General features: G+C 37.6%; 3 protein-coding genes across 3 annotated transcripts in view; all 3 read right to left on the reverse strand.

The window, feature by feature from the left end:
- LOC140622757 (olfactory receptor 4Q2) overlaps positions 1 to 380 on the reverse strand; it is a 1,282-nt gene extending 902 nt beyond the window's left edge. The window contains exon 1 of the mRNA XM_072808476.1: positions 1 to 380. This exon is cut by the window's left edge and continues 902 nt beyond it. Coding sequence (XP_072664577.1) covers positions 1 to 380 — 380 coding nt within the window.
- A 26,181-nt stretch (positions 381 to 26,561) lies between these two features.
- Positions 26,562 to 45,788, reverse strand: LOC140622535 (olfactory receptor 4F3/4F16/4F29-like). Its single transcript, XM_072808178.1, has 4 exons — positions 45,756 to 45,788; positions 39,015 to 39,117; positions 32,071 to 32,230; positions 26,562 to 28,816 (listed from the first exon to the last, which is right to left on the reverse strand). Exons 3-4 carry the CDS (start codon positions 32,173 to 32,175, stop codon positions 27,812 to 27,814), a joined length of 1,110 nt encoding a protein of 369 aa, XP_072664279.1. The 5' UTR covers positions 32,176 to 32,230; positions 39,015 to 39,117; positions 45,756 to 45,788; the 3' UTR covers positions 26,562 to 27,811.
- A 3,186-nt stretch (positions 45,789 to 48,974) lies between these two features.
- On the reverse strand, positions 48,975 to 50,473 carry LOC140622536 (olfactory receptor 4F3/4F16/4F29-like). The gene has a single exon (XM_072808179.1). The coding sequence runs from the start codon at positions 49,914 to 49,916 to the stop codon at positions 48,975 to 48,977; it is 942 nt and encodes a 313-aa protein (XP_072664280.1). The 5' UTR covers positions 49,917 to 50,473.
- Positions 50,474 to 72,089: the final 21,616 nt, after the last annotated feature.

The raw sequence follows: 72,089 nt of genomic DNA on the forward strand, positions 1-72,089 counted from the left end.
ATTGCAACATAACGATCATAGGCCATTACTGTGAGCAGGAACATCTCAGCTGCCCCTACAAAATGCAGAAAGAAGAGCTGCACGATGCATTGGTCATAGCGAATGAGCTTCTCATTATTCAGAAGATCAGCCAGAAGCTTAGGGGTAGTTACTGTTGAATAACATAAGTCCAGGAAAGAGAGGTTGCCAAGAAGGAAATACATGGGTGATGAATTCAGATAGTTATCAGAGGCCACTGTGACCATGATGAGCACATTGCCTACCCAAGTGGACATGTAGAAGAAAAGAAATAGTACAAATAACCCTGCCTCAATAGATGGGGTCTGTGAGAAGCCTGCCAGGACAAAGTTTCTCACCATCTCTGTTTGGTTTTCATCCATTTGACCTGGCTCCTTGATTAAAGAAATTAAACAAGGGGCATTAGTAACATTGAAAGTGAATGAGATATTTCACACAAAATGCAAGAATATTCCCATTTCAAAGTAAATATTTCTGTCTAGGATATATCCTCATTGATTATGTAAAATAAATTATTTTATCCTTAGCTGATATTGAATATATATTCTCCAATAAGTTCCAACTTTAAGACAATAATGAAGTAGCCAAGATATTTTGGAACATGAAGTCTTCTATTTTCAATTTGATGCATTTCTGTCTTTCATCAATCAGTATTCTCCGTCTCTCTTCATTTTTACATTCAGTCTCTAAGACATAAGTTACATTTCCCTGAGATACTAGTTTTTTAATAAAAATACTTAGGAAAAAGCCTTGAAGGTAGAATTTAAGATTCCATGGAACAGGCATTAGAATCTGTAAAGGTTTTACCTGGGATGGGAAATTACCCTGTGTGGATGGTTAGGCTGCTATAGTAACCCTGTGAGCCTTTCTATCACCGTAACTCTTGTGGAGCTCCATCTCTGTACATGGCTGGAGGAAGGATCACATTCCACTTTGAGCTTATTGCTAGTTCATTGATCCCTACTTGAGTTTCCTGAATGTCTGCCCATTTATAATACATTTATGTCCAGCTTATTATTGTGTATAATACATTTCTCATTTTAAGTACTAGCTGTGTACATATCAGCACAGATTATGCTCTTAATGTTATAAATAGAATGATAAAAGGGTGATTTAAAAACTCAGGTGTTCTCCCTCTTTTATCCTATCAAATTGAGTAAAAAGAAATAAAAGAATTAGCATTCCAGGGAGTGTGTGTTTGTATTTTTTATGCATTCATTGAATGATGGCTGGAAGGTGCTACTGTATGAGATGAAATAGGTGATAGTCCTATGAGGAATGTGGAGACTCATGTTAGCTGCTGTTGACTCAAATTCTACAGTTCTACAACACAGAAATATTTTTAGCAATCAAGAGATATAATAATTTAAAGTTTAGATACTGGTGAATTTTCTTTATCTCATTCTAATTTAAGCCTCCTCTATAAACTGAGTATTTTTATTTAGGCAACTCAATAAGAATAAAAGTTTTGAAAAAGAAAATTAATTTTAAATTATATAAAGCTCATTTTAAATAAAACTAAAATTTACATATGTCAGGAGAAATATGCTAACAATTTTAAATATAAAAAAATAATATGAAGAAAAATCCCAAAATGCAAATACTATTTTGTTAAAATGATGCTTGCAAAAAGATTCATCAATCTGAGAAAACAATTGCATAATGAAGGGAGAGACACCAAATTACATTTAAAATATGACAGAATCCTGGGATCCCTGGGTGGCTCAGTGGTTTAGTGCCTGCCTTCGGCCCAGGGCGTGGTCCTGGAGTCCCAGGATCAAGCCTCACATTGGGCTCCCTGCGTGGAGCCTGCTTCTCCCTCTGTCTGTGTCTCTGCCTCTTTTTTTGTGTGTCTCTCATGAATAAATAAATAAATAAATAAATAAATAAATAAATAAATAAATAAAAATCTTTAAAAACATAATAAATAAAATATGACAGAATCTATATACATAGGGTGCCTGGGTGGCTCAGAGGGTTAAGTGTCTGCCTTCAACTCAGGTCATGGTCCCACAGTCCTGGGATCCAGCCCCTTGTTAGGCTCCTGCTCAGTGGGGAGTCTGCTCCTCTCTCTCCCTTCGCTTGTGTGTGTGCATGTACTCTCTCTCTCAAATAAATAAAAACAATCTTTTAAAAAATCTATACACACAGGAAAATAAAACTATAAGCCACAAGATTAAAGGTCAAGGCAACAGCCTTCATAAATGTTGGCTTTGACAATTGGGACTTTCTTTTTATTTATTGATAGCTTCAAATTTGCTACAGGGAACTCTTATATTTATGATAAATACTTGAATTTTCTATGAGTTTGTGTGGTTATGCATATCCACAGGTCCTAGGACTATTTTACTTTTATATGAAAAATTTGATATTTGGAATTTGTTCTTTTTCTGCAACTTAGTTATTATTAATTTACAGTTACTAAATTTCAGCTAATTTATTAGCTAACCTTTCATTATAATCCATGTAACTTTTTTTGAGAGTAATAGTTGTATTTGTGTACATCAAACCCAGATTTATGAAAAACAAGTTTTCAATGATGGATTATGTTTGCAAGAAGTATTTTGCTATTTAATTTTTAAAGTTTTAAATTTTTTTCTGATTAAAAAATAATCAGTGCTTTTTGCTGAAATTTAGAAACATGAAAAACATAAAGGAATTAATTATCCAACACCAAAATGGAGACACTATTAACTTTAGCTAGTCATATATTCTCAAAACCTTTGCTAAATGCATTACTAATTTATATAATTGATATACTATTATAAATGCAATGTGATATATTACTGAAAATACATAATTACTATGAAATACTGATTTTACAAGTGGGTACAGATAACAGGAACATGAGGGAAAAAAAGGCTTTCAGTAGATTGGATCTTAAGTCAGATTACACACCTCTGTCTGTAAAGTGTAGATTCTTAGGTCTTGGAGTCAGACATGTCTGGCCTGATAGCAAAATACAGATATCTAGACACTATCGAACCAAGAAGATAAATAAATTAAATGGAACCCCCTGGTCGCACTAGCCATCGTTAGGAAATTTCGATGTTTAGGGATTTAGGGATTCAGATACTTGCAGTCAAATCACAAAGGGAATTATTAAAAAATTTAATAACAATCTTTTGTCAGAAATTATGGAACATGGAAGTATGTGTGTTTGGGGGCTATAGTGAGATGTGAGGGTAAAAGCCAATGGTAAGAAAAAGAATAAAAAAGAAAAAAATATGACAGTTGGAATAATGTCATCTGGGTTATATTGAGAAGTGAGTGTTTCCAACACTGAAGTATTCAAGATTGATGGTGAGGATTACGAAGCAATAAGCAAAATTTGGCTGCAGGTGCCTTCCCAAAAGCAGAACAGCTTTGCTTTCATGGCTTTCTCCACATAGAGCACCTTCTCTAATCAGAAATTTTTTTAAAGACTTTATTTGACACAGAGTATAGGCAGGGGGAATGGCAGGCAGAGAGAGGAGAAGCAGGCTTCCCCGTGAGCAGAGGGCCCAACATAGGAGCTTAATCCCTGGATCCCAGGGTCATGACCTGAGCTCAACGCAGACATTTAACCAACTGAACCCCCAGCTCACCTCTAATCAGAATTTTTTACTTTAGATTTAATTTTTCCAAATAACAGGATTATATAAAGTAACAAAAATCTCTCCTTTCTTTCACTGCCTCTATTCCACTGTGTGAGGTGGGGAAAAGAGAGAGGAAGAGAGGAGAGATTCATGGATATGCTTCCATGTGATATATGTAGTTCTAACTCCTTTTTAACTGATACATGATATTTTTAAAAGATGGGTATGCTATAATGAACTACTCTTGATAGCATGTAGATTATCTATTATTATTCTTATAAATAGTGCTGCAATAAAAACAATGTTGAATTTTTAATTTTGTTCATAGTTCCTTAGACATTTATTATTATTATTATTATTAATTTTGATTTTGAAGATTTTATTTTTTTGAAGATTTTATTTTTACGAATCTCTATACTCAACATGGGTCAAACTCACAACCCCAAGGTCAAGAGTCACAAGCTCCACCAGCTGAGCTAGCCAGGTGCCCCTGTGTGAGTCCTTTATTTTATTTATTTATTTACAAAAATAAATATTTTTTATTGGAGTTCTATTTGCCAACATATAGCATAACACCCAGTGCTCATCCCATCAAGTGTTCCCCTCAGTGCCTGTCACCCAGTCACCCCATCTCTTCCACCTCCCCTTCCACTACCCCCTTCCTTGTTCATTTCCCAGAGTTAGGAGTTTCTCATGTTCTGTCACCCTCACTGATATTTCCCACTCATTTTCTCTCCTTTCCCCTTTATTCCCTTTCACTATATTTTATATTCCCCAAATGAATGAGACCGTATAATGTTTGTCCTTCTCCAATTGACTTACTTCACTCAGCATAATACCCTGCAGTTCTATCCACATTTATTATTTATAAGGAGGCCTGAATGTGAAATTTATGAGGCAGATGTTGACAGAATTTTTTTCTCCCAAAGTAGCAATACTACCTTATGCTCCCATGAATAATATACATGGCACTAATTTCACACTCCTCAACACTGGATAATATCAGCCATTACTGTTATTTAATTTTAATTTTACAGATGTAATGGATAAAAATGATACCCTGTTATCTTAATTTGCATTTGCCTTTTCAGCTGTGTGAATGAACATTTTAAGCTTTTTATGTTACATATTCTGAAGATTTCATGTTCATGTTGTCATTTTGCATACTGTTTTATGTTTTCATTATTAATGTACAGAAGTTCACTAGATTTCAAAGGTATTGCATGATGCAAATGTTTGAAATATTTACCTTTAGTGTAAATTTGCAATTAATTGAATTTTTACTTATGTAAACTTCCAACCAAATGGAGGAATAGAACAATATTACATCAGAGGCATCCTCATACCACCCTCTCAATCAGTAACCCTAAGGTTAACTTTTTTTATGACTTCTATCACCTTTGATTGATTTTTTACTTCATCTAAATGAGATTACATGATACATGCTCTCTCTATATTTGATTACTTGACACTATGTCTGTGAAATTCATCCAAACTATTATTATTATCAGTATTTGTCATTTTTATTGCCAATGAATTGTATGATTGTTTCCATTGTATGAACATACAATAATTTACATAAGGCACTGTTGGACTTCTGGGTGGTTTCTCATTTTTGGAAGATATAACTATAAATGTTATGAGCATTCCTATATATGTTTATTGAAGGACACAACACTTCTTACCATTGGATGTTATATTAAGTGGGACTTTTTAAACCTACAGTAGATACTGATTTAATATTAGAAACCATCAGACATGCTTCAGCTGGGATTGTCCTAGTTTACAGTCACCCAGCATTGTAAGCGTTTCTGTGGCTCCACATCCTCCTCAACACTTGTCAGTTTCCATCCTTAAAAATAGATGTGTTTTAGGGGCTCCTGAGTGGTTCAGTCAGCTAAGTGACCAACTCTTAGTTTTGGCTCAGGTCATGATCTCAAGATCCTGAGATCGAGCCCCATGTGGTTCTGCTTAAGACTCTTTCCCTCCCCCTCTTCCCCTCACGCACTCTCTCTAAAATAAATAAATCTTTAAAAAATATATATATATATATAATATATATGCATTTTAGCCATTCTACTGGGTGTGTAGTTCTATCTAATTGTGTTTTAATTTGCATATCCCTGATAAGTAAAGATGGTGAACACATTTTTCATGTGGAAATTTCTTTTTATTTTTTTATTTGAATATAATTGGCATTCAATGTTACATTAGTTACAGGTGTTTAGTGTAGTGGTTCAGCCAGGCTATATGTTGTGCTGTGCTCACCACAGGTGTAGCTACCATCACCATACATCACTATCACAATACCATTGACTGTACTCCCCATGCTGTACCTTCCATCCCAATGACTTACTCATTGCATAAGTGGAAGCCTGTGCTTCCTATTCCCCATTCACCCATCTTGCCCATTCCCCTCATTCTCCTCCCCTATGACAGCTATGTTTACTATCTGTATTTATGGCTCTGTTGCTGCCTTTTATTTGGAAATCTTTCTCATGAAGTATCCATTCAAATTGTTTCCTCAGTTGTTAGATGGATATGTGCATTACACACTATACATATACAGATGGATATGTGCATTTGACACTACACAAAAAATATATATAATAAAATCCTTAGTTCAATATTTATTTGCAATGATCTAATCCTTCTGATGATTTACCTTTTTACTTTCTTACTGGTGTATTTTAGTAAATAGAAGTTCTTTAATGATGTCAAGTTTTTTTATATATATGGTTAAAGATATTTCTATTTTAAGAAATTGTCTCTCTGAAAGTCATGAGATTATTCTCCTGTAAACTAGATACTTAAATATTTTAGCTTTCTCGTTTGGAAATTTGATCTATTTTAAATTAAATTTTGTGTGTGGTGTGAGATAGTTTTATTTTCTTTATGGATGTTCAGTTGACCTAAAAACATGTATAAAAAAAGACTATTAATTTCCCATTGGGTTGCAATGTAGGCTATCTGATAGATACCATATCTGTGTAAGTTTGGGTCTCCATTTCAATCTGCTGTGTTAGATTTCTGTTCTTTTGTTAATAAGCACTGTCCTAATCACGTTAGGCTTTATACTAAATCTTGATATTTGATACTGTAAATTTACTCCATTGTTCTATAATATTGCTTTGTGTATTCTAGGTCCTATGTATTTTCACCTATAGTTTAGAATCAATATCTCAATTTATTTAAACATACTTACAAGGATATTGATTGGGATATTACTATATCAATAGATAAGTTTGGGGACAATTGCTATATAATAACATTGAGTCTTGTGATACCTAAATATTTTAATCTTTTTATTTAATTTCTCTTGGTTATGTGTTTTAGTGTTGAGAGGAAAGGTCTTGTATCATTTTTTGTTGTTTTTTCATCTTTATGACATTTTTGAACTATTGTAAATTTGTGTCCCTTAATTTTTTTCTAGATTGGTTGTAGCAACTTTGCTAAATTCACATAGCACAGATATTGCATTGAATCTGTGGTTCACTGTTAGTAGTGTAGATATCTCAATAGTACTTCCAATCCATGAATGCAGGGTGTATTTACATTTATTCATGTCTATAATTTCTTTAATCAATGTGTATAGTTTTCAGTGTGTAAGTCTTTCACCTCCTTGGTTATATTTACTCCTAAGTATTTTTGATGCTATTGCAAATGAAATTGATTTCTTAATTTCCTTTTTGGGCTGTTTATTGTTAGTATATAGAAATACAAGTGATTTTTCTTTTCATTTTTATTTAAATTCCAGTTAACATACAGTGTAATATTAGTTTCAGGTGTAAAATTTAGTGATTCAACACTTACATACATCACCCAATGCTTATCACAGCAACTGCAACTGATTTGTGTCTGTTGGTTTTATGTCCTACAAATTTGCTGAATTTGTTTCTTAGTTTCAAAAGTAGTTTTGATGAAATCTTTGTGATTTTCTACATATAAGATCATGTAGTCTACAAACATATTTTATTTCTTCCTTTCCAATGTGGATGCTTTTTCTCTCCTTCTTGCGTAATTGCTTTGGATTATAATTCCAATATTATGTTGAGTAGAAGTGATGGGAATGGACATTTTCCCCTTATTCCTGATCCAGAGGGAAAGCTTTTAGTGTTTCATCACTGTAATGTTAGCTGTAGCTTTCCATAAATGTATTGTTGAAGTACCTTGCTTCTTCTATTCTTATTCCTTGTTTTTGCTTCTCATTTTTATTTTTATTGATGTATAAGTGACACACAATTTTATATTGTTTTGGATTACATCTTAATTCGCAATTCTATATAGTACTCTATACCAAATAAATTCAATTACCATCTGTCATCATACGTTATTACAATATTATTGACTATATTCTTTAAGCTATATTTTTCATACCTATCACATTTATTTTATAACTGGAAGTTGCTACCTTTTAATCTCCTTCATCTGTTTCACCTATCCCCCATACTCCTCCCCCCTGGCAATCATTAGTTTCTTCTCTGTATTTAAGAGTCTCTTTTTTGGTCCATTTCTGTGGTTTTTATGATTTCACAAGTAAGTGAAATCATATGGTATTTATCTTTGACTTATTTCACTTAGCATAATACCTTCTGGATCCATCCATGTTGTCACAAATGGTGATATTTCATTCCTTTTTATGCCTGAGTTATATGGTTATGTATATATATCCATTCATCTATTGATAGACACTTGGGTTACCTCCATATCTTGGCGACTGTAAAGAATCCTGAAGTGAATGTAGGGTACCTATATCTTTTCAAATTAGTGTTTTTGTTTTCTTTGGGTAAACACCCAGAATTGGAATTACTGGACCATAAGGTAGCTCTATTTTTAATTTTGTGAAGAGACTCCATGCTGTTTTCCATAATGGCTGCGCCAATTTACATTTCCACCAACAGTGCAAGAGAGCTCCCTTTTCTCCATATCATCTCCAACACTTGTTATTCTTGTCTTTTTTTTATACTGGCTGTTCCAGCAAGTGTGCAATGATATCTCATTGTGGTTTCGATTTGCATTTCAGGAATGATTAATGATGTTGACTATCTTTTCCTGTGTATTTCTGACCATCTGTATGTCTTCTCTGGAGAAATGTTAATTCAAATCATTTTGGACATCAACCCCTTATTAAATATATTGTTTTATAAATTTCTTCTATTCTGGAGCATGCCTGTCATTTTGTTAGTGGTTTCCTTTATTTTACAGAAGATTTTAAGGTGATGTAATCCCATTTGTTTATTTTTGCTTTTGTTACCCTTTACTATTGTGGTCAGAAAAGATGCTTGATAGTTTTCCTAAATTTCAGTTTTCTTAAATTTATTGAGACTTGTTTTTTGGTCTAATAGGATCAGTTCTTTATAACATTTCATGTGAATTTGAAAAGAATGTGTATTTTGCTGTTTTTCGATGGAATGATCCGTATGTATCTATTAAGTCTATCTATTCTAATGTGTCATTTAAGGCTAGTGTTTCCTTACTGATTTTATATCTGAATAATCTATCCACTGACATAAAGACCTCTATAGTTATTGTTTTGCTATTTCTCCCATTATGTCTGTTAATATTTGCTTTATATATTTATGTTCTCTTGTGTTGGGCTTAAACTGTTACATCCTCTTGTTAGAATGATTCTTTTATCATTATATAATATCCTTCTTTGTCTCTTTTTATACTCTTTGTTTTAAAGTCTATTTTATCTGTTAGGAGTATTGCCATCAGCTTACTTTGTATTCCCATTTGCATGATTCTTTTTCCATCTCCTCGGTTTCAGTCTATGAAAGCTTAAAGACAAAGTGAGCCTCCTGTAGGCAGCAGATAGATTGTTATTTCTTTTTGCTGATTCAGTCCCTCATGTCTTTTGAATGGCTAATTAAATGCATTTCCATGTAAAGTAATTATTGATAGCTATGTACTCATTTCTGTTTTATTTTTTTAATCTATTTTCTTTTTTTTTTTTTTTATGATAGTCATCACCGAGAGAGAGAGAGAGAGAGAGAGAGAGAGAGAGAGAGAGAGAGAGGCAGAGACACAGGCAGAGGAAGAAGCAGGCTCCATGCACTGGGAGCCCGACGTGGGATTTGATCCCGGGTCTCCAGGATCGCGCCCCCGGCCAAAGGCAGGCGCCAAACCGCTGCGCCACCCAGGGATCCCCTCATTCCTGTTTTATTAATTGTGTTCTTGGGCAGCCGGGGTGGCTCAGTGGTTTAGCGCCGCCTTTGGCCCAGGTTGCGATCCTGGAGACCCGGGATCAAGTCCCACGTCGGGCTCCCTGCATGGAGCTTGATTCTCCCTCTGCCTGTGTCTCTGCCTCTCTTTCTTTCTCTGTCTCTCTCTCTGTCTCTCATGAATAAATAAAATCTTTTAAAAAACTGTGTTCTTGCTGGTTTTGTATTGTAATTCTTCTGTTCCTTTTTTCTTCTCTTTCTCTCTTCCCTTGTAGTTTGTTGTTTTAGTATTTATTTTTTCTTTTGTATATTCACTATAAGTTTTTTCCTTTGTAGTTACAGTAAGGTTCATATAAAATATTTTGTGTACACAAGTCTCTTGTAAGTTAATTTTGAGGGGGATCCCTGGGTGGCTCAGCGGTTTAGCACTTGCCTTCCACCCAGGGTGTGATCCCGGAGTCCCGGGATCGGGTCCCACATTGGGCTCCCTGAATGGAGCCTGCTTCTCCCTCTGCCTATGAATCTGCCTCTCTCTCTCTCTGTGTCTGTGTAATTAAAAAGTTAATTTTGAACACATTTCAAAGCTTTATATTTTTGCTCTCCACCCACATTTTATTTTCTTGATGATGCATTTATCATTCCTTGTTATATATATAGTAACTAATTGTAATTTTAATAAATTATACTACTTTTTTACCCTTCTTACTAGCTTTATAAGTGGTTGATCCCCACATTTATTGCTTATTTACCACTTCAGTCAGATTTTTAATTTCGTATGCTTTTCATTTTATTAATTAGTGCATTTGATTTTTAGCTTATATAAGTCCCTTTAACATTCTTGGAAAACTGATTTAGTGGTGATAAACTCCTTTAGCTTTTGTTTATCTGGAAAACTCTTAATCTCTCTTTCAATTCTGAATGATAAACTTGATGGATGGAGAATTCTTGCTTGGCATTTTTTTCCTCTCAGCACTTAGAATGTCTCATACCATTCCCTTCTGGCCTGTAAAGCTTCTGCTGAAAACTCTGCTCATAGCCTTGAGGGGTTTTCCTTGTATGTAGGGTATTGCTTTTGCCTTGTTGCTTTCAAGAGTCTCTCTTTACCCTTAACTTTTATCATTTTTTAATAATGTGGCTCAGTGTTTTTAGATACATCTTCTTTTGAACTCTCTGAGTTTCCTGGAATTGGATGTTTGTTTTCTTCAGATTAGGGAAGTTTTCATCCATTATTTCTGTTCTCCCTCTGGAACCACAATAGAGGCATTGTTACCCTCCTTGATATTGTTCCAGTGGTCCTGTAAGTTATCCTGAATTCTTTTCTTTTTTTTTTATTTAAATGCAGTTAGCCAACATATAGTACATCAATAGCTTCAGATGTAGTTTTCAATAATTCGACAGTTGCATGTAATACTCCGCTCTTCCCATTATGTGCTCTGTTTAATGTATTTAATTTAATCATTCAGTACCTCGTCCCCCACCACCTCTCCTTCAGCAATTCTTAATTTCTCAGAATTAGGAGTCTCTTATGGTTTGTCTCCCTCTCTGACTTTTTCCCATTCAGTTTCCCTCCTTCCCCCTATGTTCCTTTGCATTAATTCTTATATTCCACATATGAGTGAAACCATATGATATAATTATATAATTATAAGTCTTTCTCCAATAGACTTATTTCTCTCAGCATAATGTCCTCCAATTCCATCCACATCGATGTAAATGGTAGGATTCATCCTTTCTCATGGCTGAGTAATATTCCATTGTGTGTGTGTGTGTGTGTGTGTGTGTGTGCATGTGTGTACCACATCTTCTTTATCCACTTATCTATTGAAGGACATCTCAGTTCTTTCCACAGATTGGCTATTGTGGACATTGCTATAAACATTGGAAGCAGGTGCCACTTTGGATCACTACATCTGTATCTTGGGATAGATACCCAGTAGTGCTTTTGCTGTGTCACCAGGTAACTCTATTTTTAACTTCTTGAGGAACCTCCACACTGCTTTCTAGAGTAGCTGTCACAGCTTGCATTCCCACAACCCTATAGGAGGGTTCTCCTTTCTCCATATCCTTACCAAAATTTGTTGTTTCCTGTCTTTCTAACTGTAGGCATTCTCTCTGGTATAAAGTGGTATCCCATTGTGGTTTTGATTTGTATTTCCCTAATGACAAGTGTTGTGGAGCATTTTTTTCTTGTGGGTGGCCATTTGTATATTTTCTTTTGAGAAACATCTGTTCATGTTTCTTGCCTATTTCTTAACTGGATTATTTGTTTTTGGGTGTTGAGTTTGATAAGTTCTTTATAGATCTTGGGTACTAGCCCTTTATCTAATGTGTCATTTGCAAATATCTTCTCCCATTCTGTACATTGTCTTTTAGTTTCGTTGACTGTTTCCTTGGCTGTGCAGAAGCTTTTAATCTTGGTGAAGTCCCAGTAGTTCATGATTGTTTTTGTATCCCTTGCCTTTAGAGACATGTCTTGTAAGAAGTTGCGGCCTGTGTTCTCCTCTAGGATTTGGATGGATTATCTTTATTCCATTGTGTATTCTTTCCTGTTTTGTCAAAGATTAGTTGACCATGTAGTTGAGGGTCAATTTCTTAGTTCTATGTTCTCTTCCATTGATCTAGGTGTCTGTTTTGGCACCAGTACCACACTGTCTTGATGATCACAGCTTTGTAAACAGCTTGAAATCCAGCAATGTGATGCCCCTAGCTTTGGTTTTCTTTGTCAACATTACTCTTGGCTACTGGGAGTCTTTTCTGGTCCCATACAAATTTTAGGATTACTTGCTCCAGATCTGTGAAGAAAGTCCTTGATATTTTGACAGGGATTGCATTGAACATGCAAATTGCCCTGGGTAGTATAGACATTTTCCCAATATTTATTCTTCCAAACCATGAGCATGGATATTTTTCCATCTCTTTGTGTCTTCCTCAGTTTCTTTCCTAAGTGTTCTGTAGTTATTAGAGTATAGATCCTTTGCCCCTTTGGTTAGGTGTATTCCTAGGTATCTTATGGTTTGGAGTGCTATTGTAAGTGGCATTGATTCCTTAATTTCTTTTTCTTCAGTCTCATTGTTAGTGTATAGAAATGTAACTGATTTCTGTGCATTGACTTTGTATCCTGCACATTGGTAAATTGCTGTATGAGTTCTAGCAAATTTGGGGTGGAGTCTCTTGGGTTTTCCACATAAAGCATCATGTCATCTGTGAAGAATGAGATTTTGACTTCTCTGCCAATTTGAATACCTTTTATTTCTTTTTGTTGTCTGACCACTGAGCCTATGAATTCTAGTACTATGTTGAACAAAAGTTGTGATAGTGGACATTCCTGACTTAGGGGAAAAGCCTTCAATTTTTCCCCATTGAGAATGTTATTCACTGTCGGCTTTTTATAGATGCTTTTATGATATTGAGGTACGTTCCTTCTGTTCCTACACTGTGGAGAGGTTTAATCAAGAAAGGATGCTGTAGTTCATCAAATGCTTTTTCTGCATCAGTTGAGATCATTGAGATCAGTTGAGATCAGTTGAGTTCTTTTCTTTTATTAATGTGATCTATCATGTTGATTCATTTGCAAATTTAAGCCACCTTTGCATCACAGGAAAAAAATCCCACTTGGTTGAGATGAATAACCCTTTTAATGTACTGTTAGATCCTATTGGCTAGTATCTTGGTGCGTATTTTGACATCAATATTCATGGATTGATATTGGTCTATAATTCTTTTGGTTAGGTCCTTTTCTGGTTTGAGGATCAAGGTATCCTGGCCTCACAGAATGAATTTGGAAGTCTTCCTTCCATTTCTATCCTTTGAAACAGCTTTAGTAGAATAGGTATTATTTCTTCTTTAAATGTTGGGTACAATTTCCCTGGGAAGCCATCTGGCCCTGGACCTTTGTGTCTTGGGAGATATTTGATGACTGCTTCAATTTCCTCACTGGTTATTGGTCTGTTCAGGTTTTCTATTTCTTCCTGTTTCAGTTTTGATAGTTTATAGGTTTTCAGGAATGCACCCATTTCTTCCATATTGCCTAATTTGTTGACGTATAGTTGCTCATAATATGTTCTTAAAATCGTTTGTATTTTCTTAGTGTTGGTCATGATCTCTCCTCTTTAGTTTATTATTTTAATTTGGGTCCTTTCTCATTTCTTTTTGATAAGTCTGGCTAGGGGTTTATTGATTTCAATTCAACCAGCTCATATTTTCATTGATCTATTCTACTGTTATTCTGGTTTGTTTCATTGTTTTCTGCTCCAATCATTATTATTTCTCTTCTCATGCTTGGTTTAGGCTTTATTTGCTGTTTTGTCTCCTGCTCCTTTCCATGTAAAGTTAGCTTGTATATCTGAGATTTTTTTTATTTTTTTGATAGAGGCTTGAAGTGAAACATCTTTCCCTTTGAGAACCACCTTTGCCATATCCTAAAGATTTTGAACAGTTGTGTTTTCATTTTCATTTATTTCCATGAATTTTTAAAATTCTTCTTTAATTTCCTGGTTAACCTATTGATTCTTTAGTAAGATTCTCTTTAACCTACAAGTGTTTGAATTCCTTCCAAGTTTCCTCTTGTGATTGAGTAACAGTTTCAAAGCATTGTGGTCTGAAAAAAAAAAAAAAAAAAAAAAAAGCATTGTGGTCTGAAAGTATGCAAGGAATAATACAAGTCTTTTGGTACTAGTTGAGAACTGATTTGTGACCCAGTTTGTGGTCTACTCTGGAGAAAGTTCCATGTGCAGTTGAGAAGAATGTATATTCTGTTGCATTAGAATGGAATGTTCTGTATATATCTGTGAAGTCTGTCTGGTCCAGTGTGTCATTCAAAGCCCTTGTTTTTTTGTTGATCTTCTGCTTAGGGGATATCTTCATTGCTGTGAGTGGGGTGTTGATGTTCCCTACTATTAATCTATTATTATATTTACTTTGGTTATTAATTGGTTGTTATGTTTGGGTGCTTCTACATTAGAAGCATAAATATTTATAATTGTTATTTATTCTTGTTGGATAGACCCTTAAAGTATGATATAGTGTCCCTCTTCATCTCTTACTACAATCTTTGGTATAAAATCTAATTTGTCTAGTATGAGAATTGCTACTCCATCTTTCTTTTGATGTCCATATCATGGTAAATGGTTCTCCATCCTCTCATTTTCTCTTCAGAGGTTCCTTTAGGTCTAAAATGATTATCTTATAGACAGCATATGGATGGCTTTTGCTTTTTTACTCAATCTAATACCCTAGGTCTCTTGATTGGAGCATTCAGCCCACTTATATTCAGAGTAACTATTGAAAGATATGAATGAGTGCCATTATATTACCTGTATAGTCCCTGTTGCTATAGATTGTCTCTGTTTCTTTCTGGTCTATGTTACTCTTGGGCTCTTTCTTTGCTTACAGGATCCCCCATAATATTTCTTGCAGGACTGGCTTGGTGGTTCTTTCAGTCTGTCTGTCTTGGAAGCTTTTTATATCTCCTTCTATTTTGAATGACAGTTTTGCTGGGTAAAGTATGCTTGGCTGTATGTTTTTCTCATTGGGTTATCTTAAATAAAGCATGCCAGTCCTTTCTGGCCTGCTAGGTGTCTGTGGATAGGTCTGTCAATCTAATATCTCTGCCTCTGTATGTTATGAATCTCTTGTCTTGAGCTGTTTTGGGGATTTTCTCTTTATCTCTGAAATTTGCAAGCTTCACTCTTATATGTCAGGGTATTGATCTATTTTTATCGATTTTGGGAGGAGTCCTCTCTACCTCTTGGATATGAATGCCTGTTTCTTTCCTCATGTTATGGAAGTTCTCAGCTATGATTTGTTCATATGTCTTTTCTCCTCTCTCTCTCTCTCTCTCTCCCTCTCTCTCTCTCTTTCTCTCTGTCTCTCTCTCTCTCTCTCCCCACCTCCAGGCACTCCAATAATTTTGATGTTGGTTCTTTCATGGCATCGTTAATTTCTTCAAGCCACTCCTCATGGGTTATTAGTTGTTTTTCTCTCTTTTCCTCAGCTTCCTTCCTTTCCATTAACTTGTCTTCTATCTCACTTATTTTTTCTTCTGCCTCATTTACCCTATCTGTAAAGCATCCAATTTATTTTTTTAAAGCATCCAATTTAGACTGCACCCCAATTAGAGTATTTTTAATTTCTGACTGATTAGATCTCATTTCTTTGCTAAGAGATTCTCTACTGACTTTTATGCATTTTTCAAGCCTAGCTAGTAATGTAATTGTTATCCTGAATTTCATTTCTGACATCTTAATTAAATCTACATCCATTAGATCTGTGGCAGAGAGTACTACCTTTGATTCTCTCTTTTGTTGTGAACTCCTCCTAGTAATTTTATACAGAGAAGAATGGATGGTCAAGTGAACAGAATAAAAAATATCAACCAGAGGGATGCCTGGATGGTTCAGGTGTTGAAATCTGCCTTCAGCTCAGAGCATTATCCTGGAGTCCAGGGATCGAGTACCACATCAGGCTTCCAGCATGGAGCCTGCTTCACCCTCTGCCTGTGTCTCTGCCTCTGTGTGTGTGTGTGTGTCTCTCATGAATAAATAAAAATCTCAAAAAAAAAAAAAAAAAAACAACTACAACCCAAGCAAACACACACTAGACTAATCTGATTAGGTCATAAAGAGAACAAAAAAGCAATAAATAAATAAATAAATGAATAAATAAATAACAAAAGAAAAAACAAGGGGTGAGAGAGAATATAATCTCATGGGGAGGACAAAATAGGGTAATCCACTTGTTCCTGAGTTTTGGTCTGTGTGTTAAAAGACACTAAATCCCAAAATTGTAAAGAAAGCAGAATATGTATATATATAGAGAGAGAGAACAGTGAAAGGAAGCCAAAAGTGTAGTATACTTCTAAAAAATGTAAATTGCACCCAAAAAGCATAAGATACCTAAGAATAAACCTAACCAAAGAGGGAAAGGATCTATACCCTAAAAACTACAGAACACTTCTGAAAGAAATTGAGGAAGACACAAAGAGATGGAAAAGTATTCCATGCTCATGGATTGGAAGAATTAATGTGAAAATGTCAACGTCACCCAGGGCAACTTATACATTTAATGCAATCCCTATCAAAATACCATGGACTTTCTTCAGAGAGTTGAAACAAATCATCTTAAGTTTTGTGTGGAATCAGAAAAGACCCCAAATAGCCAGGGGAATATTCAAAAAGAAAACAATAGCTGGGGGCATCATAATGCCAGATTTCAGGTTATACTACAAAGCTGTGGTCATCAAGACACTTTGGTACTGGCACAAAAACAGACACATAGATCAATGGAACAGAATAGAGAATCCAGAAGGGGACCCTCAACATTATGGTCAACTAATATTCGACAAAGCAGGAAAGACTAACCACTGGAAAAAGACACTCTCTTCAATAAATGGTGCTGGGAAAATTGGATATCCACATGCAGAAGATTGAAACTAGACCATTTTCTTACACCATACTCAAAGATAAACTCAAAATGGATGAAAGATCTAAATGTGAGACAAGATTCCATCAAAATCCTAGAGGAGAACACAGGCAAACCCTTTGTGAACTTGGCCACAGTAAATTCTTGCAAGATACATCCATGAAGGCAAGAGAAACAAAACCAAAAATGAGTGGGAAATATCAGAAAGGGAGACAGAACATGAAAGACTCCTAACTCTGGGAAACAAACTAGGGGTGGTGGAAGGGGAGGTCGGTGGGGGGTGGGGGTGACTGAGTGACGGGCACTGAGGTGGACACTTGATGGGATGAGCACTGGGTGTTATGCTATATGTTGGCAAATTGAACACCAATAAAAAATAAATTTATAAAAATAAAAAAATGAACTATTGAGTCTTCATCAAGATAAGAAGCTTTTGGGATCTCTGGGTGGCGCAGCGGTTTGGCGCCTGCCTTTGGCCCGGGGCGCGATCCCGGACACCCGGGATAGAATCCCACATCGGGCTCCCGGTGCATGGAGCCTGCATCTCCCTCTGCCTGTGTCTCTGCCTCTCTCTCTCTCTGTAACTATCATAAATAAATTAAAAAAAAATTTAAAAAAAAAGAAGCTTTTGCACAGCAAAAGAAACAGTCAACAAAACTAAAAGACAACCTACAGAATGGGAGAAGATATTTGCAAATGACATATCAGATAAAGGACTAGTATCCAAGATCTAAAAAGAACTTATTAAACTCAACACCCAAGAAACAAACAATCCAGGGATCCCTGGGTGGCGCAGTGGTTTGGCGCCTGCCTTTGGCCCAGGGCGCAATCCTGGAGACCCGGGATCAAATCCCACATCAGGCTCCCGGTGCATGGAGCCTGCTTCTCCCTCTGCCTGTTGTGTCTCTTCCTCTCTCTCTCTCTCTGTATGACTATCATAAATAAATTTAAAAAATGTAAAAAAAAAAAAAGAAACAAACAAACAATCCAATCAAGAAATGGGCAAAAGACATGAACAGAAATCTCTCAGGGAAAGACATAGACATGGCCAACAAGCACATGAGAAAATGTTCCGCATCACTGGCCATCAGGGAAATACAAATAAAAACCACAATGAGTTACCCCCTGCACCAGTGAGAATGAGAAAAATTAACAAGGCAGAAAAGAACAAATGTTGGAGAGGATGTGGAGAAAGGGGAACACTCTTGCACTGTTGGTGGGAACGTGAACTGGTACAGCCACTCTGAAAAACTGTGTGGAGGTTCCTCAAAGAGTTAAAAATAGATTTGCCCTACCACCCAGCAATTGAACTACTGAGGATTTACCCCAAAGATACAGATGCAGTGAATGCTAGGACATCTGCAACTCGATGTTTATAGCAGCAATGTCCACAATAGCCAAACTGGAAGGAGCTTCAGTGTCCATCGAAAGATGAATGGATAAAGAAGATGTGGTTTATGTATACAATGGAATATTACTCAGCCATTAGAAACGAGAAAACCCACCATTCACTTCGACATGGATGGTACTGGAGGGTATTATGCTGAGTGAAATAAGTCAATCGGAGAAGGACAAACATTATATGGTCTCATTCATTTGGGGAATATAAAAAATAGTGAAAGGGAATAAAGGGGAAAGGAGAAAAATGAGTGAGAAATATCAGAAAGGGAGACAGAACATAAGAGACTCCTAACTCTGGGAAATGAACAAGGGGTGGTAGAAAGGGAGGTGGGCAGGGGATGGCGGTGGACTGGGTGACAGGCATTTAGGGGGCACTTGATGGGATGAACACTGGGTGTTATTCTATATGTTGACAAATTGAACACCAATAAAAAATAAATAAAAAACAAGCAAACAAACAAAAAATATAAAATAAATTAAAAATATAAGATATAAATGTAAAAAATGAAAATTACAATCTAAAAACAAAGAGTTGATAAAATAAGATACTAGTTGAAAAGAGAAAGAAGAAAAAAGAAATGGAAAATTTTAAATTGAAAGATACATGTATCATGAGAAAGAACCTCCACTTCTGTATGCTATTTTCCCTTATCCTGGATTTTTATGGTCTTGTAGGGTCTGTAATTTGTTGTGCACCTGGTCTTCCAGTTTATCTTCTAGGAGAGGGGTCTTCTGTGCTGCTTCTCAAGTATCTTTGCCTTGGTAGAGTCACACTGCCCCTTGCCAGGGGACCAGGCTCACTGTAAGCTGGTCTTGAGTGTGGCTTTTATTTCCTGTAGGCTTTCTGCACTGAATCCAAACAAAAATGACAGAGCTCACATCCCCATCCCCAGAGCTAAAAGATCGCAGTCCCCTGTCTTCAGCAAACTCTCAGGGATACATGGTTCTTACTTTTGCATGTGCCACAGTCCACAGACTCCTGCAGTGCATGCCCACACCAGTCCTCTCTGTGGGAAGTCGGAATGTCCCACCCCATTGCTCTCTGCACGACGCTGACACTGAGAGTGGCCACTGGAATGCCCCCATACCTGCTCCATCCCTCCTAAGGGAAGGTGGAGGGCCTCCTGGTATTGTCTTTTACATGGTCCCTTGCCATGAGAGCTATTGGTCAGTTGCTCCTGGACCTGCTCTGCCCCTCCCATGGGATGGCCAAGGGTCTTTGCATTCCAGTCCTATGCAGATTCCCCAGGTGGAGGGTGGTTACTGAATCCAGTAGGTCTCCAGCTCAGTGTCAATGGTACCAAGTTGAGAGCTCCCTCTTGGGCTCACCAATCCCAACCAGTTTCTCCTTTCCAGTGCCTGGGAATTCCACCAGCTCAGGCACTCCCTTTAATTCTGAGACCCCACTGAGACGCCACTGTCCCACCTAGAATTCTCCCATTTCACCACCTGAGCACCTTTTAGGCAGGGATGTCTCTCGTTGGAGAGATTTCTAAGGGTTCTTCTTTTTGTCCTACAGGGGAATACCACTTTCCAGTAGTCAGTTTACAGAGGCTCCCTGCCCCTGCCATTTATCTTCTGATATCTCCCCTCAGATTCACTTCTCCACACTTCCTACCTTGCAAAAAGTGGTCACTTTTTTATTTGTAGAGTTTGTAGAGCCGAAGGCACCGGGGGACAGAGCCCAAGATCCAGCACTCCCCCCGGGACAGGCTGAGGCCAGGAGAACACAGGGTAGCAAGACACTCCTGCCAGCGGGTGCCCCCGAGCTGTGCAGATCAGCGTCCCCCACCCGCAGAGCATCCAGGTCCCTGCAGACTGGGAGCTGCGGTAGTTACTGCTGGAGCTAACTCCAGGGCTGGAGAGCTGGCCACCTCCACTGTTGTTGTTCCTCCTGGTGTCACCTTGTACCAGGGTTTGAGCCGGCCGCCAGGGAGCAGGCGCCTCACAGGATAAATGGCTCCCACTGAAAGGTGCTCTTGGCATGGGACAGAGCAGCTCCACCAGGTGCAAACACATGAGAATCAAAAGCAGGCCCCTCACCCAGAAGACCAGCTGGAAGGGCAGGGGAAGAGCAAGTTCTTGACCAAGCAGTGCTGGAAAGTTCCCAGGGAAGTCTAGGGACTTACAGTATATAGAATCAGAGGATACCCCTCCGTGTTTATTTGTTTTTTATTTGTTTCACCCCCTTTTTTCTTTTTCTATTTTCTCATTTTTCCAGTACAACTTATTTTCATCCACTCTGCACTGAACAAAATGACTAGAAGGAAGAACTCACCACAAAAGAAATAATCAGAAACAGTCCTCTCACCCATAGAGTGACAGAATTTGGATTACAATTTAGCGTCAGAAAGCTAGTTCAGAAGTACAATTATAAAGCTACTGGTGGCTCTGGAAAAAAAGCATAAAGGATTCAAGAGATTTCATGATTGCAGAATTTAGATCTAATCAGGCCGAAATTAAAAATCAATTAAATGAGATGCAATCCAAACTGGAGGTCCTAACAACATGGGTTAACGAGGTAAAAGAACAAGTGAGTGACATAGAAGACAAGCTGATGGCAAGGAAGGAAGCTGAGGAAAAAAGAGAAAAGCAAAAGATCATGAGGAAAGGTTAAGGGAAATAAATTACAGCCTCAGAATGAAAATTCTACATTTAATTGGGGTTCCCGAGGGCGCCGAAAGGGACAAACGACCAGAAAGTGTATTTGAACAAATCATAGCTGAGAACTTCCCTAACTTGGGAAGAGAAACAGGCATTCAGATCCAGGAGATACAGAAATCCCCCCCTAAAATCAATAAAAACCGCTCAACACCTCAACATTTAATAGTGAAACTTGCAAACACCAAAGATGAAGAGAAGATCCTTAAGCAGCAAGAGACAAGAGATCCTTAAGTTTTATGGGGAGAAGTATTAGGTTAACAGCAGACCTCTCCACAGAGACCTGGCAGGCCAAAAAGGGCTGGCAGGATATATTCATGTTCCTAAATGAGAAGAACATGCAACCAAGAATACTTTATCCAGCAAGGCTCTCATTCAGAACAGAAGGAGCGATAAAGAGCTTCCAAGATAGGCAGGAACTGAAAGGATATGTGACCACCAAACCAGCTCTTCAAGAAATGTTAAGGGGGACTCTGTAAAAGAAAGAGGAAGTCCAAGGAAACAATCCACAAAAACAGGGACTGAAAGGTATTATGATGACACTAAATTCGTATCTTTCAATAATAACTCTGAACGTGAATGAGTTTAATGATCCTATCAAAATGTGCAGGGTTTCATACTGGATAAAAAAGCAAGGCCCATCTATTTGCTGTCTATAAGAGACTCATTTAGACAGAAGGACACTTACAGCCTGAAAATAAAATGGAAAAAAATTACCATTCAAATGGTCCTCAAAAGAAAGCAGGGGTAGCCATTCTTATATCAGATAAATTAAAGTTTATCCCAAAGACTGTAGTAAGAGATGAAGAGAGACACTACATCATACTTAAAGGATCTACCCAACAAAAGGACCTAACAATTATGAATATTTATGCCCTGAATGCTGGAGCTGCCAAGTATATCAATCAATTAATAACCAAAGCTAAGATATACTTAGATAATAATAAGCTTACACTTGGAGACTTGAACACGGTGCTTTCTACAATCGATAGATCTTCTAAGCACAACATCTCCAAAGAAACAAGAGCTTTAAATGGTAAACTGGACCAAACATTATATGTTCTCATTCATTTGGGGATATAAATAATAGTGAAAGGGAATATAAGGGAAGAGAGAGGAAATGTGTGGGAAATATCAGAAAGGGAGAGAGAACATAAAGACTCCTAACTCTGGGAAATGAACTAGGGGTGGTGGAAGGGGAGGAGGGCGGGGGTGGGGATGAATGGGTGACAGGCACTGAGGGGGGCACTTGACGGGATGAGCACTGGTTGTTATTCTGTATGTTGGCAAATTGAACACCAATAAAAAATAAATTTATTATAAAAAAAAGAAAAAGAAAAGAAAAAAATAAACTGGACCAGATGGATTTCACAGATATTTACAGAACTTTAGATCCAAGCCCAACTGAAAATACATTCTTCTCAAATGCCCATGGAACTTTCTCCAGAATAGACCACATATTGGGTTACAAATCAGGTCTTAACTGATACCAAAAGATTGGGATTATCCCCTGCATATTTTCAGTCCATAATGCTTTGAAACTAGAACTAAAACACAAGAAGTTACGAAGGATTTCAAACATGTGGAGGTTAAAGACCATCCTGCTGAAAGATGAAAGGGTCAACCAGGAAATTAGAGAAGAATTAAAAAGTTTCATGGAAAATAATGAGAATGAAGATACAATGTTAAAAATCTTTGGGATACAGCAAAAGCAGCCCTGAGGGGGAAATACATCGCATACAAGCATCAATCCAAAAACTAGAAAGAACTCAAATACAAAAGCTAAATTTACAGTTAAAGGAGCTGGGGAAGGAATAGCAAATAAAACCTTCACCCAGCAGAAGAAGAGAATTAATAAATATTTGAGCAGAACTCAATGAAATAGAGACCAGAACTGTGGAACAGATCAACAAAACAAGGAGTTGGTTCTTTGAAAGAATTAATAAGATAGATAAATCATTAGCTAGCCTTATTATAAAGAAGAGAAAAAAGACTCATATTAATAAAATCATGAATGTGAAAGGAGAGATCACCACCAACACCAAGGAAATACAAACGATTTTAAAAACTTATTATGAGCAGCAATATGCCAATAAATTAGGCAATCTAGAAGAAATGGACACATTTCTGGAAAACCACAAACTACCAAAACTGCAACAAGAAGAAATAGAAAACCTGAACAGGCCAATAACCAGGGAGGAAATTGAAGCAGTCATCAAAAACCTCCCAAGAAACAAAAGTCCAGGGCCAAATGGCTTCCCAGGAGAATTTTATCAAACGTTTAAGGAAGAAACAATACCTATTCTACTAAAGCTGTTTGGAAATATAGAAAGAGATGGATACTTCCAAGCTTGTTCTATGAGGCCAGCATCACCTTAATTCCAAAACTAGACAAAGACCCCACGAAAAAGAAGAATTATAGACCAATATCTCTGTTGAACAGAGATGCAAAAATTCTCAACAAGATACTAGCCAATAGGATCGATCACTACATTAAGAAGATTATTCACCATGACCAAGTAGGATTTATTCCCGGGACACAAGGCTGGTTCAACACTCATAAAGCAATCAACATGGTAGATCATATCAGCAAGAGAAAAAATAAGAACAATATGATCTTCTCAAGAGATGCAGAGAAAGCATTTGATGAAATACAGCATCCATTCCTGATCAAAACTCTTCAGAGTGTTGGAATAGAGGGAACACTCCTCAGCATCTTAAAAGCCATGTATGAAAAGCCCACAGCAAATATCATTCTCAATGAGGAAACACTGGGAGCCTTTCCCCTAAGATCAGGAACATGACAGGGATGTCCACTCTCACCACTGCTATTCAACATAGTACAAGATGTCCTCGCCTTGGCACTCAGGCAACAAAAAGAAATAAAAGGCATTCAAGTTGGCAAAGAAGAACCAAACTCTCCCTCATCGCAGATGACATGATACTGTATGTAGAAAATGCAAGACTCCACCCCAAGATGGCTAGAACTCATACAGCAATTTGGCAGTGCTGTAGGATGCAAAATCAATGCCCAGAAGTCAGTGGCATTTCTATACACTAACAATGAGACTGAAGAAAGAGAAATTAAGGAATCAATCCCACTTACAATTGCACCCAAAAGCATAAGGTACCTAGGAATAAACCTCACCAAAGAGGCAAAGGACCTATACCCTAAAAACTACAGAACACTTCTGAAAGAAATTGAGGAAGACACAAAGAGATGAGTCTCTTGTAGACAGCAAATAGATGGGTCTTGCTTAATTATCCAGTCTGAAACCCTGCATCTTTTGATGGGATCATTAAGCCCATTCATGTTCAGAGTTACTATTGAAAGATATGAATTTAGTATCAGTGTAATACCTATTCAATCCCTGTTTTAGTGGATTATTTCTTTGGGCTTCCTCTTTCTTTTACAGGGTCCCCCTTAATATTTCTTTCAGAGCTGGTTTGGTGGTCACATATTCTTTCAGTTAATGCCTATCTTGGGAGCTCTTTATCTTTCCCTCTATTCTGAATAAGAGCCTTGTTGGATTAAGTATTCTTGGCTGCATATTCTTCTCATTTATTATCCTGAATATATCCTGCCAGCACTTTCTGGCCTGCCAGGTCTCTATGGAGAGGTCTGCTGTTAATCTAATATTTCTCCCCATTATAAGTTAGGGATGTCTTGTCTCTTGCTACTTAATGGTTTTCTCTTTATCTTTGGAATTTGCAAGTTTCACTATTAAATGTCAAGGTGTTGTATAGTTTTTATTCATTTTAGGGGGTATCTATCTCCTGTATCTGAATGCCTGTTTCCCTCCCCAAATTAGGGAAGTTCTCAGCTATAATTCTTTAAATATGCTTTCTGGTCTTCTGTCCCTTTCGGCACCCTCTACAACCCCAATTAAATGTAGATTTTTCCTTCTGAGGTTGTCATTTATTTCCCTTAACCATTCCTCATGGTGTTTTTTCTCTTTTTTCCTCAGCTTCCTTCCTTGCCATCAACTTGTCTTCTATGTCACTCACTCTTTCTTCTACCTCAGTAGCCCTCCTCATTAGGACCTCCAGTTTGGATTGCATCTCATTTAATTGATTTTTAATTTCGGCCTGATAAGATCTAAATTCTGCAGTCATGAAGTCTCTTGAATTCTTTGTGCTTTTTTCCAGAGCCACCAGTAGATTTATAATTGTTCTTCTGAATTGGCTTTCTGACATCGAATCGTAATCCTCCAGCCCTTTACTGAGATCAGCCCGGGGGGTGTGTGGCACGCTCTCTCCCATGGCGCACTTCCTGTGTTAGTGACCCCGGGAGACTGAAGCTTTCCCTGCTGAGCGCCTTTCAGTCCGGGAGGAATCCAGTGTGGATTTTTAACGTGCCTGCTTCTCCGAGGCTGGGCTCTCCTGTTCAGGAGGCTTTCGCCATCCAGCTTTAGCCAAGTTCCTCGCAGGGCCCCTCCCCCACTGGATTCTTTTTATCCCCCCCACCCCCGTCATCCTACCTTGTTAGCAGTGCAAACTTCTCTGTGTAGCGTTCCAGCTGTTCTCTTTAAATCTCAGGTCGAATTCACAGGTTTTCAGAATGATTTGAAAGTTATCTAGGTAAGTTGGTGGGGACAGGTGACTTGGGGACTCTACTCTTCTACCGTCTTGCCCCCCCGCCCGTAGTGATGGACCTGCATTAGACTTGTGGTGATCATTTCACAATATATACAAATATTGAATCTTCATGTTGTATACTGAAACTAATAAAAGTATTATATTCCAATTATAACTCAATTTTTAAAGAATGAAAATTTTGAATACATGAAAGTAGGAACTACAAAAGAAGAGTGCCAATATATCTTTCCTAAGTTTGGGGGGACCTGATCTGTCAGCTGAGGTTCACTGACAAATCTGTGCAGAGGAGAGAGTAAAGATTTGTCAGAAACATTTTTAGCCTTGAATATTATTCTTCCCATACTTCACTAATAATCTATTGCTGCTGATGATCTTTTGTGTGTTCATGAATAGTGGGCCAGTTTCATAATAAGTTGCCTAGCCCACACATGAATAATAATGCCTTCACTCAACACCCACTCCTATTTATTTGGTAACTCAGAAAAAAATAGTGATATAGTTTTTGAATAGTTATTTATACCACTTCTGAAAAGTATATTTGGTTTTAAAATAATTATATATAACATACTTTATCACATGAAAAGTTTAATACATTTCTTTTTTTTTAAGATTTTATTTATTTATTCATGAGAGACACAGAGAGATAGGCAGAGGGAGAAGCAGGCTCCATGTAGGATGCCTGATGTAAGACTCAATCCTGGAATCCAGGATCACACCCTGAGCCAAAGGCATGCTCAACCACTGAGCCACCCAGACGTCCCTAATGCATTTCTTCATTATAGATGGTTTATTAATATATCTCTTCATTTGTAGACATTTTTGCAACAAATTTTCTTTTGTAATGTCTACACTTTATATTTGCTTTTAGTTATAAATCTGATTCATATTATATAGAAATCTTTTGCATTTTATTTATTTATAAACCAGTGCTACCTAGCCTTAGATCCGAAATATTCAATCCACTGATAAGCTTTTAATATTCAAATAGCTTTCTTTTCCATATAAAAATTGTTTAGGAAATAATTGAGGTAAAATATAATTATGATATACACTGAATGGTGTAGCAATTTATATCTTCTGGTCTCAAACCACTTGATTAAATAATAATATTAAACTTTCCTGAGTTGTTGTTCTATGATTTATCCCAAATTTCACCTTCCAATCTAAAGATTTAGTACTGGAGCACCTGGGTGGCTCAGCCAGTTAAGAGTCCAACTTCTGATTTCAGCTCAGGTTTTAATCTCAGGGTTGTGAGTTCAGGCCCCACATTGGGCTCCACATTTGACATGGAGCCTACTTAGAAAAAAAAATTAAAAATGAGAACCTTAGTATTAACTAAATCTGAGCATGTATAGTAAAATCCGGATGTCAAAAGTCTCAAATTCTGAAAGCTAGGCAATTGTCTTCATTTTGTGTATTCCTCCAAGTATATAGACATGAGAAACTCAGAGGGCATGAACATTAATATACATATAGAGTGGAAGAGATAGGTCTTTAAGAATCACTACCAAAGAGAAGAGTATCCAACATTTTGTTTTAATGGAAAATGTGCCCGGTATGTGAGATTTCATATTCTTTTATAATAAATAACAAAGACACTACATCCCAAGGCTGAATTCACTTTTCCTCAATACTTCCAGGATCCACAGGGTAAGGGCCCCTATGAAAAATTGACCCGATCAGAACAGAGTCCTTAAGGAGAGTTTTCACAGTAGATATTAAAATTACTAACTAAAATGAAAAGTTTAATTGAAGAGATTAATTTCTCTTTTTTTATTTTTATTTATTTATTTATTCATGACAGACACAGAGAGAGAAAGGCAGAGACACAGGCAGAGGAAGAAGCAGGCTCCATGCAGGGAGCCCACGTGGACCTGATCCTGGGTCTCCAGGACCACACTCCAGGCTGAAGCCCAACGCTAAACCGCTGGGCCACCAGGGCTGCCCAAAGAGATTAATTTCTAAGAATAATCAAGATGAATCTGAATGTCTTTGACTGGTCATGAAAGAACTCTTCCTGAAATTTAAAACCTTACCCAACAGTCTCCTCATTGCCACTTTCATATCCTTATTTCTGAAAGTATAGATAACAGGATTCATGAAAGGAGTGATAAGGGCATCAAAGATGGCTAAAAATTTATCTATGGGTAAGGTAGGGAATGGCCACACATAGACAATAATGCAAGGACCAAAGAAAAAGACCACCACGGTGATGTGAGCAGAGAGAGTGGAAAGGGCCTTGGATGGACCACCTGAAGAATGTTTGCGAACTGTGACCAGGATGAAGATATAAGACACAATCAAGATGAAGAAGGTACCCATAGAGATGAACCCACTGTTGGCAGTGACCAGAAACTCCAGTCTGTATGTGTCTGTACATGCAAGTTTGATGAACCGAGGAAAATCACAATAAAAACTATCCATTGTGTTGGGACCACAAAAGGGCAAGTTTACAACAAAAGCCAGTTGGGCCACAGAATGGATGAGTCCAATGGTCCAAGCAACAGCCAGAAGAGAAATGCACATTCTTAGGCTCATAATGCTCAGGTAGTGGAGGGGCTTACAGATAGCAATGTATCGGTCATAGGCCATGACAATGAGCAGCACCATCTCTGTACCCCCAACAGTGTGAATGAAAAACATCTGAGTAATGCACCCTGTCAAGGAGATGACTTTATGTTTTCTGAAAAGGTCATAAATCATCTTTGGGCTTGCAATGCTAGAAACACCTGTGTCGATGATGGAAAGATTTGCCAGCAAAAAATACATAGGTGAATGTAAGTGATGGTCTGAGATGATAGTGACCACAATGAGAAGGTTTCCTAGCATACTTGCTATGTAAAATATAGTAAAAAACAAAAAAAGAAGAATCTGAATCTCCCAAGAACTGGTGAGTCCCAGTAACAAAAATTCAGACACCACAGAGTGATTTCCTCCATCCATCAACTTCGTGTGCCAGGCCAACTCTGAAGTTACCTAAAGAGCATAAAAGGGAGAAAAACATTATATCCAAGTTAAAAGGGAAACCTGGCTATAGGATTACACAAATGTCAAAAACTGAAGACCACTTAGCTAGTGTACACAGTTAATAGAGATGACATAGTACAAATATCACAGAGAGCCAGGACCAAAATTTTTTCCATGCCTAGATCTTTGTTATTTAATTATGTGCCTCCAATTTAGTTTGGTCTTTAGTGCATAGGGAAGAGGGAGAAATGTAGACAAAGTTACCTAAGAAATTAAGGAGAAATATACCAGGAAATAAACATACTTTCTAATTTCTATACTGAACTATGCCACAGAATGGAAACTGCAAAAAGACACATAGAACTCTTTAGAAACGTGCTCTAATTTATTCTTTTAAATGGCTGCCCAATAATCACAGTGTGGATGGATCATAATTTCCCTATTAATAGGCATTTACCTTGTTTCCAGTTTTTTGACCCATGCAGACAATGCTACAGATAACTATCCTTATACATACACACATCCTTGTGCATCGGTGCTTTCCTCGCTGTGTCACAGATTCCCAGAGGTGAGATCACTGGGTCAACATGCACATATTTTTAAAAATATGTTAGTAGTGTTGCCCAACAGCTTTGGGCAAAAAAGCTGGAACAACACATACTTCTATAAGGATAAATGTTAACACTTTCTTTAATTGTTCCCAGAATAGTGGGTATAAAGTGACAGCTCACTGCTGTTCTGGTTTTCATTTCCCTGACAGCCAATAAATTCAAACGTTCTTCTTTGGTGAAATTTCTGTCTTTTGCCCATTTCATGATTGGATTGTTTCTTGGGTGTTGAGTTTAAGAAGTTCTTTATAGATCTTGGATACTAACCCTTTATCTAATATGTCATTTGCAAATATCTTCTCCCATTCTGTAGGTTGTCTTTACTTCTGTTGACTGTTTCTTTTGCTGTGCAGAAGCTTTTTATCTTGATGAAGTCCCAATAGTGCATTTTTGCTCTTGTTTCCCTTGCCTTCATGGATGTATCTTGCAAGAAGTTACTGTGGCCGAGTTCAAAAAGGGTATTGCCTGTGTTCTCCTTTAGGATTTTGATGGATTCTTGTCTCACATTTAGATCTTTCATCCATTTTGAGTTTATCTCTGTGTCTGGTGTAAGAGGATGGTCTAGTTTCATTCTGCACGTGGCTGTCCAATTTTTCCAGCATCATTTATTGAAGAGACTGTCCTTTTTCCAGTGGATAGTCTTTCCTACTGTGTGGAATATTATTTGACCATAGAGTTGAGGGCCCATTTCTGGGTTCTCTATTCTGTTCCATTGATCTAAGTCTGTTTTTGTGCCAGTACCATACTGTCTTAATGATCACAGCTTTCAGTACATCTTGAAATCCGGCAATGTGATGAAAGACAAACATTATATGGTCTCATTCATTTGGGGAATATAAAAAATAGTGAAAGGGAATAAAGGGGAAAGGAGAGAAAATGAGTGGGAAATATCAGTGAGGGTGACAGAACATGAGAGACTCCTAACTCTGGGAAATGAACAAGAGGTAGTGGAAAGGAAGGTGGGCAGGGGTATGGGGTGACTTGCCGGGATGAGCACTGCGTGTTACACTATATGTTGGCAAATCAAACTCCAATAAAAAAAATATATACAAAAATAAAAATAATTTAAAAATTTGAACGTTCTTACAGTTTGGATCTTCTCTTCCATGAACTGCCTCTTCATGACTGTTCCTGTTTCCTACTGTGCTTTTGTCTTTTCGTTGTTTTTTTAACCAATTTGTAAGAGCTCTTTTTATATTACAGATATTAAGCATTTGTCATTTGTTTTATCTTTTCTAAATCAATTATCTATTAATTTTGTTTCTGGTTTCTTTTGTCAACACCCAAGTTTAAAAAAAAAAAAAACACCCAAGTTTTTAACTGTTAAATGATTAATTATAGCCATCACTTTTTTGTACCTACAGCTTTTAAGATCTCCTTGCCTCCTGAATTATACATGTACACCCTTAGATTTTCTTTCAATATTTTGTTTTGTTTTGCTTTCTGTTTAGGACTATGCTTTATTATTTTTGTCTATGCCTTAAGATATAAGTCCACTTTTAATTTCTTCCAGGTGAATAGAGTAGTAATGGCACTGTGCATTAAATGACCCATTCTTTCCTCTTTGAATTTAACTACTATTTTTGCATTATGCTAAATTCTCAAGTATTTTGGGATCTGTTTCTGAATCCTTTATTCTGATTTCACTGATACACATGTCTTTTTCTGTAGAAACATCAGGGTAATACTATGTCACTATATCTGATAAAACAAGTCCCTCCCTCACTGTCCTTATTTTTCATACTTCATAAGCATGTATTTATAGCATATAAATTTTAAATTCATTTTATCCAACCCCTCTCAAAATCCCATTGAACTTCTGATCTGAATTGTGGTAAATTCGTATATTAACTTTGAATGAAGTAGCACAGTTATGGTGGTATCCTCCCATTCAAGAAGATAGTAGAATTTGTTCAAACCTTGTTTCATGTCTTTCATTATGATTTTGCCATTTTTAATATATATTCTATTTTCTCTCTATTAAAATTATTCCTATGTACATTATAGCTTTTTCTCTTGGCATTATAAATGAAATATCTCTTCTCACTTCCATTTCTAGGTTCTTTTAGCTAGAATGAAGAAAAATAATTTTTATCTGTTTTGTGTACTCACCTTACTACATTAGGTTATTGGGTGAATAGTTTTTACTGAAATATCTTGGGTTTTCTAGATTTACAATAATGTCATCAGCAAAAAGAGACAACGTTTTCATATTTAATTTTTTGCTGGTTTGGTTAAGATAGCATTCATTTTATCAACCCCTTGTTAACATGAAAGTCCTACTATGCTTTCCTATTTTTTTCATGTTTATTGTCCTTTTTCCAGTGATACATTTCTCTATTCTTATTTTAAAATAAGATGCCAATTGGGCGCCTGAATGGCTCAGGTGGGTAGGCAACCAACTCCTAACTTTGACTTGGGTGGTGATCTTGGGGTCATGAAATAAAACCCCTCATCAGGCTCCACACTGGGCATGGAGCTTACTTGGGATTCTCTCTCTCCCTTTCCCTCTGCCCCTTCTCCTCCCCATCCAAAAAAATAAAAATAAATAATAACAAATAAATTAAATAAGATGACAACTATTTTCCCTACCAATATGTTCTATTTTCTTCCTGCCTTCCCCCAACAGCAATTAAGATAAGACCTTTAAAATACCTTTCTCGGGATCCCTGGGTGGCGCAGCGGTTTGGCGCCTGCCTTTGGCCCAGGGCGTGATCCTGGAGACCCGGGATCGAATCCCACGTTGGGCTCCCGGTGCATGGAGCCTGCTTCTCCCTCTGCCTGTGTCTCTGCCTCTCTCTCTCTCACTGTGTGCCTATCATAAATAAATAAAAAACTTAAAAAAAAATTAAAATACCTTTCTCCCCATCTTCTTATCTCCTCCTTACATTCAAATTAAATCAGTTCTTTTTTATCTTTCTGGATTTTCTAATTATTTTATATATTATGCCTTAGTCTATACCCCTCCCTATTTGGTTTCCTTCATGATTTCTATCCCATTGTCTTTATCCTACATGCTTTAAGATATCATTGCACCTAACATTCTAGCCTCAAATATAAATTTCAAGAATAATCATCCTTTGTTTAAATTCATCACAACTGTTCAGTTCCAAAGGGTCTTGTTTATATTGCTCATGAATCCCTTTACATGCTAGTATTTCTTTTTATTGAAATTAGCTTCTACTTCTTCCAACAGCCTTGTGTCCAATATCAGATTAATATCACATATATTTAGAACATGCTTTATACATATAAATTCCAATATCTGAGATGAAATTTCAGAAGTCATCTATATAATCTGTCTGATTTCAAGATTTATTCAATATATCCAGTCCAGTCTGGTACTGTTTTTGCTTCTCTAAACTCTCAGGGATATAAATACCACCTAATCCAAAGTGTTAGACTCCTTGTTAGGTGTTGTTGGAATAATAATAGAAAATTGCCTAAAAACCTGTGAAGTAAGTAAACATCGTGTCAGTAGGGTTTGAAGTAAACTATGACTCTCAATTACAATATTTTTATGTATTGCTTTACGTTAAAGTGATTAAAGCTGACTTGAGGATTTGATTTTGTTTTGAGAGTTTGCTTTTTTTTAAGGCTCCAAACTAAGAATTAATCTCATCCAAATATTTTCTGTCACAGTGGAGGTTGATCTTGAAGACAAGTGAAATTTTTCCTCACGATAACAAAGAACTAGAATTTAAAATAAAAATCCAATCCTGTTATCTTCTATATATACAAATTTGGGTATTGCATAGTTTATTTAAGTTGGTTCATTTATTTTTCTTCCTATGTTTCTTGTTCTGGAGAGACAGATGTAAAATATTGGTTAAAAGTGAAGAATCACAAACCAGACCACTGGGTTTAAACTTGCCTTAACCACTTGCCCTTCCACTAACCCTTGGAAGAGGATTTCAACTCTCTCCATGTTGACCTCAGTCTGTACTTTCTGATTAAGTCCTCTTTCCAGCTTATGTCTTAGTTTAGATAACATACCCCCGCAGGCAAAGCTTCCTCTGATGGGAACCAAAACTACCCCCTTTAAGCAATAGGGCCTGCCCAGACACCAGCATGACCCCATGTGATTGACCTAAAGACAATGAGCCACCTGACCTCTACTGCCCACTTGCAGATACCCTCTGACCTTTGTCCCACATTTTCCTTACATAAACCTAGAAGTTTTTTCAGCACTTTGGAGACAATCTTTGAGATGTTAGTATGCACTCATCCTTCTGCCTTTGGGTTTTGCCAATAGTGAGTGGCCAAACCCGGTCTAAATGGTACCCCCCGGGGATCCCTGGGTGGCGCAGGGGTTTGGCGCCTGCCTTTGGCCCAGGGCGCGATCCTGGAGACCCGGGATCGAATCCCACATCGGGCTCCCGGTGCATGGAGCCTGCTTCTCCCTCTGCCTGTGTCTCTGCCTCTCTCTCTCTCTCTGTGACTATCATAAATAAATAAACATTTTAAAAAAAAAAATAAAATAAAATAAATGGTACCCCCCATATCCAAGTGCTCTTGCTCCCCTGAGGCCCAGTTACACCCTGACCTCAGATAACTTACTTAATCTTATTGTGTCTAAGTTTACTAACCTGTTCAATTGGAGTAATAATAGTCTAATCTCAAAAAATGCTATGAGTAAAGAACTTAGAACAGTATTGGACACATAGCAAAAATTAAGTAACTGTTAACTGTAATAATGTTATTATAAACATCCTCAGTTCACTGAACTCTCAGACTTGTCTTTTTGTCATTCCCTCGTTTTCACCTTTGTTCACTGTATACATTTATCTTGCCTTGTTCTACTCCTAATGGATTTCTTTTATATTCTAATTATGCCCTCCCCAAAAGCTTGACCACTATGTCAAAGGCAGTGGATATGAAAAGGCTTAATACTTTCATTAGCATACAAATGCTAGTTGAATCTAAGTAGGTAGGTGTATCACTCATTCAATTCTATCCTAAACAGTAGTCATATTTCCCATAGTCTACTAAACACTGTCACCTAAATGCTTATATGTCAATCTTGTATATGTGGAATTTCACATGACTACCACAAAGCCAGTAATCATCTCTCCCTTCCCCAGGCAGGCAGCTTTTCTTTCAAATCTAGTATGGTATTATAAGCATCTTATCCACTCGGCTCTTCTCAGATCCTCCACTTACTTTTTTACTAGTAATTACCAAAACTCTACTATACAGGACAATTGATATCTCCCAATCTAACCTGAATATGGCCATCAGATGACTCTTCCTAAATAGCACTTTGGTATTGTAACTACCACCACCGAAATATGTTCAGTAGTTTTCATTGCTTCTGAAAGTACAAAATCCTAATTTAGAGTGTGCGGCTACAATTTGGCTCTATACCATCTTTCCAGGATGCTTCTATGTTCAAGAAATATTTATTCCTCCTTAATACTATCTACTCTAGGGGTGCCTGGGTGGCTCAGTCCATTTTAAGCATCTGCCTTAGGGTCCTGGAATTGGGTCCAGGGGTGGAGCCCTGCAGTGGCCTCCCTGCTCAGTGGAGAGTCTGCTTCTCTCTCTGCTCCTCCTTCATGCTCTGCTCTCTATCTTGCTCTTTCTCTCTCTCTCTCTCTCTCTCAAGTAAATAAGTAAAATATTTTTTAAAAAATACTATCTGCTCTATCACCTCACCTATAGGTGACTTTCTCTTTAGCTCCCTGCATTCTGACAGCTATCCCCTCAACCTTTATACTGGTCTCATTGATGTGGGGCCACTGATTATATACTTTTTAGTTAGTGAGACCTAGGGATAATGTAAGTCTCTAAGGAATCTATATATACTGAAAGCAGGGTCTCCAAGACTTTGGAGGGCTATTTATTGTCAAGATAAGGTTATTCTTTATTGCTTTAGTAAAGCATTAGTCATGAGACCCTTTAGATATGTGTTAGTGGGTCACATGTTGCAAGATGATTGTTATATCTGGAGGTTTGCAGTTATCAGAATGAAATTACATTAAGCAAAGCAAAGCTACATTGGTCGAACATTAAGGTTGTAGGAGTGTTATGCCCTGTATGTGTCAAGCATTTATCAGTGGGCTACACATTGTAAGGAGACTTCATTTTAGCTACAATTCTCTGCTTGCCTTTGTTCCCCTCATCATCATGAAGATCATTAAATATCTTGAGGTAGCTAAATCTTCATCCTTATGATCTCTCTGCATCATTTCATACTGTTCACCATTTCCTACATTCTGGAAAATATGATACATAGTGGGGTGTTCAGAGACTTTGTCATTTTTCTCCCTATTGGTAATGTCTAGTCTATAGGCTGGACCTAATAAAATAATCTCACAAATTAGAATTTTAACTAGAATCATCAACATAAGGAAGGACTTAAATCTTTATGGATTTACATTCTCATTATGTCGTACACCTGAAACCAATATACTATTATATATCAATTAAACTTCAGTTTTTGAAAAGACAAAAAAAAGTTTAGCCAAAAGAGGAATATTTAAAGGGCAGAGAAGAACTAGAAGTAGAAGATGACGGTCAGTGCAAACATTACTGGAAGCTTGAGTTGTCACTCCACAGGGAAAAAAAAATGGGTTAATTTTTTTTTTCTATCTGGTTTACAGTTGAAGAGAAAGATCAAAAGTTATTCCCGGTACAGGGGCCAGAGACATTCTGTTCATTGAACATACAGAAAGATTCATAAGGAAAAAGTAGATAGTAGAATCTCTGATATTAATATAATATTATTTTAAAAGATCCACTTCCAATAGTTAGGAAGATCATTTTACTTAATTTCCCTCTTCCCTGAGAATTCTTATGTGGATACAATTGGGGGAAAAAAATTCTAACTAGAGTCATTAACAAATGAAAGGATTTCAATGTCATAGCTTAAGGCAGAATGTGCCTAAATACACGGTGCATAACTTAACTTTAAGTATATGCAAACGTGTAAATTCTAAAGCCTACTTTGGGCATCCTTTTGGGGTTTTTTCTTGTTGCTTTTGTTGTTTTGTTTTGTTTTTTGTTTTTGTTTTCGTTTTTGTTTTGGGCATCCTTTTGAGTGTTTCCTAAATGATATTCTTCACTCCTCTCCAAACCTCAGATATAATTTACTTAGGATAATTATTTGGGAGTAATTACTTTTGCTGTAACTTCCATATAGATGGAAACTATTATCATCTACCATATAGTGATCCTTTGACACATGTGAAAAATGCTGAAGGGACCATAAAACTACTGATCAATCAACTAAATCTACTGATCAGCCATATAATTTTTTTAAACTCTTACACATCTTCTTCTTAATCTTATGATACCCAGAATAAATACTTCAAATTTTTTAATTTGAGTATAGTTGGCATACATTGTTATATTAGTTTCACAAATACTTTTTACTAATGGTGTCTTTTTTTTCTCAACTCTCTTTAACATATTAGCAGTTCTCTGATTCTCTTCGCTGTCTACACATCATTTCTATTTCCTTAATGTTCTAATGAATCTTGGTTGTAAAACATTGGTATGAGTCTCTCTAATTATAAATATAATACAATTATTTCCTAAATGTTACAAGTCAGACTTTTGTTAATTCTGGCCTCATATTGGTTTTAGGTTATATTTATATTAGTATTATATATAATACCTGTACTACATCCTCTGGAAATAAAGATGCTATATGTTAGAATATCATTAGTCCTTATGATTAGCCATATGAGTTATAAAGTCATCTGAATTAAGAATGTTTCAATTCTCTCACATAATTATAACTAAGACAATTTTCTTCTGTCCTACCATGAACGCTGCTATTTTTTATCTTGTTTCATTAATCATTTTCTACAGGATATGAGTACCAAAATTTATACCATCAGTTGCTTTTTTCTAAAAGTTTATGGCCTCTAAAAACCTTTCACATCTTTTGTTGTACAATACACAGGGGAAAGTACAGGAAAGAAAATATGATCCATATTTTACAAATTAGAAAATAAGAACTCAAAGAGATTAAACGAATTGCATAATTTTGCATAGCTAAGTGTCAAATTTAAGTCCAATTCTTGGAATTGTTGTAAAGATGCAAGTGAATAAAAGAAGTATGTGAAGAAAATGACAAAATTTTAACACTTGCTATCTTCCTATGAAGGGACTGTGGGTGATTTTTTTCCCTTCCTTATACTTTCATAAATTTTCTACTTTGCACATCTATTTCTCTTTTTAAAAAATATTAATTGAAAAAAAAACAAGTTGAGGGCTTCTGGGTGGCTCAGTCAGCTAAGCTTTGGCTCAGGTCACACACGTTCTTAGGGTCCTGGTACCTCAATGGCTCCCTGCTCACCTGCTTAGCAGGGAGTATGTTTCTCCCTTCCCCTCTGCTTCACCATCCTCACCGCAGCTCACGCGCTCACACTCTCTCTCTCTCAAAAATAAATAAAATCTTTAATTAAAAAAAAAAAAAAAGCAAGTTGACTCCAGAGTTCAGCCTCTTCACTAAACTGCTCTGTGAGTCGCTGACAACCTACTGTCAAAAATAACTTCAAGGGGGATCACCCTGGGTGGCTCAGTGGTTTAGTGCCTGCCTTCCAACCAGGGCATGATTCTGTAGACCCAGGATTGAGTCCCATGTCAGGCTCCTTGCATGGAGCCTGCTTCTCCCTCTGCCTGTGTCTCTGCCTCTCTCTCTCTCTCTCTGGGAGTCTCTCATGAATAAATAAATAAAATCTTTTTTAAAAAAAACCTTCAAGGGCATGAGAAAGTAGCTTCTACTACCAAGGTACTTGAAAGAAGTTCATAGAAGAAGGTCTTAGTGTCTACCTCCTCTTCTCCAGCTCTTCTACCATCTACTATCATACTGCCTTCTATGACTTCTCAGTTATCTACTACCCACATGCTGTTTCTGGCTGTCTAAGACCTTCACTATGTCATTCTCACCCAGATCTAATGTCTTTTTTTTTTGTAAGATTTTATTTATTCATGAGAGATGCAGACACACACACACACACACACACACACACACACAGGCAGAGGGAGAAGCAAGCTTCCCGCGGGGAGCCTGATGCAGGACTGGATCCCAGGACCCAGGGATCATGACCTGAGCCAAAGCCAGATGCTCAACCACTGAGCCACCCAGGCACCCCCAGATTTAGTTTCTAAGTTCCTAGCCTCCAGTGTTATCCTTTCAAGGACCTTTCAATTAAACTATGTACATGCTAAGCCATATCCACATAAGGTGTTAAAAAGAAATCAATGGTTACTTGGATTTGTATAAATTTAACTCATAAAATTTTCATTTTAGTTATATATGTCCATAACTGTGCCATGCTTCCTGACTATTCTAGGCTACTCCAACTCTTCCACTCTCAATCTGCCCTCTTTGCACAGAAGGAGACATTAACAACTTGGCGCTCAACTTCTGAAATGTTACCTATACCTAATCTTAGCTCCCTATGGTGAAATTTTCACATGAAAATTGTAGTTTACTGCATTCCACTTACTGTTTCATCTATATTGCACCAAAAAACAAAACAGATGAATCTTCTCTGAGCCCTATAAATGGCTTACACTAAATGCTGAAAATGTCATTAATCTTATTTGCAAAGAAAGGCAGTGGGAACCAGACTCTTTCTTACCTGAGTTAGATCAAAGAATCTAATCTTCCAATTGGTAGTAAATCAATTCCTTCCAAATTTTGTGACAAGATAGAGAGCTTCCATTATGTAAAAACTATAATTTCTAAAAGAGAAAAATAAGAATTCGTTTAATGGATACTGAGGGCCATATGACAGAAATTGGGAGTGCATAAAACTTAGAACTGAAAATATCATTAGGCATTTGCCACAAAAACTAAAAGAAAATACAGAATAGGGGAACAGAAAAGAATAAGAAATAGAAAAGATGAAATACGCTGTTTCTTCCTCCTGGAACATCCTCTTCTAGTCAAAATCTCACCTTTGATTCACAATCCAGTTTATTTAATCCTCCAAATACCCTTAGCAATAACTTCACCAGTGACCTTAGCAAGAGCTGGAGTTGGTTCATCTTGATACTCCTGCCCAGAATAAATATAATCACAAATATGTGGAATAACAATTAATAACAAACTGTGTATTCAGTTAGGAGAGGAAATAATTACTGAGCAATCATTGGAGAAAGACCCAAGAGTAGGTTGGATTAATGTTCAGTCTGCTAAACTGAATGTTCAGTCTGCTAAAACATTTGTTTTGCATGCATTTTACATGATAGTATTTGAAGTTGGAGCATTTTTCTAGGTTGAGGGAGGACAATTTCACAATTTTGACTGGGATTGTAACCTTTTCCAAAACAAAGAGCTTAATATTGTTTTCCTCAAGTAAAACAGATTCTAATCAGCAACCTTGAATACTAATGACCAAATGATGGTGTGAGTCTTGGGAATAGCCAACCTTTTCTTGATTATATTTGCTTGGGAATTATTCCTGGGATTCCACATTGATTTTCCCCATGGGGAATTAAAAAGGGTAATAGTGTCTCAGATAGTTGTACAGAAATATTTTTGCTTTAAAATGAATCAGTAAAGGGGTGCCTGACTGGCTCAGTCAAAAGAGTGTGTAACTCTTAATCTCAGGGTCATAAATTACACTGTCACATTGAGTGTAGAGATTATTTACATAAATACATACAAACATAGATACATACATAAACATTTTTTAAAATAATAAGAAACAAAATTAATCCATACAAGTACCTAAGAAATCCAACACATTAGAATGCTTGAGAAGCAGCTAGAAAGGGAAAGAGTACTACTGTACTTTAGTACTAACTAGAGATTTCATGGCAAAAACACTCATCAATGAGAACAAGGAGGTAAAAGCAAATGAAAAATCACAGGACAAAAAGCTATATCTTACTTTAGCAATCTGGGCTTTCTAGATGATTTTCAGTCCCACAAAATTCAAAATCCAAGACCTTAGACTACATAAATCCATCAGGGTGTTATCAAGTGACAAAGTGGTAACTACCGGGGTATAAAAGGAATTATGTCAGAAAATCTTGAAATAAATACACCATTTCCAGAAAAGCCTTCTTGACCACATTTAACAAAAGAGATTCTTATACTTTGCTTTCACTGTCTTCTGCTTCTATTATCAACATCTTTGGGTATTATTGTTCAGATATTATTGCCTCATATTAACTCTTGCAAAGAACTACAACTGATTGGCTCCAACACCACCACCACACTCTGCCATAATCTGACTAGTAAACAAGCAGAGGTACACACAGTGCAAAACACATAGTCAATATTTAATAAATATTAATTTTAAAAATATTTGACTAATTTTTTTCTAATGTAGTTTAGAATAATTTTTACAATTGATCAATAATAGGCTCAAAATATATAAATAAAAAATTCATTAAGAAAATTCTTTTGTGCATAATAGAAAACTTCAATACATCTCTTACACATCTATACGTCAAGTAGACAAAAAAACAGCAATGCTATGGTTTTGAACACTACTAACAATTGAATAATCATGATCTAGTTAAAATATGTGGAACTCGGGGATCCCTGGGTGGCGCAGAAGTCTAGCGCCTGCTTTTGGTCCAGGGCACGATCCTGGAGACCCGGGATTGAATCCCACGTCGGGCTCCCGGTGCATGGAGCCTGCTTCTCCCTCTGCCTGTGTCTCTGCCTCTCTCTCTCTCTCTCTCTCTCTCTGTGACTATCATAAAAAATAAAATAAAATAAAATATGTGGAACTCTGTACCCAACAATTTAAAAATACACTTTTTTTCAAATATACATGGAATAATTACAAAAACTGACCAAGCAAGAGGACGTAAGGTTTTTTTTAAGATTTTATTTATTTATTCATGAAAGATACAGAGAGAGAGGCAGAGACATAGGCAAAGGGAGAAGCATGCTCCCAAGTTAGAAAATGAATAGAATAAACTAAAAAAAAGTAGAATATATAAGAGCAGAAATCAAAGATCATGAAAATAAATATAAAACAAAGAAGAAAAGGCCAGAAGTTGGTTCTTTCAAAAGATTTGTAACTAGACAATACTCTTGTTAACTTGATTGAGCAAGAGAAAATTATATATTTGTATATCTTCTTTGGAGAAATATCTGTTCAAGTTCTTTGCCCATTTTTTTCAGAAGCCCATATGACTTTTATTGTCTATAAATGTAACTTCTTTATTGAACATCATAAAAGAACTTTTACATTAAATGTCATTCATTATTAATTTTCATATATTGGATGCTATATGCATAATGTTACAGAGTATATACTTAAAAATATTTGTATAATTGTTCTAAATTTAAAGTATTATTTGTCATGTAAGTGATATATGAATCTTAATAGGTTGTTTTAAAAGGTATAATTTAACAGTGCCAATGATATGATAATAATATGTCTAAGTTAAATTTAAATAGGTCGGCAGCCCCGGTGGCGCAGCGGTTTAGCACCGCCTGCAGCCCAGGGAGTGATCCTGGAGACCCAGGATCGAGTCCCACGTTGGGCTCCTTGCATGGAGCCTGCTTCTTCCTCTGCCTGTGTCTTTGCCTCTCTCTCCAGCTGTGTCTCTATGAATAAATAAATAAAATCTTTAAAATACATAAATAAATAAAAAATAAATTTAAATAGGTGAAACAGAAAACTATGGGCACAAAGTCTAGCCTTTCCTCTTAGAAATTTGGGACTTTTTAAAACTATTTTATTTATTTATTTGAAAGAGAGAGCAAGTGAGAGACAGAGTACAAGCAGGGTGAGGAATAGAGGGAGAAGCAGACTCCCTGGCGAGCAGGGAGCCCAATGTGGGCTTGATCCCAGGACCCTGGGATCATTACCCAAGCCAAAGGCAGATGTTTTACCAGCTGAGCCAAACAGGTGCCCCAGAAATTTGGAGCTTTTTAAAAAATTGTCTGAATGATTTAATCTTTTTATGCTCATGAAGAAGGGAAAACTCAAAATCATCTGTGAGAGATCTTCTTGTAGTTGAAATTTTTCTGCATCCCACTATTTACAACAATGGTTTCTTCTACAAAATCTCCCAAGAAATATATTCTCTTAGGTCTTTACCCATTTTTTAATCTAGTATTGGGGTTTTTGCTGTTGAGTTGAGGCCCTTCTTTATTTTATAAATTTACCCCTTATGAGATATGTGGTTTACAAATATTTTCTCCCATTCCACAGGTTGTCTTTTGACTCTGTTGATTACTGCCTTTGCTGTACAGAGACTTTCCAGTTGGAAGTAGTCCCACTTGTTTATTTTTGGTTTTTGTTTCTTGTGTACTATTGATGTTCTAGCCAATAAATTATTGCCAAAACCAATGTCAAGAAGCTTTTCCCCTAATGTCTTTTCCTAGAAGTTTTATAGTTGCAGATAGATGGACATTTAAACTTTTAACTATCATCAATTGATTTTTGTGTGTGGTATAAGTTAGGGATCCATTTTTGTTGTTGTTAACCTTCAAAATAAAGCTGCCAGTTATTTTACCAGCAAAAAGATGGGCTTATTTAGGAATAGCAAAGAAAATTTGGGAGAAGCACTCTATAGCAAAGCCATAGGCAAGTCTAGAGAACAAAGGAGAGGAATAATTTTTTTCTCAGAAGAAAGGGTGGGGAGGGGAAGTTGGGAAGGACTGTTATAAACAAAAAGTCCACTGGACTAAACTGGGACTTCAAAGTATAGTGGCTTCTAAATGGCTGAGTTTTGACAGTCCTTTATAAGCTGGGCTGTGGCTGGAGGAGGGGAAAACCTACCTACCCTCTGCTGGGATAGTAAAGTACCATCCAGTGCAAGGTCCTTCTCTTCCTCTTGTATTTGCAATTGGAAACAAGTGGTAGGACATGAGAGCTCCACCTATTGGCCTTCCCACTCCACTTTAGTGAGGTATCCTTACATTAATTTTCGTGTTTTGCATATGAATATTCAGGTTTCCCAACATCATTTGTTAAAAATATCATCCTTATCTCATTGTGTATTCTTGGCACTCTTAAAGATTGTTTGACATTCACACACATGGGTTTATATCTTGGCTCTATGCTCTGTTCATTGGTCTATATGCCTGTGTTTATATCAATACCATACTGTTATAATTATTGTAGCCTTGTAGTATTTGAAATGATTAATTTGAAATCAAAAAGTGTGATGCCTCCAATTTCTTCTTCTTTCAAGATCATATAAATGGTAAGTAGGCATCTGAAAATATGCTCAACATCATTAATTATTGAGGAAATGTGAATCAAAACTATATTGAGAAATGATCTCACACCTAATAAAAAGACTATCATCAAAAAAAAAAAAAAGATAAGTGTTGATGAGAATGTAGACAAATTGGAACACCAGCACTCCTGCTGGGAATGTAAATAGTGCATTCCGTATGCAAAAAAGTGGTTCTTCAAAAACAGCAGTTCTTCAAATAATTAAGAATAGAATTACCACATCAGTATCTCAAAAAGATAACTGCACCCCCACATTTATGGCAACATAATTCACAGTAGCCACGATATAGAAACTGCCAAGTATCCACCAACGAATGAGTGGGTGAGGAAAATCTGATATTCATATTCAGTGGGATGGTATTTAGCTTTGGAAAGGAAGGAAATCCTGCCATTTGTGACAACATGAATAAAACTGAAGGACATTATGCTCAGTGAAATAGCCATTCACGGGACCAATACAAGATTTGCCATATATGAGGGATCTAACATAGTCAAACTTACAGAAGCATAGAATACAATAGTGATCGCTAGAGTCTGGGAAACAGACAGTTGTTTTCCACTGGGTACAAAATTTCAGCTATTTTAGATGAATGAGTCCTAGATACCCACTTACAGCACAGTGTCTGTGATTAACAATATGGTGTTGTACCTTCAAAATTTGCTAAAAGGGTAGACATGGTAAGTGTTGTACCTCACACACGCAAAAAAGTAAAGTAAAACTAAAGGACACACAAGGAAACTTGGGGAGGTGTTTCATATCATCTATTACTTTAATTGTAGTGATGGCAGCATGGATGTTTCCATTGATGTTATCCAACTCATAAAATTGTACACATTAAATATGTGCAATTATTTGCATATTAAAGTACACCTCAGTGATACACAGAATACACAGAGAAAAGAACAAATGAAGACATGAGACAGAAACAGAGAAGGAAAATCGACTAGGAATATATCTCAACATGGTATAGATATATCATTTTTTAAAAAGTAATGAAACTACTGTAAAAAACTTGATACCAATGAATTTTAAAATGGTAAGGATGAAATAGACAAATTCCTTAAAAATATATTCCTAATTCTCTCTTCAGTGAGTCCTAATAAGTATATATATATCTTTAAAGAAGAATGTATGTAAGCTTTAAAAATGAGCAAAAATTAAACAACATTGTAGATTATATACTTCTTTAGAACAATTGTGTTTCAAACAAACAAAAGAAGCATAAACCAAAAAAATCCAGGCTAGTGATTGTTTTGGGTGAAAAAGCAAGGGATAGGGGTTGGAAGAGCAGATCCAACAAGAGATAGGCTCACACATATTTATTTTATTATGCTTTCTAGCTCAAATATATGTTACAGATTTTGTAAATATGTAATATTTCATTTAGAAAGTAGAAAAAATCAATGAGATCAGTAGGTAGTATTTTTTATCTTTTGCATTTGCAGAGATTCAAGTTAATCACATATCCACTGTTTGCAAACATGGGGGAAACTCATGAGTAATTCACTTCTGGTGATGGAATTTCAAATCAACTCAATCACCTTAGAGGGCAGTTTTGCCAAATTTAATCAAGCCTTACGAATACTTTTTGGCACAGCAATTTCATTTCTATCAAGTGATTATGAGGAAGTAATCAAAGCTATGTGTATATAAAATGGTACATCAATATCTTTCATAGCAGAGTTGTTGAAAACTAAAAATTAGAAATAACTAAAAATTAGAAGAATTGACTAAAGCAATATGGCTACATCCATCCACTGGATTACCACACAGTGACCAAGAACTACATGCTAGAGGTAGAATTATCAGCATAAGAGATTTACACATCATATCGTTAAATGACTCACATATCATATTGTTAAATGAATTTTAGAACAACGTGGTCCTATTTTGTATGATTTTTCAAATGCATAAAGGAAAATCCTAAAAGAAATATAACAAAATTTTGACAATTACATGTGAGTGAAATGATTTTCAGTTATTCTTTTCTCTTCCTTGTGCTTATCTTTATGTAACCTACAAATGTACTTTAGATTCCACAAGTTTGTTATTATGAATAAGTTCAACATTTGTGCTAAATCTATGAGATTTTTCCTATTTCATTCCATTCCTTGTGATTCAGAATGAAAGAGTTGTTTCTCTCCCTCTCCGCTTTTATTTACCATTTGTTCCCCAGACAAAAACAAGTAATCATTGACTTCCCACTGTAGGTCAGGCATCCATCTGGGTACAAAGATCAAAAAATCTTGTTTTTTGCTTTATGGACCTTCTTTCCCTGTGGACAGAAACAAAAAATAGTTAATAAAACAGCGCAATCATTCAAATGGAGACGCTCAAACATAGCATATGATAGAAACTGACTGGAGAACAAAGGCAAGAGGGCACTTCTCTAGATAGGAAGTCTTTTCTTGGAGTTGACACTCGGGTTGAACTTGAATGATGAGAAAGAGCCAACCCTGCCTTTACCCAGGCAAAAGTCTTTGCAAGTGAATGGAAATACAGTGTACAGGTCTCAGGCCATGAGAGTATTGGTGTTTTCCAACAACAGGAAGTCCAAAATGGCTAAGAAGAGCAATAAAGGGTCAATGAAGTTGGTAGAGCCAGATCTCGTCAGCTTTAACCAATCCGGGTCAGACAGTGAGGTAGATAGAGTAGGTATGCATCCCCCATCTTGCTGTGCTGTCAACCTGCCCAAAGCTTCCAGAGCTCCCCATGAGCTTCCCTTCTTCCTAGGGCATGCACACACCCAGCACAGACTGGTCAGCATGGGGTCTAACCACTTCCATGACATTCACAAATTCATGAATTCCCTCTACTAAACCCTGTTGTTGAGTCTGCCCACCCTGTCACACCCCTTACTTTCATGAAGTGCTTTTCTTTTTTTTATGAAGTGCTTTTTGTAGCCTCAGAGATGGATCATCCTTTCGTACAATTCAGTTGTATACGTCCTTATTTTTTAAGACGCCATTTCTTTGAGAGAGACAGAGAGCACACATGCAAGCATAGGGAGAGCGGCAGAGGGAGACAAACTCAAGCCGACTCCCTGCTGTATGTGGACACTCGGTAAATCCCGGGACCTATGAGAACATGATCTGAGTCAAAATCAGGCATGGAGCACTTAACCAACTAAGCCACCCAGGCACCCCAAGTTATATCCTTCTCACACAATTTTCTACAGTTCCTAGCATAGGATTTAGAACATAGTAAATATTCAATACCTTTTTTGGTTAATTGAATTTCTATTTATTTAATTTTTTTTATACCCTAGTCAGCTTGTTAACTTCTTCCAGCATATTAGAGAAAAAAAAGAACACCAGAGATAACCAAGACAGGCTTCTTAGAACTATTGCACAGAGCTTTAGGATGCAATTTGAATATGAAAGGAAGTGTATAAAGTAAATCAAATTGTGGCATTTTGAAGTCTGTATTCAACGACTTTTATGTTTAAAATCCTTCAGTCCTGGGCCACCTGGTGGCTCAGTCAGCTAAGCATCTGCCTTTGGCTCAGGTCATGATCTCAGAGTCCAGAGATGGAGCCCAGCATCAGGTTCCCTGATCAGAAAGGAGCCTGCTTCTCCCTCTCCTGCTTCTTCCCCTGATGGTTGCTCTCTCTTTCTCTCTCTCTGATGCTCCTTCCCTCTCTCAAATAATAAAGTATGTTTAAAACTAAATAAACAAATAAATAAAATAGAATACTTTAGTCCTGTAGGAAAAGTGTGTTTCTCCATCAAGGTCTGATAAATGGATTTTTTTATATATATTTTTTATTTATCTATGAGAGACACACACACTCAAACAGAGGCAGAGACACAGGCAGAGGGAGGAGCAGGTTCTATGCAGGGAGCCCGATGTGGGACTTGACCCCAGGTCTCCAGGATCACGCCCTAGGTGGAAGGCAGTGTTAAACCACTGAGACACCCGGGCTGCCCTGATAAATGGATCTAGAAAGGAAAGGAAATAATTTGTAGAAAGCATGGAAGAATGTCATCAAAACTGAGAAGTGGTTTTAATGTTTTATTTCATTTCATTGCACAGGCACTTATATAACACTCTAGATCAAGGATTTTGTAAGCACTTGACAACTACTAGCTTGGTGAAGCCTTATAAACTTATGAGGAAGGTATCTACCATAAAGGAACTGCCTTTTCAGTAAGTCAAAAACAAAGATCAGAAATTTCAGGGATCCCTGGATGGCTCAGCAGTTTAGTGCCTGCCTTTGGCCCAGGTCTTGGGGTTCCGAGATTGGGGTTCCGAGATTGAGTCCCGCATTGGGCTTCCTGCATGGAGCCTGCTTCTCCCTCTGCCTGTGTCTCTCCCTCTCTCTGTCTCTCTGTGTGTCTCTCATGAATAAATAAATAAAATCTTAAAAAAAGAAAAATTCAGATGGTTCAACTTACCTCTATTTTACAGATGACAAAATTTAGGCATAAGGAAGTTAAGCAATCTATGTGTTAGTCAAAACACAAAGCTAAGATTTAAAGTCAGGCAGTCTGGCCCAAGAGAGTGTGCTCTTAACCATGTCACTATAAAAGAAGACAGGTTACCTACTTCTGAGGAATCATTGCTGATTTCATTATAATTAGGGTAAGGATTAGCACTACCTGGGACAAAATTAATAAACAGGTCCTTGTCTTTGCTCATTACCAGGTCCCCATTATTTAACTCCCTGACAGTACAGGAATACAGCTTTTGAAAGTACTGGAGTAATTATAAAGGTTAATGCATAATTGTTACTGCATTGGTTGAAAAGTTTAAGAAGCCATAAACCAGTGGTCCAATGTCAGGCTGATGTTGTGATAAATACACACACAAACACACACACACTTCAAAATAACTTTAGTTCTTTGCTTTCATTTACTAAAGGACAATATATATTGAAAGGTAAGAGACAGACAACAATATCTCTTTAAAATCCTGTTTTTGTCTTTAATTTCTTCACACACTATAGCTACTCTCACACGTCTCACTATACAAACTCAAAAGAAAAAAACACTATCCCTAAAACTGCAATTTTCTAATATTTCTAAAGCACTTTTCTTCAGATGCTGCATTACAAACCACAAAATCATTCTGACAAGGAAAGATACTCCTGGGAACACAGAGTAGGAAAAGATAAAGAAGAAGCCAGTCCAAAATCCTCCTTATCAAGGAGAGGCAAGAAAATGTACAAACAATTGTATATTAATACTTTTTATTCTGTCATATTTCATAAGGAATCAAACTATATCCTCCTTGGTTATGGACAGAAAACACAGTAAGAAAATCCTGGAATCAATAATTAAACTAGTCAGTAGACCACCCATGGTGCTGTGTTTCCTTGGATTCATGTCTGCAGCAACGGCAGGGAATATCAGAGATGCCTGTCTTCCTTGATATCAAAGTCACTTAAACAGCTTCTGGAAGCTCAACACCTGACTGAATATTCTCCTCATGGCCACTTTCATCTCTTTATTCCTAAAAGTGTAGATGGCAGGGTTCAGAAATGGAGTAATAATTACATCAAAAATGGCAAGGAACTTATCCACTGGCACTGTGGGAAATGGCCATGAGTACACAAAAATACATGGACCAAAAAATAAGACCACCACTGTTATGTGAGCTGACAGTGTAGAGAGGGCCTTGGACAAGCCACCTGAGGAACGTTGCCAAACGATGACCAAGATGAAGATATAGGAAATAACCAAAATGGAAAAAGTTCCCAGAGAGATGAAGCCACTATTGGCAGTGACCATGAGCTCTAATCTGTAGGTGTCTGTGCAGGCAAGCCTAATAAATCGAGGAAGATCACAGTAAAAGCTGTCCACCTCATTGGGGCCACAAAATGGCAGGTTTACAACAAACACCAGTTGGATCAATGAGTGGATGATCCCAATGGCCCAGGCCACCACCAGGAGTGAAATGCAAGTTCTGAAGTTCATGATGGCTAGATAGTGGAGAGGCCTGCATATAGCAACATAACGGTCAAGGGCCATGAAAATGAGCAGAACCATCTCAGTTCCTCCAATAACATGAATGAAGAACATCTGAGCAATGCAGCCTTGGAAAGAGATTACTTTTCTCTCCTTGAAAAAATCAGAGATCATCTTGGGAGCTGCAATGGAGGAAACCCATATGTCAATAAAGGAGAGGTTGGCCAGCAGGAGGTACATGGGGGAATGTAAATGTGAGTCAGAAATCACTGTGAGCACAATGAGGAGGTTTCCTAAAATACCTGTTACATAGAACACAGAGAAAACTAGAAATAGGACAAGCTGCATCTCCAAAGAACTGGTGAGTCCCACCAACACAATCTCAGACACTACCGAATTATTTCCTCCCCCCATAGTTGCAGTCACTTTGGGCTCCAAATTGGCCTGAAAGAACAGGAAAACACAAGAAATTGGGGTTAGTGACCATATCAGTCAAGGTTCCATTAGAGAAGCAGAACCACTAGGAGATGATATACTAAGTGATGTGTTAGTGTTTTGACCTTATATGACCATGGAAGCTGGTTCAGCAGTCTCTGTAAGTCTGTTGTCTTTGCACCGGCTACCATAGCTTGAAGTCCACAGGACAGGCAGCCAGCAAGAGAAGATGGATGCACAGTGGAGGAAGGCGAGAATTAACTAGACCCCACAAGCAAAAGCTAAAGTCTCTGAGGTCAGACAAAAGTTAGTGCCAGTGCTCGTCGCCTCTAACCCCGATGGTGCAGATGTACTGCAGAAGCCAGGGCGCTCCACCACAGAGCTGAACGCACAGCTGGCCCACAAGTCAGACGAGCTCAAGAAGCCTCCCGAGGGAGGTGTGGCAGCTGCAGTTCTGGCCACTGCCTCACACCAATGAGACAAGCCAGCAGAGAAATGACAAAGTGTGTGAACTACAAGTAGGACAGCTGTTTCACTTTAACCTAGAAATATTGCAAAAGCATCTCCCTTACAATGTATTCTAGTTGGAAACATACAGAAAAAGGAATTTGAGAGTATGTAGTTCAATCTAGCTAAGCTGACACAACACAAGGCCACCATACTATCTATTTAAGAGAATATAGGGTCGCCTGAGAGGCTCAGTCACTTAAGGGTCAGGCTCTTGGTGTCAGCTCAGGTCATGACCTCAGGGGCACGAGATTGAGCCCTGTATCCAGCCTGGCACTCATCAGGGAGTCTGCTTCCCCTCACTCTCTCTCTCTCTCTCCCCCTCTGCTCACCCTCAGACCCTTTCTCTCAAATAAATATATAAATCTTTTAAACAATATATTTCTAAAACAATGTACTTTTTAAAAAATTTTTTATTGGAGTTCAATTTGCCAACATTTAGCATAACACCCAGTCCTCATCCCGCCAAGTGCCCCCCTCAAGTGCCCATCACCCATTCACCCCCAACCCCCCTGTGGCTCCCTTTTCACTACCCCTTGTTCATTTCCCAGAGTTAGGTGTCTCTCGTGCTTTGTCACCCTCACTGATATTTCCCACTCATTTTCTCTCCTTTCCCCTTTATTCCCTTTCACTAATTTTTATATTCTGAAAATTAACTATCACTTCTTTCGCTGAGCAATTAGGACAAACCAACAAAATATCTCAGTCAGTATAATGAAGGTTTAAAAACATGATTAATCAAATTGAATTGTAGAGATCCCTGTCCCCAATATATGCAGAATACTCGAGCATTCAGAGAACACTACAAAACTTTACCATAGGCTGTATTAGAGAGTAAATCTTAACAAATTTCAAAAGATTGCTACCACACAAACCATATTCCAGCCCCAAAACATTTAAGGTAGTACCACTGACCAAAATATAACTAGAAAATCTTCCTGTGTTTGGAAATTAGGAAACACACTCGTAACTCCTGGGTCAAAGATGAAATCACAATGGAAATTGGAAAACATTTTAAACTGAGTCACAAAATATTTTTTTTAAGATTTTATTTATTTATTAATGAGAGACACAGAGAGAGAGGCAGAGACACAGGCAGAGGGAGAAGCAAGCTCCACACAGGAAGCCCGATGCGGGCTCAATCCTCCGGGACCAAAGGCAGGCGCTAAACCGCTGAGCCACCCAAAGATCCCCACAAAATATCTTTATACCAAATACTGTAGGATGCAGCTACAGCAATGTTTAGAGGGAGATATATAGTCAAACTGCTCATATTAGGCATTCTGGGGATTTAAGTTAAGGAACGTGATACACGTAGTGTTTTGGTTTTTTTTAAGGAGCTAAGTCTAGAGAGGTCACTTAGAAATCATCTACATAGATATGATCATTGAAGCTCCAAGAAATATATGTATCTAGAGGAAAGGTCAAATATGCTATAAGAAAAGCCCAAGATTTAAAGTCTGGGAAAGGGACACCTGGGTAGCTCAGGGATTGAGCATCTGCCTTCAACTCAGGGTGTGATCCCGGATCCTGGGATGGAGTTCCACATCAAGTTCCCTGCAGGGAGCCTGCTCCTCCCTCAGCCTGTGTCTCCTGCTTCTCTCTCTGTGTCTCTCATGAATAAATGAATTAAGTCTGGGAAAAAGAAACAAAAAACAAGGAAAGAAAACTTTCCTGAGAACCAGAGAGTTCAGGGCTCTAGAAGTCAGGAAATGAAATTATTTCAGAAGATAAATAGTGTTGCAGTGAAATCAAGAAAAATAAGGATCAATTCAGTGTTTCTGGGATCAATAATAAGAAAAATTGGTATTTGAAGGCAAGGCATTCTAGGAATTCTTCACTAATGTATTCTCAGTGCCTAGAATGTAACATGAGATGTGCCCCATAAATATTTATGGAATGAACAGTAGAGGAACAAACTCAAATTGCCCGGGGTTAAAGTTAAACATAGGTTGTTAGGAAAGTTAGTCTATTGAGCGTATACGATTTAAAAATAAAAGAGGAGAAGGATACTTGGAGAGAGCCCAAAATAAAAGGACTTTTTAATGAATAAACAGGAGAAGTGAACAGGAACAGTAGAGGAGAATATGAAGGTGCACAATAGCTGGAGGTAATTGGTCTGTGGAAAAGCAGACCAATTGTGGCTGTGGAAAAGCAGAAATGAATGAAATCAAAAATAAAGATCAAGAAGGCTTAGCCTTGCAAAATACAAGGGTCATGTATTGTTCAGTCAGGAAGGGAAAAGGAAAAGAATTTGTGAAGACACAAAGAAATATTATAATATTATTATTTGTGAAGACAAAGAAATATTATATTACATTTAATATAATATACTATAATATTATATTATATTATAATATAATATTTAAATATTATAATAAGGTTATTAAAACACAACCCCAAGATTCTAGGGCCTCTGTGTTTGGACCCCAGCACTAACTTACCCTATGGTCGCCAAATCAAACCCTTCCCCATCTCTGAATCTCTTTCCTTCCTTTTCTTCAAACTCTCTCTTCCAAATAAAAAATGTTGTTCTATCTATCATGAATTTTTTTTTTCACAGCTCCATTGAAGTACCACCCATTTCATGAAACCTCCCCATTTATCCTAGCAGGGAAAAAAATCTTGTTCCCTCTCTTTCCTGTATCACTTCATACTTAGCACAGCATCTTTGGCCCTGCAGTATAGTTACATGTGCATGATTTGGTTTCTGTGTTTCCAAGCACTACAGGAGAGCACACCTGCATTATTCATTTCTGTCTTCATCCTAGGAGAGTTTCAGAGGGCAGAATTGTCAGTTTTAGGAAGTCAGTGTTTGCTAAATTAATTTGAATTAATTCCTTTGCAATTTCAACTTAAGTGTTTAAAATAAGATATTTTAGAAGATGAAGATAAAGAAAACATATAAAGAGAGAAGAATTATGGTGAGGAGTGGAGAGAAAAAATAATTTAATGATAAAACAGAAATTAAGCAAAGGGGTAAGTAATAGAGCAAGAGCAATAAAAAGAATCATGTAGAAGAGAAAGAGAAAAGGAAACAGAATGAAATTTCCCTCAAATTCTGAAACCAGAGACAAATATGCCCAAAAATACAGGAAAGGAATTAAAAACTAGCTTATATATTAAAAAGTCCAAACACTTCTAGCCACACCCCGTAAAAGTCCTTTAGAAAGATAAGCTAAAAAAAAGAAAGAAAGAAAGAAAGAAAGAAAGAGAGAGAGAGAGAGAGAAAGAAAGAAAGAAAGAAAGAAAGAAAGAAAGAAAGAAAGAAAGAAAGAAAGAAAGAAAGAAAGAAAGAGGCTAAACTCATAAAGACAAGGACCTGAATTTTCCTTCTCAGAAAATATTTGACAGAAAGCCTCATTCATCTACCATGGAGAATGACAGATCCTTAACTTGAAACCAAAGTTTTCCCCATTCTTTCCACTTCTTTTTTAATGAGACATTTCCCAAAATAATATTCTTCCCTTACTTACCTTTCCACCTCTCAGCTGTCCCTTCTCCAGGTGCAATGATGCAATGTAACTTCCAGTTTCTATCTCTTACTCCCAGTGAGTCTAGCTCATAGGAGGAAGAAATTGTGTATTTTTCTCTGTATTCCTGGAACTCTGGCTAATGTTCAAACTATAACAGATGCTGAAGAAGTATTTTTTGTTGAATGAATCAATGGATATACAAATAACCCAGATATCAAGGTTTTCTGAATTCTTCTGATAAGACCAGGGTCCAATTAAATAAATTAGAATATTTGACCTCAGCAATTACTTCAGATTTTTTTTCTCCTCAGTCATTTATTATAGTAACTAATTAAATGGTTAGTGTAGGAGGAGAGAACATCAATTCCCGCTTCTTTGGCAAACACTGACTAAATTGGATAATTCTTTTTGCTTGGTCCACATAGAAATTGTGATCCACAACCAAAGTCAGATACTATTACCAGCTCTGGTGTGGATGTTCACTGCCAAACTAATCTGAGCTAACTCTGTATATTCCATGTGCATTATGATGTCATTTACACTCCTGTGTGCCTCCTAGATTGTACCTGACTGTTCTACGTCATGGTTCTTACCCTTAAATACATGACACTGAGTACCTCTTTATCCCTGCCTAGAGACCAACATAAGTTCCCTGCAGAATATTTTTCAAACCCTACCCATTGACTCAACTACTCTTCTCAACTCCTTGTCTTCTTGAGTGCCCTCCTCTCCTGGATCACAACTAAATCACAGTTTGAAATCTCCAGTGGTGATTTCAAGCTCTGATTTAGTTACCAGAAAACATCCTAGTCAACAAAACACAACAATCTGATTGCATTTGTTCTGCCTATCTTTCTCACCAACCTGTTATTTATAGCAGACCTAAGATAGCATCCTCAGAAAACTCACATCGGCATATGGATCTATTTGAAATTCCCCCAGAATGGAAAAGAGAGAGCTAATTAGCAATACAGAAGGTAGTTCAAAATGGCACCAAATAGCACAGGGAAGACTAATATGATTTCAGTCTGTGCTGGGCATCATCTCAGAAGAAGACTGATTTTCCCAGAGCAACGTAAGAGGAGAAAGTTAATGAGTCACCTAGGGGAAGAGCTCCCTCATGAATAAGTAGGTTTCATGGTTTTGGTTTGTTTGGTATTTTTTTACCTCAGGGCTTGAGGTAAAGATGAAATCCTCATGAAAGACTCATGTAAATATATTTTGATTACTATTTGTTAATGTAGGCTCTATGCCCATTGTGGAGCCCACCGCAGAGCTTGAACCCACAACCCCAAGACCAAGACCTGAGTTGAGGGATGCCTGGATGGCTCAGTGGTTGGGCATCTGCCCTCGGCTCAGGGCATGATCCTGGAGTCCCGGGTCAAGTTCCACACCAGGCTCCCTGCATGGAACCTGCTTCTCCCTCTGCCTATGTCTCTACCTCTCTCTCTCTGTGACTCTCATGAATAAATGAATAAAATCTTAAAAAAAAAAAAAGACCTGAGCTGAGATCAAGAGTCAGATGCTTAACCAAACTAAGCTACCTAGGCAACCCTTTTTTAATTGCCTTTTACTGAAAATCATCTTTACTGTTCTCCCATATGTATACATACAAGACAGATGCAAACACACACAACTGAGTATTTGTTTTCTAGATGTATGCATTTGAACAGGTTAAAAAAAGAAAAACCAATATATTCTGGGTTTAGAAAATACAACAATCCAAGAAAAAGAGCCACCAAGAACGTAAAGACTCCTTGTTTTTTGACACTATCCTGAATTACCTATTCATCTATCTAAGGGTCGCATCAATATTTTAACCTCTAAATGTCAATTACTCTGCCAAATAAATATTTATAAGATTTTTATGATATGGATATATCTTCTGCTTCACTCAAGGCTTTTCTGATGTCTAAATAGTGGGCTGACAAAACATTTTTCTTTACACGTTCAAAGACCACTGATCAGGATGATAGAGAAAAGGGTGAAAATTTCAAGGAGTTCACATTATTTCTAAAAACTCTATTTGAGATTCTAATATACCAAGTCCTGTTACAAATGATAATTATACAGGAGGAGGAGCAGGATAGGAGACATGGAATCTCCCTCAAAGAATTCACAGCCCTTGAATGAGAGAAATGTGAATATTTAAATACAGTATAAATGTAGTATTAAAAGCTCCACACCGGAGCACCGGGGTGGCTCAGTTGGTTAAGCATCTGCCTTCAACTCAGGTCATGGTCTGAGGGCCCTGAGATCGAGTCCCCAAGTGGGGCTCTCTGCTCAGTGGGGAGCCTGCTTCTCCCTCTCCCTCTGCCTTCTGCTCTGCCTACCTGTGCATTCTCTCTCACTCTCTCTCTGTCAAATAAATAAATAAAAATCTTTTAAAAATACAAAAATAAAAGCTCCACATAGAAGATAAGTAATAAGATATAAGTGGAAAGTATGAAAAGGCTTCATCAAAAAGGTAACAGTTGGGTGATAGTGTGACTTTGAGCAGTGATAGAAGGAGCAGCTCATATAAATATATGAAAATCTGAAACAGCACAGCACTTATAGAGCCTTCCCAGCAGTTTGCTCGTGGAAGGCTGTTGTTTGTGAAGAGAACTGAGGACTCTTAGAAGTAACTGTGGGTGCCTTGGGTTAATGAGGGAATATATGACCAAAGATCACAGATCAACTTCCTGTCAAGGAGCACAGAGGGTGGATACAGGAGGGAGATTGGCCATTTGACAATACATAGCAAAATGAGATTGTGATTCCCATTGTGGGTTGTTTTTTAAGAAAAACAAAAATAAACATTTTTAATTGAAGTATAATAAACATACAATGTGGCATTAATTTCAGGTACACAACATTTTTTTATTTTTTTTAATTTTTATTATTTTTCATTTTTTAATTTTTATTATTTTTTATTTTTTTATTTTTTTATTTTTTTTATTTTTTATTTATTTATTTTTATTTATTTATTTTTTATTTTTTTAAATTTTTTAAAGGTACACAACATATTGATTCAACCATTCTGTAAATTACTCAGAGCTCACCAAGATCAGTCTAGTCACCATCTGTCACCAAACAACAGTGACAGTCTTGCTGATGTTATTCCCTAAGCTGTACTTTTCATCTCTGTGACTTATTTATTTTATAAATGGAAGTTTGTACTTCTTAATCCCCTTTATGTATTTCATCCCTCCCCCTCTGGCAACAACCAGTTGTTCTATGTATTTAAGAGTCTGGTTTTTTGTTTGTTTCTTGTCTGTTCTTTTTTTTTTTTTTTTTTTTAGATTTCACATGTAAGTGAAATTATATGGGGTTTGTCTTTCTCTGTCTGACTTATTTTACTTAGTATGATATCTTTAGATCAATCCATGTTGTCACAAATGGGAGGATATCTTCCTTTCTTGTGGCTGAATAATATTCCACTGTGTATTTATACCACATCTTCTTTATCTATTAATCTATTAATAGACACTTAGGTTATTTCCATATCTTGGTTATTATAAATAATGCTGAAATAAACATAGGGGTGCATGTATCTTTTTGAATTAGTGTTTTCATTTTCTTTGGGTAAATACCCAGTATTTTACCCAATTACTAGCTTGTATGGGATTCCTATTTTTAATTTTCTGAGGAACCCCCAAACTGTTTTCCACAGTGGCTGCACCAATATACATTCCCACCAACAGAGCACAAAGATTCCTTTTTCTCCACCTCCTCACCAACACTTGTTATTTCTTGCCTTTTTGATACCAGGCATTCTGACAGGTGTAATGCGATATGTCTCATTGTGGCTTTGATTTTCATTTCCCTGATGATTAATGACGTTGAGCATCTTTTTATGCATCTTTTGGTCATCTGTATGTCTTCTCTGGAAAAACGTCAGATCTTCTGCCCATTTTTAAAAGTTATTTATTTAAGTAATCTCTGTACCCAATGTGGGGATCCAACTTATGACCCTGAGATCAAGAGTTACATGCTCTTCCAACTGAGCCAGTCAGGTACCCATTTTTAATCAGATTACTTGTGATTTTGGTGTTGAGTTCTCTAAGTTCTTTATATATTTTTTTAATTTTTTAATTTTTTTATTGGAGTCAATTTGCCAACATATAGCATAACACCCACTGCTCATCCCACCAAGTGCCCCCCGTCAGTGCCCATCACCCAGTCACCCCAACCCCCCACCCACCTCCCCTTCCACTACCCCTTGTTCATTTCCCAGAGTTAGGTGTCTCTCATGTTTCGTCACTCGCACTGATACTTTCATTCATTTTCTCTCCTTTCCCTTTCATCCTTTTCACTAATTTTTATATTCCCCAAATGAATGAGACCATATAATGTTTGTCCTTTTCTGATTGACTTATTTCACTCAGCATAATACTCTCCAGGTCCCTTCACATCGAAGCAAATGGTGGGTATTTGTCGTTTCAAATGGTAGAGTAATATTCCATTGTATACATATACCACATCTTCTTTATCCATTCATCTATTGATGGACACCGAGGCTCCTTCCACAGCTGGGCAAAAAATCATGAATGAGAAAGGAGAGATCACCACCAATACCAAGGAAATACAAACGATTTAAAAAACTTATTATGAGCAGCTATATGCCAATAAATTAGGCAATCTAGAAGAAATGGACATATTTCTGGAAAACCACAAACTACCAAAACTGGAACAGGAAGAAATAGAAAGCCTGAGCAGGCAAATAACCAGGGAGGAAATTGAAGCAGTCATCAAAAACCTCTCAAGACACAAAAGTCCAGGGCCAGATGACTTCCCAGGGGAATTCTATCAAATGTTTAAAGAAGAAACCGTACCTATTCTACTAAAGCTGTTCGGAAAGATAGAAGGAGATGGAGTACTTCCAAACTTGTTCTATGAGACCAGCATCACCTTAATTCCAAAACCAAAGACCCCACCAAAAAGGAGAATTATAGACCAATATCTCTGATGAACACAGATGCAAAAATTTTCAACAAGATACTAGCCAATAAGATCCAACAATACATTAAGAAGATTATTCAGCTTGACCAAGTGGGATTTATCCCCGGGATGCGAGGCTGGTTCAACACTAGTAAAGCAATCAATGTGATTGATCATATCAGCAAGAGAAAAACAAGAACCATATGATCCTCTCAAGAGATGCAGAGAAAGCATTTGACAAAATACAGCATCCATTCTTGATCAAAACTCTTCAGAGTATAGGGATAGAGGGAACATTCCTCAGCATCTTAAAAGCCATCTACAAAAAGCTCACAACAAATATCCTTCTCAATGGGGAAGCACTGGGAGCCTTTCCCCTAAGATCAGGAACACGACATGGATGTCCACTCTCACCACTGCTATTCAACATAGTACTGGAAGTCCTAGCCTCAGCAATCAGGCAATAAAAAGAAATAAAAGGCATTCAAATTGGCAAAGAAGAAGTCAAACTCTCCCTTTTCACAGATGACATGATGCTGTACGTAGAAAACCCAAAAGACTCCACCCCAAGATTGCTAGAACTCCTACAGCAATTCGGCAGTGTGGCAGGATACAAAATCAATGCCCAGAAATCAGTGGCATTTCTATACACTAACAATGAGACTGAAGAAAGAGAAATTAAGGAGTCAATCCCATGTACAATTGCTTCTTTATGTATTTTGGATATTAACCCCTTATCAGATACATCATTTGCAAATATTTTCTCTCATTCATTAGGTTGCCTTTTTGTTTTGTTGATGACTTCCTTCGTTGTACAAAAGCTTTTATTTCGGTGTAGTCCTAATAGTTTAATTTTCATTCTGTTTCTTTTGCCTGGGGAGACATCTAGAAAAATGTTGCTAAAGCCAATGTGAAAGAGATTACTACCTATGTTTTCCACTAAGAGTTTTAGGTCTTACATTTAGGTCTTTAATCCTTTTTAAGCTTATTTTTGTGAATGATGAAAGAAACTGATCCAGTTTCATTCTTTTGCATGTAGGCTGTCCAGTTTTCCCAGCACAATTTGCTGATGACACTGCCTTTTCCCCATTGTATATTCTTGCCTCCTTTGTCATAGATTAATTAACTATATAAGTATGGGTTTCTTTATAGGCTTTCTAATCTGTTCTATTAATCTATGTGCCTATTTTGGTGCTGGTAGCATACTATTCTGATTCCTACAGCTTTGTTGTATATCTTGAAATCTGGGATGGTGTGATATCTTCTGTTTTGTTCTTTCTCAAGATTGCTTTGGCTATGCAAGCATGGTTTAACATCTGCAAATCAATCAGTGTGATACACTACATTAGCAAAAGAAAGGACAAGAACCATATGATCCTCTCAATAGATGCAGAAAAAGCATTTGACAAAGTACAGCATCTCTTCTTGATTAAAACCCTTCAATGTAGGGATACAGGAAACATACCTCAATATTATAAGAACCATAAAAGAAAAGCCCACAGCTAATATCATTCTCAATGGGGAAAATCTGAGCTTTTCCCCTAAGTCAGGAACATGACAGGGATGTCCACTCTCACCATTGCTATTCAACATAGTACTAGAAGTCCTAGCCTCAGCAATCAGACAAGAAGAAGAAATAAAAGGCATCAAATCAGCAAAGAAGTCAAATTCTCACTCTTTGCAGATGACATGATGCTCTATTTGGAAGAAACAAAATATTCCACTCCAAAATTACTAAAACTCATATAGGAATTCAGCAACTGGTAGGATATTAAATCAATGTAAAGAAATCAGTTGCATTTCTATACAATAACAATGAGAGAGAAGAAAGAAAAATTAAGGAGTCAATCCAACTTACAACTGCACACAAAACCATAAGATACCTAGGAATAAACATAACCAAAGAGGCAAAGGATCTATACTCAGAAAACTATAGAACTCTCATGAAAGAAACTGAGGAAGACACAAATGGAAAAATGTTCCATGCTTATGGATTGGAGGAACATATATTGTTAATATGTCTATGCTACCTAGAGCAATCTATACATTCAGTGCAATCCCTATCAAAATACCATCAACTTATTTTCAGAGAGTTGGAATAAATAATCCAAAAATTTGTATGGAACCCGAAAAGACCTGGAATAGCCAAAGGAATTTTGAAAAAGAAAACCAGAGCTAGGGGCATCACAATGCCGGATTTCAAGCTGTACTACAAAGCTGTGATCATCAAGCCAGTGTGGTACTGGCACAAAAACAGACACATAGATCAATGGAACAGAATAGAGAACCCAGAAATGGGCCCTCAACTCTATGGCCAACTAATCTTTGACAAAGGAGGAAAGAATATCCACTGAAAATATGACAGTCTCTTCAATAAATGGTGCTGGAAAAATTGGACAGCAACATACAGAAGAATGAAACTAGACCATTTCCTCACACCATACACAAAAATACTCATAATTGATGAAAGACCTAAATGTGAGGCAGGCATCCATCCAAATCCTAGAGAACACAGCAGCAAGCTCTTGGACCTCAGCCACAGCAACTTCTTACTAGATACAAAGGCAAAAATGAACTATTGGGACTTTACCAAGACAAAAAGCTTCTGCACAGCAAAGGAAACAAGTGAAAAAATCAAGACAAGAGGCAGCCCTGGTGGCGCAGCGGTTTAGCACCGCCTGCAGCCCAGGGTGTGATCCTGGGGACCCTGGATCAAGTCCCTCATCAGGCTCCCTGCATGGGACTTCCTCTGCCTGTGTCTCTGCCCCCTCTCTCTGTGTCTCTATGAATAAATAAATAAAATCTTTTAAAAAATCAAGACAACCAACAAAATGGGAAAAGATATTTGCAAATATATATTAGATAAAGGGCTAGTATCCCAGATCTATAAAGAACTTATCAAACTCAACACTGAAAGAACAAATAATCCAATCAAGAAATGGGCAGAAGACATGAACAGACATTTCTTTAAATAAGACATACACATGGCCAACAGACACATGAAAAAAGGTTTAGCACCACGCAGCATCAGGGAAATATGAATCAAAACCACAATGAGATACCACCTCACACCAATCAGAATGGCTAAAATTAACAAGTCAGGAAATGACAGATGTTGGCTAGGGTGTGCAGAAAGTGGAACCCTCTTACATCATTGATGGGAATGCAAACTGGTGCAGCTACTCTGGAAAACAGTATGGAGGTTCCTCAAGAAGTTGAAAATAGAGCTACCCTATGATCCAGTAATCTCACTACAGCGTATTTACCCCAAAGGATATAAACATAGTGATCTGAAGGGGCACCTCCACCCCAATGCTTATAGCAGCAATATCCACAATAGCCAAGATATGGAAAGAGCCCACAGATGCCCATCAACAGATGAATGGATAAAGAAGATGTGGCATAAATATATAATGGAATACTACTCAGCCATCAAAAAAATTAAATCTTGCCATTTGCAACATGGATAAAACTAGAGTAAGTATTATGCTAAGTGAAATTAGTCATTCAAAGAAAGACAATTATCATATGTGGAATTTCAGAAATAAAACAGGATCATAGGAGAAGAGAGGAAAAAATAAAACAAGATGAAATCAGAGAGGGAGACAAATCATAAGAGACTCTTAACCATAGGAAACAAACTGAAGGTCCCTGGAGAGGAGGAAGATGTGGGGATGTGGTAAGTGGGTGATGGACATTAAGGAGGGCACGTGATGGGATGAGCACTGAGTCTTATACTGATGAATCACTGAATCTACATCTGAAACCACTAATACATTATTGTTAATAACTTGAATTTAAATAAAAAAAGAAACAACAATAACAACAAAAAGATTTCTTTAGCTATTCAGGGTCTTTTGTGGTATCATACAAATTTTAGGAACATTTGTTCTAATTCTGTGAGAGATGTTATTGGTATTTCAATAGGGATTGCACTGATAGATTATTTAGATTCTTAAGCCATTTGTGGGGCACCTGGATGGTGCAGTCCACTAAGAGTGTGACTCTTGGTTTTGGCTCAGGTAGTGATCTCAGGGTCATGAGATCAGCCCCATGAAGGGCTCCCAACTCAGTGCAAAATCTACTTAAGACTCTATCTCCCTCTTCCCCAGCCCCTGCCTTCTATATGTTCTCTCTCTCTCTCTCTTTCTCTGTCTCTCTCTCTCTCAAACAATTTAAAAAATAAATCTTTAAAAAAAAACAAGAAGTCATTTGCTCTCATTCTATATGCAATGAATCTTTTTTATCTAGCTGCCTTCAAAGTTTTCTCATTATTACTTTTCAACAATTTGTTATATGCCTTGATGAGTTTTTCACATCCTTTTTTTTTTTAGGTATTTATTTATTTATTTATTTATTTATTTATTTATTTATTTATTTGTGAGAGACACAAAGAGAGAGGCAGTGACATAGGCAGAGGGAGAAACAGGCTCCCTGCAGAGAGCCTGATGCGGGACTTGATCCAAGGACCCTGGGATCATGACCTGAACCAAAAGCAGACGCTCAACCACTGAGCCACCCCAGTGCCTCTCACATCCTTTTCTGATTATTGCCATTATTTATGTCATTCCTAAATTCCTTTTCTATTGATTTATTTTTCTCCTGGATGTCATATTATTATGCTTCATTCTACACCTGAGAATATTTTTTTATGCACAGTGTAGCTTTAATGAGTTAAGCACCGGACTATTCCAACATGCTTTCTTTCATACATATGTTTAGAAATCCTTATATCTTCCTTTAATGAGCCTAGGTGGCTCATAGGTTAAGCAGCCAACTCTTGGTTCTGGCTTGGGTCATGATCTCAGGGTCCTGGAATCAAGCCCCAAGTCAGGTCCTATGCTCAGTGGGGAGTCTGATAGAGGATTCTCTCTTTCCTCTGCATCTCCCCATGCTCCCATGCCCACCCTATCTCTCTGTAAAATAAATAAATTATTTTTTTTAAAAAAAGACATAACTTCCAGGCACATACCCCAACCTCTAACCACTCTAACCTAAACCTGAACCCTAACGTTAACCCTAATCCAAACAGTAACCCAGACCCACTGCTAACCCTAAACCCAACAGTAACCCAAACCCAAAAACTAACCCTAACTTTAACCCCAAACTTCAAACCCTAATGCTCTGGAGACGTCTCTGAATGGCAAAATACCAGGCACATACCCTAAACTTGAAAAAAAAAAAAAAAAACCCTAAACCTAACTCTAACCCTAGCCCTTATGGTAATCCCAGCAGAGATTTTGGTTTTATTCTCTGGTGATGCCCCTGATCTGCAAAATACCAGGTACATAACCTAACATAACCATTAACCCCAACCCCTCTGCCTAACCACTAACCCCAAATCTTAACACCTAAAATTGACCCTGAGCATAACCCTAACACCTAACTTAACCCTAACCTTCTGGAGTCATCTCTGAACTGTAAAATTCCAGGCATATACCATAACTTCAACCCTAGCCCAAACACTAACCCTAAATCTAACCCTAATCCCTAACTTTAACCCTAACCCTTAACCATCAACTCCTATAACTAATCATTTATTTAATTATTTTTTCTTATTTATTTCTTAAGTTAATTTTTATTTTTATTCAAATCCAGTTAACATACATGTAATATTAGTTTCAGGTGTATAACATAGTGATTCAACACTTCCATACAACACCCAGTGTTCATCACAAGTGCCCTCCTTAATCGCCATCACCTATTTATCCCATCTCTGCTCTGGTGACCATGTTTGTTCTCTATAGTTAAGAGTCTTTCCCTTGGTTTGTGTCTCTGTTTTCTCCCCTATGTTCATTTGTTTTGTTTCTTAAATTCCACAGATGAGTGAAATTATACAATATTTGTCTTTCTTTGACTGATTTATTTCACTTAGCATAACACACTCTAGCTCCATCCACATCATTGCAAATTGTGCCTGAGAATTTTTGATTGGATGCTAGTCGTTGTGATTTTTACATTGTTGATTATTGCGTTTTATTGTATTCCTTTAAATAGTGTTAGATTTTGTCCTAGAGTTTAGGTCATTAGAATCTTCTGCCCTGCTTTCTAAACATCTGTTATAAAATTTGGTGAGGAGTTCTCTAAAGATTGATTACATAGCATAACCAAAGTAGAAGGAAAATCAAATTTCCTTTGTTGATTCAGTCCAACTTAGAACTAATATTTTGTAAGAATACAGAAAACTAAAATGACTTTTGGATGTTCTTAGATTACTTGAAGAACTTCATCTTTGTTCACTACTTTCTTTAAGTGAATGATTGATTCTATTTCTTGAAATACACAGGAGCTATTAAAGGTTAAAATAATAAACATAATGTTTTTTTCTTGTTTTAGAATTGTGTTCTGCAGAGGCCCCCTCAAAATCTATTTCAGCCGTGGTTACTAACAAAACAAGAGATGAAATCTACAACATTTCAAGGGTTGCCTTATGACCCTTCAAGGATCACATAACCAGCCTTTTCATTCCAGAAAAGTCAGTTCTGAAAATATTAAATTTAAGTAGCTATGATTTTAAAAACAAATCATATCAAGAATGTGTCTATGTAAAAAAAAAAAAAAGAATGTGTCTATTTATACCATATAAATGGCTCTCCTTTGTTTTGGTTTATTTTTTATTGGAGCTCAATTTGCCAACATATACTATAACACCCAGGGCTCTTCCCAGCAAGTGCCCCCCATAATGCCCATCACCCAGTCACCCCATACCCCCACCCACCTCCCTTACCACCACCCCTTGTTCATTTCCCAGAGATAGGAGTCTCCCGTAATCTGTTACCCTCTCTGATTTTCCCACTCATTTTCTCTCCTTCCCCTTTAATCCCTTTCACTATTTTTTATATTCACCAAATGAATGAAACCATATAATGTTTGTCCTTCTCTGATTGACTTACTTCACTCAGCATAAACCCTCCATTTCCATCCATGTTGAAGAAAATGGTGGGTATTTGTCATTTCTACTGCCCAAGTGTTACTCCAATGTGTGTATATATATATATATATAATCACATCTTTATCCAGTCGTCTTTTGATGGACACTGAGGCTCCTTCCACAATTTGGCTATTGTGGTCATCGGGCCTGTGAACATTGGGGTGCAGGTGTCTTGGTCTTTCACTGCATCTGTATCTTTGGGGTAAATCCCCAGTAGTGCAATTGCTGGGTCATAAGACAGATCTATTTTTAACTCTTTGAGGAACCTCCACACAGTTTTCCAGAGTGGCTGTACCAGTTCACATTCCAACCAACAGTGCAAGAGGGTTCCCCTTTCTCCACATCCTCTCCAACATTTGTGGTTTCCTGCCGTGTTAATTTTCCCCATTCTCACTGGTGTGAGGTGGTATCTCACTGTGGTTTTGATTTGTATTTCCCTGATGGCCAGTGATGCAGAGCATTTTCTCATGTGCATGTTGGCCATGTCTATGTCTTCCTCTGTGAGATTTCTGTTCATGTCTTTTGCCCATTTCTTTTTTTTTAATAATAAATTTATTTTTTATTGGTGTGTTATTTGCCAACTACAGAAAACACCCAGTGCTCATCCCGTCAAGTGCCCCCCTCAGTGCCCATCACCCATTCACCCCCACCCCCCACCCTCCTCCCCTTCCACCACCCCTAGTTCATTTCCCAGAGTTAAGAGTCTTCATGTTCTGTCTCCCTTTCTGATATTTCCTACCCATTTCTTCTCCCTTCCCTTCTATTCCCTTTCTTTTTTTTTTTTCTATTCCCTTTCACTATTATTTATATTCCCCAAATGAATGAGACCATAGAATGTTTGTCCTTCTCCGATTGACTTATTTCACTCTTGTCCATTTCATGATTGGATTGTTTGTTTCTTTGCTGTTGAGTTTAATAAGTTCTTTATAGATCTGGGAATCTAGCCCTTTATCTGATACGTCATTTGCAAATATCTTCTCCCATTCTGTAGGTTGTCTTTTAGTTTTGTTGACTGTATCCTTTGCTGTGCAAAAGCTTCTTATCTTGATGAAGTCCCAATAGTTCATTTTTGCTTTTGTTTCTTTTGCCTTCGTGCATGTATCTTGCAAGAAGTTACTGTGGCCGAGTTCAAAAAGGGTGTTGCCTGTGTTCTCCTCTAGGATTTCGATGGAATCTTGTCTCACATTTAGATCTTTCATCCATTTTGAGTTTATCTTTGTGTATGGTGCAAGAGAGTGGTCTAGTTTCATTCTTCTGAATGTGGATGTCCAATTTCTGGAAAACCACAAACTACCAAAACTGGAAGAAATAGAAAACCTGAACAGGCAAATAACAAGGGAGGAAACTGAAGTAGTCATCAAAACCTCCCAAGACATGAAAGTCCAGGGTCAGATGACTTCCCTGGGGAATTCTATCAAACGTTTAAAGAAGAAACCGTACCTATTCTACTAAAGATGTTTGGAAAGATAGAAAGAGATGGAATACTTCAAAACTCGTTCTATGAGGCCAGCATCACCTTAATTCCAAAACCCCACCAAAAAAGAGAATTATAAACCAATATCCCTGATGAACATGAATGCAAAAATTCTCAACCAGATACTAGCCAATAGGATCCAACAGTACATTAAGAAGATTATTCACCATGACCAAGTAGGATTTATCCCCAGGATGCAAGGCTGGCTCAACACTGTAAAACAATCAGTGTGATTCATCACATCAGCAAGAGAAAAACCAAGAACCATATGATCCTTTCAATAGATGCAGAGAAAGCATTTGACAAAATACAGCATCCATTCCTGATCAAAACTCTTCAGAGTGTAGGGATAGAGGGAACATTCCTCAACATTTTAAAAGCCAACTACGAAAAGCCCACAGCAAATATCATTCTCAATGGGGAAGCACTGGGAGCCTTTCCCCTAAGATCAGGAACACGACAGGGATGTCCACTCTCACCACTGCTGTTCAACATAGTACTGGAAGTCCTAGCCTCAGCAATCAGACAACAAAAAGACATTAAAGGCATTCAAATTGGCAAAGAAGAAGCTAATGGTTAATCCATCTTATTAATTCTTTCAAAGAACCAACTCCTGGTTTTGTTGCTCTCTTCTACAGTTCTTCTGATCTCTATTCCATTGAGTTCTGCTTGATTCTTTATTAACTCACTTCTTCTGATTGGTGTAGGTTTTATTTGCTGCTTTCTCCAGTTCCTTTAGGTGCAAGGTTAGCTGTGTATTTGAGTTTTTCCAATTTCTTGAGGGATGCTTGATTGGGATGTGTTTCCCTCTTAGGACTACTTTTGCTATATCCCAAAGATTTTGAACAGTTGTATCTTCATTCCCATTAGTTTCCATGAATCTTTTAAATTCTTCTCCAATTTCCTATTTGACCCATTCATCTTTCAGCAGGATGCTCTTTCACCTCCACTTGTTTGAGCTTCTTCCAAGTTTCTTCTTGTGATTAAGTTCTACTTTCAAAGCATTGTGGTCTGAAAATATGCCGGGGACAATCCCAATCATTTGGTATTGGTTGAGACCTGATTTGTGACCCAGTATGTGGTCTATTCTGGAGAAAGTTCCATGTGCACTTGAGAAGAATGTGTATTCATTTGCATTCAGATGCAAAGTTCTGTAAATATCTGTGAAATCCATCTGGTCCAGTGTATCATTGAAAGCTCTTGTTTCTTTGGTGATGTGCTTAGAAGATATGTCATTTGCAGAAATTGCCATGTTGAAGTCTCCTACTATTATTGTATTATTATCTAAATATGTCTTTACTTTCATTATTAATTGTTTAGTATATTTGGCAGCTCCCACCTTAGAGGCATAAATATTCATGATTGTTGGGTTTTCTTGTTGGATAGACCATTTAAGTATGATATAGTGTCCCTCTTCATCTCTTACTACAGTCTTTGAGATAAACTTTAATTTATCTGATATGAGGATTGCTACCTCGGCTTTCTTTTGAGGGTCATTTGAATGGTAAATGGTTCTCCAAGCTTTCATTTTCAGGCTGGAGGTGTCCTTGGGTCTAAAATGAGTCTCTTGTAGACAGCAAATAGATGGGTTTTGCTTTTTTATCCAGTCCATAACCCTGCATCTTTTGATGGGATCATTTAGCCTATTCATGTTCAGAGTTACTATTGAAAGATATTAATTTAGTGTCATTGTAATACCTATTCATTCCCTGTTTTAGTGGGTTATTTATTTGGGCTTCCTCGTTCTATCACAGGGTTGCCCTTAATATTTCTTGTAGAGCTGGCTTAGTGGTCACATATTCTTTCAGTTTCTGCCTATCTTGGAAGCTCTTTATCTCTCCTTCCATTTTGAATGAGAGCCTTGCTGGATAAAGTATTCTTGGTTGCATGTTCTTCTCATTTAGGACCCTGAATATATCCTGCCAGCCCTTTCTGGCCTGCCAGGTCTCTGTTGAGAGGTCTGATGTTAATCTAATATTTCTCCACATACAAGTTAGGAATCTCTTGTCTCTCGTTGCTTAAAGGATTTTCTCTTTGGAACTTCCAAGTTTCACTATTAAATGTCGAGGTGTTGAATGGTTTTTATTGATTTGGGGTGGGGGGTAAACCTCTCTATCACCTGTATCTGAATGCCTGTTTCTGTCCTTAAATTAGGGAAGTTCTCAGCTATGATTTGTTCAAATATGCTTTCTGGTCCTCTGTTCCTCTCGGCACTCTCTGGAACCCCAATTATATGTAGATTTTTCCTTTTGAGGCTGCCATTTATTTCCCTTAACCTTTCCTCATGGTCTTTTAATTGTTTTTTTTTTTTTTTCTGTTTTTTCCTCGGCTCCCTTCCTTGCCATCAACTTGTCTTCTATGTCTCTCACTCTTTCTTCTACCTCATAACCCTTGTCGTTAGGACCTCCAGTTTGTATTGCATCTCATTTAATTGATTTTTAATTTCAGCCTGATTAGATCTAAATTCTGCAGTCGTGAAGTCTCTTGAATCCTTTATGCTCTTTTCCAGAGCCACCAGTAGCTTTATAACTGTGCTCCTGAATTGGCTCTCTGACATTGAATTTAGTCCATATTCTGTAAATCTGTGGCAGAGAGTACTGTTTCTGATTCTTTCTTTTGTGGTGAGTTGTTTCTTCTAGTCATTTTGCTTAGTGCACAATGGCTGTATGAGTGGGCTGCATCAAGAATATTAAGCACGACCTAAGTATATTTCACCCTAGATGATTCTGACGAGGTCAGAGACCAGAAATTGAAAACAAAGATCAGAACGAAATAAAACAAAGGGACCACTAAAATGAAAAACAAATTTTAAAACAAAGTAGTAAAGAATCCCAAAGAAGAAGAGGGGGAAAAAAGAAAAGAGAAAAACAGAAGAGAAAAAAGCAAAAGTAAAGAGGGGAAAAAAAAGAAAAAAGAAAAGGAGGGCTGTGAGATGGTGGTGGTGATGAAGTTGTAGTGGAAGGAGATTGTAATCTACCTGTGGGGTCCTAGAGGGTTATCTTCTTGGTTCTGAGTATATTAAGTTCTGTATGTTAGAATATACTCAGTCCCAAATTGATATAAACCAGCGATACGTGTAGAAGGCCCCAACATTGACCATCAAAACATAAATGAGATAAAAAAAAAAGGGGGGGAGGCAGAATGGGAATGAAGAGAGAATATAATCTCACAGAATGAACCAGCACAGTATTCCACTTGGTTCTGGGTGCATGTGGGTCATGTTTTAGAAGGTATTAACTTCTGCCATTGTAGAACAAAATGAGGCAGAGAAACAAAAAACACAAAACAAAAAAACATATCTTGTATATCTCCCAAAACTAAGTTGCGTATGTTGCGGGGAATCTAGAAGTGGAAAATATATCTAGAACCTGTAATTGTAGAAATATGAAAGTCAAAAAGGAAGAAACTTAAAAATGAAGAAGTGGTAAAAAGTGGGAAGAGAGAAAAAATTGATAATTTGCAGTCTGTAATAAAAACGAGTTGTACTGGCAAAAGGAAGAAAAAAAATCGGAGGGGTATCCTCTGGCTCTATATACTGTAAATCCCTTGACTTCCCCTGGAGCTTTCCAGCACTGCTTGGTCCAGAACTTGCTCTTCCCCTGTCCTTCCAGCTGGTTCTGGGGGAGGGTCCTGCTGTGCTGATTTCCAGGTGTGCACCTGGGGAGATGCCCCGCCCCCCGCTGGTTGCCGGGCTCAGTGGGAGCTGTTGACCCCTGAGGCCTCTGTTCCCTGGGGCCCCGCCCCTCCCAGGGACATGGTGACACTAAGAAGAACACACCACTGGCGGTGGCCAGGTCTCCAGCTCTGGGGTCAGCTCCCCACACTAATCACCTGCAGCGCCCAGTCCGCACTGGCCTAGATGCTCCCGGAGGCATCAGGGGGCACTGACCTGCACAGCTTGGGGGTGCCTGGTGGCAGGAGAGTCCTCGCTGTCTTGGGCACCCCCCACCCTGCCTCCTCCAGGGACCCTGTGGCAGGTGATCCTCACTGTTCTATGCCTTCCCCACATCCCCCGGGAGTCCAGTGGCAGGTGATCCTGGCTGTCCTGGGCCCTCTCCACCTCCCCCTGGGATGCCCCAGACAGGAGAGACCTCCCTGTCCTGTGCCCTCCCCACCTCCACCTGTCCCGGAGGGGACGGCAGGATCCCCGCTGTGTCTCCCAGCACCCTGGGATCCGGAGCCTGCACTGCTGGAATCGCACCCCCAGGGCCATGGCTCCTGGGAAGGCAGCAGGGCACAGACATCTCCATCTGGAGCCCCGCCTGACCCACCAGCTTCTCCCCGAGGCCCCGCTGGCTCCAGCCCTTTACTAAGATCGCCGGGTGGTGTGGGCGCTCTCCCTCTGCTGCACTTCCTCTATTAGAGACTCCGGGAGGCTAGAGGCTCCACTGCCCCTCTTGCAGTTCTGCCCGATTTCCCTTCTGAGCGCCTTTCCTTTGGGAAGAATCGGTGCAGAGTTAAAGTTCCCGCATCTCCGGGGCTAGGCTCTCCTGTCCCAGAGGCTCCTGGCCGCCCCCCATAGCCCAGCTCCTCTTGGGGCCCCTCCCCCACTTGATTCTTTTTTATTTTATTTTTTTCCACCTTCCTACCTTGCTAGAAGCGAAAACTCTTCTATCTGTAGCGTTCCAGGTATTCTCTTTAAATCTCAGGTCGAATTCATAGGTTTTCAGGATGGTTTGACAGTTATCCAGGTGAATTGGTGGGGCCAGGTGAGTTGAGGACCCCTGCTCCTCCCCTTCTGCCAATTATATCAATAGCTTTCCATTTATGTAACAAACTTATTGTCTCACTTGTGTTAGGTGTGTGTTGAGAACAGCTGATCAAAGCTCTGTTTAAATATT

The sequence above is a fragment of the Canis lupus genome, chromosome 32, assembly GCF_048164855.1.
Source record: "Canis lupus baileyi chromosome 32, mCanLup2.hap1, whole genome shotgun sequence".
Lineage (NCBI taxonomy): Eukaryota > Metazoa > Chordata > Mammalia > Carnivora > Canidae > Canis > Canis lupus.

Excerpts from the sequence above, each read along its gene's own strand:
- LOC140622536 (XM_072808179.1), bottom strand. The coding sequence starts at position 49,916 with ATGGGGGGAGGAAATAATTCGGTAGTGTCTGAGATTGTGTTGGTGGGA.
- LOC140622535 (XM_072808178.1), bottom strand. The coding sequence starts at position 32,175 with ATGCACCGGGAGCCCAACGTGGGATTCGATCCCGGGTCTCCAGGATCA. Across the intron at positions 28,817-32,070 it reads ACCCAGGGATCCCGAGAAAG|GTAACTTCAGAGTTGGCCTG; the intron begins GTATTTTAAAGG and ends TATGCTCTTTAG.